This window comes from Physella acuta, unplaced genomic scaffold (genome assembly GCF_028476545.2).
Source record: "Physella acuta isolate Inbredline_101_S28 unplaced genomic scaffold, ASM2847654v3 ptg000976l, whole genome shotgun sequence".
NCBI lineage: Eukaryota > Metazoa > Mollusca > Gastropoda > Physidae > Physella > Physella acuta.
Window position 1 is genome coordinate 153875 of NW_026732493.1, and position 72089 is coordinate 225963.

The window sequence follows — 72089 nt, forward strand, 5'->3', positions numbered from 1 at the left end:
TGGTCGTTGAATATCCATCGTAGTTCACTAACTCAGCGCTTTTTGAATGGAGGTGAGTTCTACAAAATGGACGTGAACAATTCCATTTATAAATTGACTACAACACACTCGTTTGTGGAATGGCCTGCCTGTTCTATCGAAAAAATCCGGGTGGGCCACAGGTAACAAAATCCGGGTGGGCCACGGGTAAAAAATCATGGTGGGCCACAGGTTAAAAAAATCTGGTTGGGCCACAGGTAAAAACATCTGGGTGGGCCACAGGTAAAAAAGCATGGTGGGCCACAGGTAAAAAACATCTGGGTGGGCCACAGGTAAAAAAATCTTGGTGGGCCACAGGTAAAAAAATCTTGGTGGGCCACAGGTAAAAAAGCATGGTGGGCCACAGGTAAAAAACATCTGGGTGGGCCACAGGTAAAAATATCTGGGTGGGCCACAGGTAAAAAACATCTGGGTGGGCCACAGGTAAAAACATCTGGGTGGGACACAGGTAAAAAAATCATGGTGGGCCACAGGTTAAACAATCATGGTGGGCCACAGGTAAAACTCATGGTGAGCCACTAGTGAAAAAAATCCCGGCGGCAAGAAAAATATGTCCCGGTAGCAATCTGAGTATGATCATAAGGTTTGATGATACAAAATTCCATAAGACAGTTATAATGTGGTGTTAAACTCTTGGACACAGCCAGTTCAACTCTGAACACACTGCATAGCCAACCATACATATTTTTACTTACCAACATTGGATAAACAATAATAACATGAAAATGTCATATATTCTAAACGTGTCTAAACGCCATCTAACAACTACGCTCTGATAGTTAGGACCAGACCTATGCTGATGCCACATACGTTGTGGTAAATGGATACCAAACCAGTCTGTGACAACACACAAAGAAACTCATCATTATGAATCAAAATGAGATGTGCCGAAAGCAGGCTAATTGCTACACAGCACGCAACTTCAGACTCGCTGGATTTTTGTGTATGATGAGACAATGTATAGCTTGTGTTATACACGCTGTATCGATATAGTGTTGCGTTGTAATCAATACGGGCAGTATAAAAAATAGCAGCTTTAACACAGAGGGCATTATAAACTGTGATAGCAGTATAAACTAGGAGGGCAGCGTCAACAGGGTGGGCAGCAAGTACAAATATTGAAGAATACACAAGAAAGGCAGCATGCATAGGAAGGACATCATAAATTACTTATGCAAAATCAATACATATTTCAGTACAACTAAACAGTGCATTAATAATAATTAGAACAATGTCATTATTGGAGAGGCTTGAAGTAAGGTATATAAAAAGTTGAGTTACCAAGTTTTATTAGACTTGTGTTAAATATATTACAAGAATTATTTTGGTCAAATCAGTTATACATTGGCATTCTCTGTTCCCATAAAATGAGTTAGGAATGTCTAAAACGTAAACATAATATGGATATCACAAACTCTTTAGTTTAGATAAAAATTAAGACGCCCGTAACAATCATGCTACATACATAGCAGTAGCACCATAAATATATGGATGTCTTCTTCGTTCTTAATAGTAATGTTAAAAGGGATTCCCTCCAACTCAATTAAGTATTACTGGCCAACTTGTTATGAGCCTTATTGGCCGTTGACCCCAATTTCAGCCGGTTTCTATTTTTGGAATCGCTTCCATAGCCTTTGTCCAACTAACAACAAACTACAAGGCAGAACTTGATGAGTGGTTGTCCCCAGCTATTGAGAACCATTTTCACGGGGTTTGAACTACTTTTCTGTTAAGCAACCATGAACTATACGGCTCGACCACGCCTACCCCCCAATATATGAACATAAAATTTAATTTCTAATACAATTTGGATTAAATGTGATTATGACGTGTGGATTCTAAATCTAATAACTCAGTATGTGAACCCATATTTTAAAACACAATATGTACATTTGTAGTTGTCGTGTTGTCTAGTAACACTAAAACGATACTTCAACGAACATTTCCGTGCGTCATCTAACAGTTATACAACGGTCAATAGTCACCCGAGGTGGGTTCCAGTGCTCACGCGAGTCCACCTCCCAACCACACAGCACGTGACTGGCCAGTTCCTCAGTCCCAAACGTGAGTACACACAGTCATGTCGGTCTATCAATATAAGATGAGTCTTTAAAACAGCGCTGTCTAAAGGTGGCAATCGTGGCTTCGGGGCAGGAAGTCAAATAAGTGATCGAGATCAGAAGACTTTCTAGAACTCTCTTCTTGTCAAAGACGACTATCGATTTTTTTTTTATGTTGTTTAGCTCAACACAAAATACACCGCATTGATTTACAGCGAGGGGAGAGAATATTAACCACAGGTCAGTAAGTTGTTTACATTTTGATTAATCTTATTTTAAAAAAAAAACACCAAAAAACAAACAACTTAAATAAAGTAATTGTTTGTTTTTTGGTAGTTTTTTTTTTTTATAAAAATAAAGTAGTTAAACATATTTTTAAAAAATATGTTCACGTTCATTATATTATAAAAGTACTATAATTGTATATAGATGTATCGTATATACCGTTAACGTACTGATTAAACAACATTGCTTAGCTGAAATATATTAACTAAAACGCTATAATTTAATAGTTGTGTATTTTGTATACCGAATTGAGATGATAAAATGAGGAAGAATAGGGGGTTAAAATTGGCTAAAATAGTAAGGCGATATTTACGTACGACATTTTAAAAAATATGTAGTTTTTTTAATGTTATCGTTAAACATATTGATAAAATAAATTCGCTAACGTACACTATATTTATTTAAATACTATTACGTAGTCTGTACGTACATTATACACGGTTAACTTATCGTACACTTATACCTATATGTGGTTCAGCTTCAATTCTATTTAGCTTGAATATCAATATTCTACGTTGTATAGAAACGTGATATTTGACGTTTACAAAAAACAAGGCGAACTCGTTTTGTAGTTGTTTTTTTTTATTATTTGAATAATAGAAATAATACAATATGAGCATGCAATATATTAAGTGAAACGCTATAATTTAATATACGTGTATTGTATATAACTTTAGGTTATTGATTAAGTCAAATCGCTGAGGTGTTTGGTTTGATAAAATAACACTAACGGCTACTTGATAACTTCGTCGTTCTTAATTTAAGTGTCAACTTGTTATGCGCCAAATAGACAGTTGGCATCGAATTCAGGTTGCTTTTTTTTTGGATTTGCTTCCATAGCTTTTGTCCAACCCAAAATAAACCGCCAGGCAGCAGTTGTTTGATTTTGGAGTTGTTTCTAGCTCAATATTCTCTAAGACCCACCCCTCCCATCTTTTTATAATAATTACTTCTCTCTCTAGCTCACTATTAATGTATATGAACCAGTGGCGTAGGCAGGGGGGGGGTTAGGGGGGTTATACCCCCCCCCCATAGACCCCTCGGTGTATATATATATATATATATATATATATATATATATATATATATATATATATATATATATATATATATATATATATATATATATATATAAAGTATGAGGGGGGTGCAAATCGAAAGTTTGAGGGGGGTGCAAATCGAAAGTCTGAGGGCGGTGGGGGGTGCAAATCGAAAGTTTGTCCCCGGGTAAAAATTGGAACCCCCCCCCCCCCCCCCTTGAGACGATCCTGGCTACGCCACTGATATGAACAGTTGTCATATAGGCCTATAGAGAGAAAAAGAGTTAGAGAGAAAAAAAAAGACTGACATAGACTTAGATAGACAGTAAGAACCTTAAATGTGAATTAAAATCTGCTTTGATTAATGAAGCAGGAGAAAATGTCAACCTGCCCGATTAACCCCTCGAGGAACTAATCCCGTCTGAGCACTTTCTTTTCTTGTCACGCTTGTGAAGTCACGCTTCACCGACTTGGTCTTAGAGACAGGTCTTACGTAACAGGATTTCAGGGAATTAGCTGGTTAAATCAATAAAGTTGACTTAAATCTAATTAGAATTTTCAAGATGACCTTTACGATACGTATGCATGTATTTTGATTAATTGTTGTAGAATTGTAGTAATCACCGCTAACGTTGTGTATTTGTATATTTGTTTTTTTACAGATTTAACTTATACGCCAAGTTGGGAAATTTTCAAAATTCAGCAAACAACAAAAAGTAAAGAACAAAGCAAACGACTTTGCAGTTTTAATTGAAACAGATGAGGCGACAAATGAACTAACTCTCTGGGCAAAAAAAAATCAATAAAACGGACGTCCAAAACAGATGGTGTTTTAATGGATTTGAAAAACAACGTTTGTTGCAGTTTAGAAATTCGGAAATAGCGCTTTAGATAAACACGTCTGGTAAACAACGTTCGGGTATTTACGGAGATTAAAACTAATTTGTTTTTAATTGGGAATTTTAATTAATAGTTTTATAAGACAAAAACAAAAATTTTTTAAAATTTAAAAAAAATAAATCAGAAATTAAAAAAAAATTGAAAATGGCAAATATTTCCAATACATCGTCCCACTTGTCAGTGTTAGTGTCATCACAAGAAGCCATCTTTCGTGTTGTGTACCTGACTCTCGTCTCCCTGTGGACAGTGGTCGGCAACGCACTAGTCCTTGTGGCAGTCTTCAGGTTCAAATCCCTGCGGCGCGCTACCAACGTCATGCTGGGGTCCCTAGCGCTCGCAGACTTTCTTGTGGGCACCGTGACGGTCCCGCTCTACACTCTGTGGACGGTTAACCCCGTTGTGTTTGACAGATCGACGTTCATGTGCGGGCTGGTTCTTCTAAGCTGTCTTCTTGTAGTCACCGCTTCACAGATTAGCTTGATAATCCTCTCCATAGAACAATACTTCGCCGTCTGTTGGCCTTTCCAGCACCGGGACGCTCTGATACGGTTTCCATGGTTACACGCCACAACCGTCACTTTCACCTGGGCTATAAGTTTTGTAACCACAGGTTTGTCTTTCTTCGCCTTCAACACCGAAGCCAAAACTTGCAGTTATTACGGAACATTCGACAAAAATTTTCTTTTCATCGCTTCCATAGTGGGCGTCACCGTACCGTTTATAATCATCATATTTCTAAACCTTAAAGTCCTCTGCACCGTTCGCGACCACGACAGGAGAAGGTTTTCTTTGACATCCGATAAAACATCGGACAGGCTGGTTTCTCGCTCTTCCACATCCGATGCGCTGTCCTCAAGTTATAGAGACGACTCACAATCTTTCAAAAGCAGCAAAACCACAATAGCAGACGAAATGAAATCGTATACCCCATCCCTTCAAAATTTAGATCCACCACAGATACAATTCGTAAACACACGGTCATCCGATTTCAACCAACACCAAACGTTTGAGACAGACCCAGGTCTAAAGCGTTGTAAATGGAAATCCTTGTTTTTAAAATATTTCGATTCTTCTACTCTCACACAAGGAGAAACCAGCCCTAACTCTAGATGCCAACAACAATTATCCTCTGAAGAATCTCAAGACGATGTTTTTGTTGTCGATCGAGACAACGATTTCTATAACAAGAAAATAAGCTTTATTTCCATTGAAGACACTGCAGTTGGTAATAAAGAGAGGTACTCATATACCCAAAGCAAAAAGATTCCTACTGACGATGCTTCAAGGTTAGATCACATTTCGTATCCAATGAAGCAAAGCAAGTTGAATTCAACTACAAAGAATTCGAATTCTACTTCAATCGTAAGAATTCGACCAGGCAGCTTGCAAATCAAAAGTACGTGTGATAATAATCTACAGCTTAGAGAAGCTATTTCTATATCTGTAAATCAAGATGATCGTAATAGTAGTAGGCAAGTTCAGATTGCGAATGACGAAAGACATATTAGAGGTATGTCTTCAAAGGATATAGGACAATATGACAATGAAACTAAAAGCATTAGTCAGTCACAGTCGGACGACAAGGAGAAAATTATTCTGAAGTTGAATACAATATCGGACCAAAAAAACGATAAAGACTATACAACTTTGGCTCAAGTTGGTGTATTGGATGACGAAAACAAAAACGCTGCCCAAAATTCAGACGTGCTTTCTCCTCAACGTGAAACACCCGAATTTTTAACACGAGGAACAGGAAACAGACAGAATAAAACAGAAACTTTAAGCCAGAAGTTTTCCAAGACTAGAAGTTTAAGAGGAGTAAGCTTCGAAGCGGACAAAAGCTCTTATAAGAAACAAAGCACTTTGCGGAAATCTTACTCACTTTCAAGCGCCCAAGACTACAATCATAAGTACCCCAACTACTGTGTGGGAGCGTCGAGTTCTGTGACCACGCTCAGCGAAGATTCAAAGCCCCGGGGTCGGGCTAGGGAGGGGAGTGTCGGCAGGTTCCTGTCCCCGAACAACAGCAGCGCCAGCAGACGTGTCGCCAACATGTTGGCACTCGTCTGTGCCACGTTCATCCTGGCCTGGTGCCCGTTCTTCGTCGTCATCATGATCAACACGTTCTGCGAGGGCTGCCATCTGACCTACTTCCTGAACGCGGTCATCATGATGGCCTTCACCAAGTCTGGCACCAACCCTGTCGTGTACGCCCTCTGTCACGTGGCATTCCGCCGGGCCTACAGCAAAGTCCTGGCCTCCTTCTGTTGTTTGAAGCGAAGTAACAACAAGCTGCATCGTAGCCAACGGTCGAGGCAAAATTTTGCTTAGTAAAAATCAATCCGTAAAACAAAAACTATACCATGTTATTGCTTGTTACCAAGAAAACCTACACCTCTGAACACTCATTGCATTTCTCAATAATTTGACATATTCTCTTAAACCTTAATGATATTTTTTTTAAAGCATTTCTGTTTCAAAACAAATCAATACATGTTTCGTTTTAAGCAGATTTGTACTATATTGTGTATTTGTATCAGATGGCTTTCGAATATTTGTACAATTGTAGCAGAGGACTCTAACTTCTGGTATAAGCATTGCCAAAAGTGGGTTTGTTTTCTACAGAAGTAGAGATTTTATATTTCCATTTTATTTATTTATTTTTTAAATAGTGACACAAATCTGAGCTTATGACAAATGTGAATAAAATTGCAAAACAATGAAAAAGAATGACAAGAAAGGGGAGATAATAGCATGATTATTCATACAATGTTGTACAATGTTAAGTTTTTAAACAGCCAATAGGAAATATTTCAACTTTGGTGATGTAATGTTGAATGAAGTGACTTTACATGATGTAAAAGTTACTTATATTATCAATATAAAATTGTGTATATTGAATTTGTATGAAATCGGATTTCAAAATAACCGTATAAGTTCAAGATCATCTCATGCCTTTTAAAAAAAAATTTAACTTATATATATTGCTGTATTTGGTTTCGGTTTAGCTACAAAATCAAAGGGCTAGTTTATAGACAAGTTTTTGTTTATCTTTAAAATTCGAGTAACTATGCCTACAACCAGAGGCGTCGCGAGGCGGGCGCGGGGGATACGGACCGCACCGGGTGACACCATTTAGGGGGGGGGGGTGGCACCAAGACAAAAAAAATGAAAAACTAGTAGAAAAAGTTTTATGTCAGTTTAATTAATGATTGATTCGAGTTAAAAAGTCGTATTAAGTGCAAATCAAAGATTCCGATATGGGGGAGGGGGTGAAACCTGGGCGTAAACCTGCCATTTATAGAGAAAACCATTTTACTTACACACACACACACACACACACACATATATATATATATATATATATATATATATATATATATATATATATATATATATATATATATATATATATATATATATATGTATATATGTATATATATATATATATATATATATATATATATATATATATATATATATATATATATATATATATATATACTGATACTTTGGGGGGGTGACGCCATTAGGTGCCGCACCGGGTGACAACCGACCAAGTGACGCCACTGCCTACAACCTCATAGTATACGCAAATATGATTATATGTATACAATCTAGAAAAACAGCAAGGTGATGGTTGTTGTTTATTTATTTGACTCGTGCATACATTAAAAGTACGTTTGGTTTTTAATGACTTTGATGTCAAGTGATAATATATGTTTTCATTTATATTAATTAATATTGCAAAATTTCACAATTGTTCTTGTAGAAGCATTTATACATTCCATTATAAACTCTTTTCAACTAAACAGTTATTTGGAGTTAATAGATTATTCATATAAAAAGTGTTAAAGGAATGAAAAATGTGTGTTGTAACTGTGATATCTATTTTTTAATAAATAGAAAAATAAAAAAAGATCAATATTTTGCTTGTCTCAGTTACAAATAACTTGCTAAAATGTTTTTGTGAATGTTTTCATTAACGCTACACAACTCTGTGGAGAGTACGTCAAATGTATTAACTGGTTATTTCCCTTTCAAGAGAGAACATTACAAATGGGAAATAATTTTCTGTGGTTAAACATATGAAACATCGACAAGAATTGTCTACTCTTTGTTAAGGTTTGTGTGAGGGTATGTATTTGAGCTGTGAAAGTGTGTGGTTTTGATATGAGATTACGCATGTGTATGTCTGCATGTGTGAGTGTTTAAGTGTACGACTTAGTGATAGCGTATGTGTGAATATGACACGATTGTGTATGTGTGTGTATATGTGTGTTGGTATGTGTCTGAAAGAGAGAAACAGAGTCGTTTTTACTCTATATTTTGGGTTAAAATTGTAATGTTAAAAAAATCACTTTAAAAATGTATGGTCCCCTGGCTGTCCTATTATAATAGTTACTTACCATTATACTCCAAGCCAGCATTATTTAGACTCTCTAGACCTGTCTACATCAAGGCTACTTGGATTCCAATAATCAAACACTAAGATTCTAGAAGTCGTGTTCTTGTACATAGAAATTTAGACAATTGAAAGACGATAGTTTACCCAAATGGCACAATTGTACATCTTAGCAACTGTCAGTAATGTTGTGTTTTCTAAAATTAATATACATATATTATACATTAAATAAGAATTAGTACTTTTATCGGAATTATAAAACATGTCCCCATTACAAAAACACACACACACACATATACATATACATATACATATACATATATATATATATATATATATATATATATCTAATATATAAAGCTCAGTTCTGTAACGTGTGGCAAAAAAAAAAAAGTTTGTCGTTGACAGTTCTACGGATTTAAGTGTTAGATTTTTTATCGTGCTCAAAGTCTAAATTTACGAGTCAAAAAATTACCATTGAAAGTCTTTAAAAACAATTTTCATTCCATTTACTTAGAAGAATAATTTTCAATTATGAACACGACATAAAATTTTTAAAAAGTGTATCGACGTTTATAAAATTTCTAAAATTGTGTCGGAAATGTATTGACTGCAAAGTTACTTCCCTTTAATGAAAAATAAATCCTTAAGAAGAGAGAATTAACATTTTATTACTTTGTTTTTGGTGTTAAGAAAAAAAAAATAATTACACAATTAGCGGGGATTGATTAAGTGCAATGTCGTTAGGTATTTTTAACACTGCCTTTTATTTATTCTATACACTGAACATACTGTTCAATAATTATTCTTTTTTTTAAAAATCAATAACATTTAATAAGCCAGGTCCTACAAATCATATACGTTTATTTCTTTCCATTTACGGATAAGCTTGGAGTATTATCATTTTTGTTCACTAAATTGAAACAGGCGCGTCCGCCGGCGCCCCTGCACGGTTTGATTTGGCACCCTGGGCTATCATGTGAGCGCTATGCTGCATAATTTTGTTTTAAACAGTGCGATTGACTATGGATAAGAAAGGTTACTATAGTCTTTAAGTGAATCAAATCCGGGCGTCCTCCGGCACCCCGACAGGATGCTATTTGGCGCCCCGGGCCTTCCGGTGTACGCTATGGTATCTACGTTCGCGTGAGTTCAAAAGACTATAAATAAGTTATGCACTATAGGCGTTTACTAAGTTCAATCAGGCGGTGACGTCATGGTGCGTCCTCTGGCGCCCAGACAGGGTGCTTTTTGGGGTCCCGGGCCTCCCGTGTTCGGTTTCGCGCCTACGTTCATTAAAGTGAGTGCAAAAGACTATGAATAAGTTGGGGTACTATAGTCGTTTATTAAGTTGAAGTAGGCGATTCAGCCCCGTGAGCACTTTGCGTTTATATTCGCGTTAGTGTTTTCTTTGTGTTTAGGTTGGGTTTGCGTTAGTGGTTGCGTTTTGATTTGGTTCGTTTTTGTTCTTTCTTTTTTCGTTTTCGTTTGTGTTTTATTTTCATTGGGTTTGTGTTTGTATTTGTGTTTGAGGTTGGTTTTGCGTTTGGATTTGGTTTGTTTTCGTTTGTTTTTTCTTTTGTGTTTTTTTTCTTTGGGTTTGTGGTTGGTTTTGCGTTTGTATTTGGTTTGTTTTCGCTTGCTTTTTCGTTTGTTTTTTTCTTTGGGTTTGTGTTTGTGGTTGGTTTTGTGTTTGGATTTGGTTTGTTTTCGTTTGCTTTTTTCTTTGTGTTCGTATTGGTGTTTGTGGTTGTGGTTGGTTTGTTGTAAGTTTTTGTTTTCGTTTGTATTTGTAATTGTGTTAGCGTTATGTTTGCGTTTTGTTGTTTTGGTTTTGGTTGGTTGTGGTTTGGTTGGGCAATGCCGGGTTTATGATGATTACTAAACACACAGGTGATGGTCTTTAACAGAAGGGTTTTTCACAGAAGCCAGAGCAGGGCCTGGCCGGGACGGCTAGTATATATATATATATATATATAATATTATATATATATATATATATATATATATATATATATATATATATATATATATATATATATATATATATATATATATATATATATATATATATATATATATATATATATATATATGCAACCTATAATAACATGTAGGATGTGCATTTATTTATTTTTTCATCCAACACATATACGTAAATCTATAAACGGACTTACACACATTCACGTTTTACGTCAATTATTTGTTACTAATTTTTATCACTTTTTACAAAGCACAACTATATGCATGGTTATTTGGTTTTTATCTCTTACTAAAGAAGTCATTTTCGTTTGTTTAAGTTTATATTTACTTTACTAGTTTTCGTATGGTTAAAATACTTGACCTTTTGGCCTCGACTGTATTTCGACAAGCTATTTATAGTATCAGAGTTGAAAAAGTGTGGACAGCTGTCATTGATCAATGTACAGGAAGGTAGGCGACATGTCAGCCTTACGGCCAAACGGAGTGGTCGCCACAACGAAATACCTGGGAGTACTAGTCGCTGTATACGTTTTCCGGGGTCTCAGTGAAAAATATTTCTCTTGGATAGACTGAAGCAACTATTTAATGATCGAAGCCTATCGCTTTGTTTATATTTTATTACTCAAAATGAAAACACAATGATATGTAAGTTACAATGCATTTATTTTACTGCATACGTTTAACTGGGTATCACGAAAATGTGTCTATATATGTTTCGATTACGTAAAGAAATTTGGTTTAACGACATTTGGTCTTAGAAGGGGCGGAACTACAGTGCCGCCAGACACCGCAGTGCGGGGGGGGGGGGGGGGCACGCCATTTAAGGGCCCACAGCCGACCATTATAATTTTTGTATAGTTAAAAAAATAATTTTCTTGCATTTTTTATGTGATGGTTGTTTTGTAAAAAAAGATTACCGTAGCTGCGTTTCGATTATCTTTATTCTATAGACACCACTCCACGCTCTTTTCTTTTTCCTTCGTTTTTAAACCACTGTGAAAGCCGAGTCCTCTTTCTCCTACAATCAAACTTATCAAAGATAAGCAAATGTTCAAACCACTTCCATGACTTATTTCCTTTTTTTTTAAATAGTCAAATAGGGGTGCTCATAAGCTCCTTTTAATAGATTTGTACTAAACAAATTAAAAAGCAATTACTTCTCTTTATTATTATTTTTTATAAAGTAGGCATACTTACTAAAGAATGACACTGTATACAAATGAAATGTATTTAAAAATAATAATATAAATAAAAAAACGAAACCGAAAATAAACATGACACGAGACACCATTACTTATACAAAGCCTACATGGTTTATATTATTTTGACCGACTAGAGGTAGGAAGTCTTATAGCAGAGTTAAAATAGAACTGATTTTCACAAAACACATTATTAATGCACTTAAACACGAGATGCTGTTAACTGAAATTGTTTTTTCAAAACCAGAACAGGCCAGCAATGAATATCCTATATTCGTATTTATATACATATATATATATATATATATATATATATATATATATATATATATATATATATATATATATATATATATATATATATATATATATATATATATATATATATACATATATATATATGCTTTTATATTATGTGGGGAGCCTAAAAATATTTTTTGCGGGGTGGCCCATTTTTTCTAGTTCCGCCACTGGGTCTTAGGGTACATAGTCTATCCAGGTGTAATTTGGAAAGATGTTCCAGGGTTTGTTTTTACTTTAGGGTTAGCGTTAGAACTAAGATTAACAATAGACTATCCTACGAAAAGTGTTAGAGTAAAAAATAAAATGGGACTGCACAGGTTAGAATAGTTTATTTTCATCTGAACTCCTGTTAAATGTGTTGAAGTAAACACGATTTAAAAAAATAGTTAGATAATTTTCAGTACATTGTTTTATTTTTCCTTTTTCTTCAAATGTAGTAGTTTTTTTTTAATGTGGAGATTAACGCTGTGATTAAATTTAATCCCTTAATTACAAGCGGATTCCCGTTACATTAAATAGATTAAGAACATCTCGCCTTGGGGACAACATGTACGTTAAACGGGTCACATTGTACATGAATTTAATCGTGTCGTCTCTCGCTTGTCGAGAATAGTAAAGCTTTTAAGATCTACCGCTATGTTTGATGTTGGGGAAGGGGTGGATTTCGATGATGTACGTAGTGGCAGAGTGGTGTTAAAACAAGATAGATACACGTTTAGTTAGCTCAGACGTGTGTTCCCGTTTGATCCTTATTATATTTTCCACAGCAAAAGTTCTGAGATTGACATCATTTGATTAGGCTTATGTTAAAACACATTGAATCTAACAGCAACAATTTCAAACTTTTAAAAATACTAGACACCTTTAATTTAGTCCATAGTTTATTTCTCATAAACTTTTATGCCGTCATCATTTTAGATATTCGATAGAGATAGAGTTCACCTGTTTCAATGATATTTTTCATAGGAGTAGGCACTACCTTACTCACGTCAGGCTTGGCATACTGCCGAACACACTATCCCTTCTAAAGCCGAAGTAACTGAAACATATGAACTCTACTTCACCTGTCCCAAGGACCGTCATGTTCCAATTAGTGCTTTACTTTACATTTAACTACTGGTATTTGCAACTTAATGCACATTCGCAAAAAAATATCTAGATGTTACATTCTTCAGTAAATTTTTATCGACGTATAAACAAGAAGACCTTGACATTGACCTAGCGAATAGCTATGTGATCCTTACAGTGTATGTAAACACACATAAAAGAGTTGCCCGCTGTGGGGGTGATACAATCTCATGCTAGACAAATCCTTCCGAGCGTGACGCGCAGAAATCTGGGCCAAATAACGTCAACGTTCTTAGGGACCAGGGGAAGTTAATGATTCATAGTCATGAGACAAAGTTATCCCCCTTGCCCCTCTCTCTCCCACAACACAATGCATTACCTGTGCAGGCTTTACGACATTGAGGTATTGGTTGAATGAAGGTGTGTAGCGGGCTAAGAAAATAGTTCAGGATTAAATTATAGTGGGAGGACGTTTTAAAGAGGAAAATGTAATTACTGTGTGATTAATGTTACAGGGGAGCAATGAAATGAAACATATAATTCGTTTCCCTTTGGACTGTTGAAAAATTACTTCACACAGAACAGACCATGGTAGTCAAACTCTACACGTATTAATAAATACATAAAGGTAATACATTTTTCTTACATGCATATATGCAATACAAGGCTAGTTAACTTTGTTTATAACAAATGGAAATAGTATATTTTAATTTATTTACTATTACCGTATTATTTAGTTAGTCTGATAAACTTTTGAAACATATTTTTACCAAGTGCATTTATTCTCTAAAGTATAATCGTAAAGTATATTTATTCTACATATCGTTTTTAGTACATCAAGACAGGTAATTTTTGTGCATTTTTCAAAGTAAAATATATTTGACAATTTTCTTTAAGAGCAAAAATTATAGATATTTCTCTTCAAAATGATGGATGTAAATAAACCAATATAAATGTTGATAATTTATCCAAATACCTACTACCCTATGGCTAAATGCAGTATTAAATTACATCATCTTAAATACGTTTAAATTTCAATCAACGTATTTTAGAACGACATTTAAAGATACGACTCTTGAGACACGTTAAATGCGTTTGTTATCTTTGAAAATCTGAACCGACAATACATACAAAGTGCACATTCCGTGCAGATACGTTTTTGTAAGATGTGCATTCTTTTTGTGTGTTATTGTTTACTTTTTCTAAGACGGGGCTACATAGTGAAGATCCCAACTCGTCTATGACGTGGTTGTTGAAAGAAATTAGAAGAGACTACTGTCAAAACCATAGTACTATGTACCAGTGGCTTCGCTATGTCGGGTGTCAGAAAAATAAATTTGAAAAAATAATGAAAAGCTCTTAGCTTAAAGGATACCTAATTGCTTTACGTAATTAATGTCAGCATGAAAAACTTTATATTCAATGCAAGACATTGAGCATTAACTAATGAGCACCACAAACAATATTCTATAAACATTACGGACACATGTACTGATTAAACTAAGGTTCACCATTAGCTCTAAATTAAAGACATCATTAGAGAAGCCATTAGGGTCATCGTTTCAATCTGGGTTTCTGATAATTAGAGGCTTCAGAGCTAGGGTGAGTAAGTAAACTAAAACTAGCGCAGATGAAAGGCGTCCTCCATCTGTGTCATATCCGTTTACTAACGAGTGTCTAAAGGTTGTTTGCTATTTATTTATTTGAACTGCGGGTACTGAATCTTGTTGAGAGTAACTTAAAATAGCCTTTCTATCTCTCTCGTTTTTTTTTCATCATCCACAACTATAAAAATATATACTTAACTAGCTGCTTGGGCGGCGGTACCAGGTCCCCTGTGTATGCGTCGTATTGGTGTGGATATTAATATTCATGTATGCGTCGCATTGGTGTGGATATGAATATTCGTTCAACGCAACGCGCTACACGCGGGTGGCTGTAGCACATATAAACCTGAGATTCAATAAATCTGCATCAGAGTCTTTTTAATTAGCAGGCAGAGTTTCTTCTAAGCATCTCTGCGGGGGGGGGGGGGGGGGGGGGGAGGGGGGGACAAAGCCTCCTCCCCCCCCCCCCCCCCCCCGAAAAAATTCTACCGCCCCCCCCACGAACGAAATGAAATGTATATAATTTATATAGAAAAGTATACTTTTAACAGTGTCCGCCTCCCCCCCCCCGAAGAAAGTCTACCGCCCCCCCCCCCGAAAATTTCAAGTGCCTCCCCTGGAGAAAAAAATTCTGGAAGAAACACTGTTAGCAGGTGGTATCTGTATAGCGCGAACCTCATATGAATACAAAATTATTAAACCCAACGTCTACAATTAGCAATCATTTAAAGACATTTAAGTGCTTTGATATTTTCCTTCTGTTCACTTTCTGGGTGGAAATATTAAAACACAAGAAATTGACAATGACTGCTTTGGTACCGTACCCATGCCACATGAGTGATTATTTAAAGGTTATCATCTTGAGTAGGAACTCTCAAATTTGTGATAACATTTTGTACTATTTAGAGAACCCTCCGTAATCATAAATTGTATCCTTATTTAAACTATTCCAATGTTAAGTTTAATTACATTATATCCTAATTTTAGCACATTAAGAAAAAAAAAGATTCATATTTATCTTAAAATATTTAAGGCCTAAAATAGTCGAATGAAGAACTCAGTTATTGATATTGGAATCTTAATTCTAGAATCAAGTTTCTCCAATCGACCAAACAAAACTAAAATGCACAGATTTAAAAAAAAATGATAACAGTGTTGAAACCTAATAGAAACAAAAACCAATTATAGCTTACAAAGGGTGGCCGGAAAGAACCGCAACGGAAAAAAGCGCAACGGAAAAAAGCGCAAATCAAAAAGCGCAACGGAAATAAGCGCACACGGAAAAAAGCGCAAAGAGAAAAAAGCGCACACAGAAAAAAGCGCAAAGAGAAAAAAGCGCACACAGAAAAAAGCGCAAACAGAAAAAAGCGCAAACGGAAAAAAGCGCAAAGAGAAAAAAGCGCACACGGAAAAAAGCGCAAAGAGAAAAAAGCGCAAACAGAAAAAAGCGCAAAGAGAAAAAAGCGCACACAGAAAAAAGCGCAAACAGAAAAAAGCGCAAACGGAAAAAAGCGCAAAGAGAAAAAAGCGCAAACGGAAAAAAGCGCAAACAGAAAAAAGCGCACACGGAAAAAAGCGCAAACGGAAAAAAGCGCAAACGGAAAAAAGCGCAAACAGAAAAAAGCGCAAACGGAAAAAAACGCAAACAGAAAAAAGCGCACACAGAAAAAAAGCGCAAACAGAAAAAAGCGCAAACGGAAAAAAGCGCAAACAGAAAAAAGCGCACACAGAAAAAAGCGCAAACGGAAAAAAGCGCAAACAGAACAGAAAAATGCGCAACCAGAAAAAACACAAAGAAAAATGTGCAAAAGAGAAATTTAGCACAAAGACCATATGGACTAGATGACACATTTATACATGACTGTTAGGGCTGCTGTGAGAGTGTCGTGTTTGATCACGTGATCTACTACCATTTAAAGCGTACCACTACCTTCTGCATTCCCATCACCTCGATACAGGCGATAATCACTTTACACAATGCCTATTATTTTCTTGGTCAATAATTATTCAACTACTATTCTCGTATAAATAAACATCAAAATATCATTGATATCGACATTACATGAAGTATCTCTCAATTATGTATTTAATATTATCATGACGCACTTACCTACGCACCTTCCCACCTACCCATTTACCCACCTACCCACTTACCCACCTACCCACTTACTTACTTACCCACTTACCCACCTACCCACTTACCCACCTACCCGCCTACCCACCTACCCACCTAAAAAGTATCGATGAAGTTCGTTAGTTTCGTAAACTGCACTAGACATATTTTTTTAAATGAAAATTCATTGACATATTATGTTACATATATGTTATATTTTGCGACAACCTTAATTAGTGCGTTGGGCTAGTGTGAACACTCACTTCGAATTAACTCAATTACATGCTATTTATTTTAACATTACACGGTAAGCGTCACCCAACTGTTGTGATGTGAGGTGAGGACAGGTTCGACAATAAACCAACACGAAAGTACGAAAGAGACATAGATTGCCTATTAGAGAATGGACCCCTTAACTTTCCTAACCCCACCATATATATATATATATATATATATACCGAGGGGTCTATGGGGGGGGGGGGTTATGACCCCCCATAGCCCCCCCCCCTGCCTACGCCACTGCATATAAGTATTCGCATAGATTTAGAGTAGCGTCCCTTTTGTTTACATGTTTTCATTACCCTTCAAACAAAAGTCTATTTTAGTTATATTGAGATTAAAGAATGTAAATAAATAGTATACACAATTCTGTAGAATAGGAACGATTGGGAGGGAAGTGACATTTAGCGCAGTAAATTTAGAGGTTAGGTAGGGTATAATAAATGCGCACCCAACACCACTCCCTTAGCTACGCCTCTGGTTATAGTTGAACTTTATTGTTACATTTGTAGCCTACATTATATGTTTTAAGCAACACAACTCAAACTGGAGGTGGTCTATTATAATAGGCGTTTTACGAATAATTGTAAGTGTACAATTATTTAAATAAGAGACACTGTTATTCTATGCACATAGACATTCAGTTCCAGAAGCATACATAGAGTCGTACATTAGAAATGGTTTCATTAAAGAACTAACATACAATATCATGAAATATAAATGCACAGTTTTCAAGCAAACCATTCATTTAGAAATTTATAGATCGTTTTCATATCATAAGTCAATACAGGCTGAATCACGTTTCATTTCGCAATACACAATGCGTCACTGTGCCCATATTATGTCAACTTTGCCTGTATAACGCCCAAAGTTCGAACTATCAATGACATTTTTTTAGGATCGTCGGAAAATGTGCAGGCTTTCATACTGATCATGTGACCGGTGATTTATGGCCCTGAGTGAATTAAAAATGACAACTACTGGGGCTTGTTTCTAGGTGCTACAATGGTGTCTTTGTATTGGGATATAAAACGTAGAGGTGTTATGCATTTAAAATTTGGATTAGTTTTAATAGAGGACCTTTAAGTTAGTTTGATACATGAGCTTAGTAAACCAAGTACAGGCATTGGCGTGAGAGAATATAAGGATCTAAAGTAACACGTGATCTGAAAATGTCGTGTCTTATGAGTCAGGCGTGTGACCTCAGCAAGTAGTATGACCTGAGACAGTCGTGTGACCTTAGTCATATGACCTGAGACAGCCCTGTTACGTCAGACAGCCTTTTGACCTGAGACAGCCTTTTGACCTCATACAGTCTTTTGACCTGAGATAGCCTGTTGACCTGATACAGTCTGTTGATCTGAGAAAGTATTTTGACCTGAGACAGCCTTTTGACCTGAGACAGCCTTTTGACTTGAGACAGCCTTTTGACCTGAGACAGTCTTTTGACCTGAGACAGCCTGTTGACCTGATACAGTCTGTTGATCTGAGAAAGTATTTTGACCTGAGACAGCCTTTTGACCTGAGACAGCCTTTTGACTTGAGACAGCCTTTTGACCTGAGACAGTCTTTTGACCTGAGACAGCCGTTTGACCTGAGACAGACTGTTGACCTGAGACAGCCTTTTGACCTGAGACAGCCGTTTGACCTGAGACAGCCTTTTGACCTGAGACAGCCGATTGACTTGCGACAATCTTTTGACCTGAGACAGCCGTTTGACCTGAGACAGCCTTTTGACATGAGACAGCCTTTTGATCTGAGACAGCCAATTGACCTGAGACAGCCGTTTGACCTGAGACAGCCTTTTGACATGAGACAGCCTTTTGACATGAGACAGCCCTGTGACGTCAGACAGTATTTTGACCTGATACAGCCTTTTGACCTGAGCCATTCTTTTGACCTGAGACAGCCTTTTAACATGAGACAATCTTTTGACCAGAGACACTTTACCTGAGACAAATTTTGACCTTATTTGCTACAACATATATCAGCAGCAACAACCAGTTAGACAAGAATCTATAAACTGTTAATGTTCTTACACTATTATATCATTCTATGTGTCCAATTATTTTTGTCTTGTCAGTAAATGGTACTTGACAGCTAGAAACGTCACGTCGTTACAAGAGAATTTTAAGCTATGCGCGATAACTCTGTATTACTGTTAAATTGATTAACTTAAGGCAAGGCAGATCATAATAGGCTGACTTTAAACAGCCCATCTGGATTTACAATACTGTTTTGTTTTCAAATACGTTTTTTTATAAACGTGTTGTGTAATGTACTAGTATCATAGCTAAATGTTAACCTTTTTACCATTCACAGGACTTAAAGTAAGACCTTCAAGCACCAGCCCACGTAACCATGGCAACAATGAGAGAGATCGGGTGTGTACTAGGTTGTCTCATCCTCTTGGACGCCATTATGTTATCAGACAGCAATAAAACAAACTCACCCTCGCCATCATCACCACATAAAAGAACATCAGCCGAAGAATTTGAGCAGTCTACCATGGCTGAGATAACCACAACCACGTCGACTAGTACCACTGCCAGTACCACCACCACCACCACCACCACCATCAAACCGGAAGTGACGATGATAGTTCTAAATATATCATTACCAAACGGAGAAATGAAGGTGGTATTTGATAATACAAGTTTTTTACAGTAAGTAGTTTTGTTGTTATGTTTTTAGTGGTTTAAGAAACAACAACAAAAAAAAAGATACATTTACGAAATTTTTTATTGTCGAGCCAGAGAACTGTATCAAAACAAGACCAGCTCTATAACAGTTGCATCAAAAGGCGGGGGCTGGGGTGCAGTCATCACCTGATAACTTCATTTAGGGGGTGACACCAAATCGAAAAGAATCATTAAATGGTCTGTCAAAACAATACTTTACACTACTCAAATAAGAAAATAAAAAGTAGAGGATGACACTTAACTGAAAATTTATATTTTTTTAAGGTTGTGTGTGAAGCCTCAATTACCCCTGCGGGCGACATCCGACCTAGCGACGCCACTGCTCTCTACCATGTTATACAAAGAATTATACACGTTCCAATTAAAGCATTGTCCCCTAAACCAAAGCAAAACATCAGTGAAGATTTGTATTTTCACTAATCATCAAGTTATACGTTTAGTAGATATAATAATCTTGCTCCCTAATGAGTTAAGTTTTGAATTTTTACACATACGAGTTTCATTCTTTTAAACTCCATGTGGATATATACCGCCTATGTATTCTATATTTCAAGCAGCACAATCATACATTATAGTGTTATCTTAACAGTAGAGAAACGTATATCAGAAGATAAGGCTAAAGACTTACACGCATGGTTAGAAAAAAAAAATCCGAATTCACCTTTCCACACTGTGCAGATTCGCTTCGCCTGTCGTGAATACCTCCACCTACATAAAACGTGTTAAATAACGCTGTATGACTTGCATTATTATTTCAGTTACAACGCTTGCTTCAAACAACCACGTAGTGCTAACTCGCAACACAGTAACTGAAGATACGTGACGATATAAAAATTGTACAGAATCAACGGCTTTTTCTGTTTGGTTCGAACAAATGAATTTCATAGCAATAATTTCAAATACCTGGTACCACATGACAATGGCAGATGTGTGCTCCTATATTAGAGTATTTAGTTAATAAACATAACTAGCTGACCCGCGACGTAGCATACGCCGCTATCTAGTTGTTTTATTTTCTACTTATCAACTATTCATAATATATGAATTCGACACTATATAGTTCTTTACTAAAGTTGTGTTAGAGCAAGTAAATCATACACGACTGCTTATATAATATCATTTGCCCTATCACTACTTTGATACGTTTCAAGAAGTCTGCTATAAAGGACGTTACGCGCCAATGGTTAAGTGGGGCGGGTAGATGGTATAGACCGCTGTAGTTGAGGCTGTCTATGTTGAGTTGGACCACTGAGTATAATTATAATGTAACGAGCCGACCCGCTGCGTATCATACGCCGCTATTTAGTTGTTTTTTTTTCTACTTTTCAGTAATTTATAATTTGTGAATTCGACAGTACCAATGCTGCCATTGAAAATATTTGCTTAAAAACACTAACCCCCCCCCCCCCCCACGTGAAAGCAGCCTCCTCTTAGTTACCTCCTCTAAGTTTAAAATCGTTTCAAACTAAATTATCTGCTCTAATAGCCGTCACCAAACCCGTCTCTATGATATGATTGTAAAATGTAAACAGAGTGAACACCGCTCACCATATCATGTGGGGGGTGGGGTGGGGGTGGTAGTGATAACGATAGAGAGGAAGAGAGGGGACTGCAAAGGCGCGCTTGCAGCTTGTTAACACGTTTTTATTAACTCAGCTTCGCGTGTGTTTGTTGTTAAAATTGACATCGAAAATTAGCCCACTTCTGATTGCTCTATAGATCTGAAATTTGGCATGCAGGCTACTCTCGCCTAACAATTTCAGATGCAATCATAAAAGCTAGCAATTAGAGACCGTAATTAGCTTAATTTAATTACGCCCTAAGGACCATAAAATTGAGGACATGATTTCTAAAGATACCGACAAGACTGGAGGCCTATTGACACAGTTACTTCGGCCCCAATCGATGTGAGCGCGCTGGCCGTGATCGTATAGTGGTTAGTACTTTGCGTTGTGGCCGCGACAACCCAGGTTCGAATCCTGGTCGCTCAAGATTTTTAGTCCGTGTATTTATAAACACTTAGTCAAGTCATACTTAATCAAGTCATTAGATAAAGTAGAAAATAAACTATATAAAAAACTTTTTTAAAAACCACGTTTTTCATGTGTAGCAACGGACTAAAAAGGAGAAAATAAAATACTTAAAAAAAACTTTTTAAAAAACCACGTTTTTCTTGTGGACTAAAAAGTAGAAAATAACTATTTACATACATTTGATGACAAAAAACGTGGGTCGGGCAGATGGGTCGGGAAATTTGATGGTGAACGTACTCACGTTTTTTGTCATCAAATGTATGTAAATAGTTATTTTCTACTTTTTAGTCCACAAGAAAAACGTGGTTTTTTAAAAAGTTTTTTTTAAGTATTTTATTTTTTTCTAACTGATCCCAAAAGAGAATTATATATATAGATTATTTCAATTTTTAAAAAAATTAGTTCAATGTATATATATATATATATATATATATATATATATATATATATATATATATATATATATATATATATATATATATATATATATATGTATATATATATATCGTACATGTTTTGGATAAGTGTTGGCTTATAGTTCTTTAAACATAGCGTTACTGACTGTTTGAAACTGATTAAACTAAAAAGCTGGATTAAAAAGTGATAGGGATTAACCATTGGAAATATAACGCGACTAGATATTTCATTAAGACACATGTGTACATATTGGTGTACTCTGTGCTGCATACATTATGTTGTTTATATTGTAAAATACATGATTGTGTACTCATTCAACAGGTTGATAACTTGTATGACGTGCATCCAGTACAACCACTGCCAAATAAACCTAGACAACAACCACGTGACGTCCGTCATCTCCAGGACCGATGACGGGAACGTCCAACACGACGACGGCTTTAGCTGCAGCCAGACACCATACGACAACATCGTCTGTCGCAGCCTGGCGCCTACTGATGCCCCATGTGATGAAGAGGAGCAGACGTCAAGCAGCACGACGCAGACGTGCAGCCAGCTGCTGGATATCGTATTTGGGAAAAATAACATCCAGGTTATCAAAATAAACCCCAACATTGATGCATTCTCGTGTAGAGATATTTGCGGGAATTACGATGACGACGATAAAGAAGACGATGATGAACACAAAAAATGCACGAGTTTGAAAAAGGAAATTCCGTTGATACAGAAACCGGAAATTATATTCGTTATTATTTTAGGAGCTGTTGTTTTTGTTGCCGTTGTTGCTGGTGTGTTGGTGTGGAGGATGTGTGTTAAACGTCGCAGACCTGCGGAACGACCGGAAACAGAATCGCAATCGACTTCCGTGTCAGAGGGTATGGATGTCAGAATGCGAGCCAACAAGCCACAAAACAGGAAGCTTTTTAAATCATCAGTCTCTAAAGAAAAACTACTTGTCAACCCTCTTCAACCAATTCAAGCAACCCGTAATAAACGCAAAGACAATAAAAAACCTGAAAACACTTTACCTGAGATTCAATTCGAAGAACCCACCTACGACTTCATCGACGATCACATGTCACCCGTCCCGGACACCTACACCCACTTGGACACATCAACACAGTACAACCACCACTACAACCCCGTCACTCGCAGACCGGACCCAAACCTGCTGCCACAGCTTCCTCTCCCCACCTGCCCTAAAGCCGAGACCCTACCCTACTACTCTACCGCCTCTACCTGTCTAACCGGCCCATCTTACACTGACCCTGACGCGGTCAGTGGTCAGTATATTGAGATCATCTCTGACAATCAGGCAGTGTCTGGCGCTACTGCTGCCAACAACGGCGACAACTGCCTTGTCGAGGACAACAACACACCAGGACATCCATACTTCGAACTGGAAGCGGAAGGTCCGCACTACTCATCTTCAAATATCATAACTTCTGATGGTTAAAATATACTATCATAACCACATGATCTGTGAAAGATGTACACATTTTGTGATTTTATACTTATCAGGAGATGACCTTTGCTGATAACGAACGTAGTATTCAACATCAGAAAAAAAAGTTAACATTGAACAATGTGGCTCATATTCAGCGCATCAAACATCAAATGACTTGGTTTTAACACAAACTAACGCCTAATCATTTTCATATCTGAAACACAACTTTAAACAAGACATTTTTTTTCTGTATTGAAACCAAAAAAAAGTGTATTAATGTTTAATTATCACTGACTAGCATAACAAACTTTATATTTTTCAGCCGTGTTAAATAAGTAAAAGAATTTTAACTTTTTATTTCTTATGTTTTTTAAAAAAAATAACCTATAATAACATATGTAAGCTAATTTGATATTTCCAAAATGTGTATTTTAATGCATTCCTCTCCGAATCAATAGCGTTTTGAATTCGGAGAAACTAGAAAACATCGAATCAGAATCATTACTTCTACGAGAACATATTTATTCTAAAACAATCACATAGTTATGTAATAAAAACATACACTGTTGATGTTTAGTATGTTTTTGTAACCCACTGATATTGTTCCCACAGATGTATTCTATATGTTTTGGATATATGTATTTCTACACTACCCATACACAAGTGTCGCGTCTCAGGGTAATGCACTCGTTACAAGATATTTAATTGTAATAAACTATCAACTATATATAAGGCGCTGGATGCCTTTCAGGTGAAAGTAAATATATGCTACACGTTTGGCGACCTTTAAAAAAGATTATATTCGTAAAAGTTGAGCGAATTTTTCCCAGTCATTAGGCGCTTACTCTCCATTTATTTTCACAACACAAAATACAGGCTCTTTTCTGAGCAAATAGCCCTAATCGATATTAATACTTGAATTTCTAGGGGTGTAAAGTAATATGCTTATTATATACATTTTGATTTATATAATATTATTGTACTATGTTGTCAAAAACATATATGCAAATAAACACATACAATAAAATAGAGTGGATTAGACCACACATTTTCACACACACGCACACAGACAGACACGCACGCATGTTCGTATACCAACACGCAAACACTCATTTATTTCAGCGAGATTATTGATGTGTAAACATATGACGCACATATTTAATAACTAGTACGTTTATTTTTTTTTCATGCAATTATTTCTACGTTTCTATTTTAATACATGTAATAACCTGTTTCAATAATTGTACATTTTCATAGACGTAAATCCATTGTAACGACGCATGTTCATGTATTAAATAATTTTTAAATAATTTTTTAACAAGTTACCATGTCTGTAATTACAGAGTGGGAACCTTTAATTATTTGCGTTCATCACAGTAAAACAGGGAGACCACCCATTTTAAAATGCATATTATTTTTAATGCATTATATTACTTGAAATACAAATTATCTGGCAATCTTTAAGAAATTTATTTTTGGTTGTGTAAATAATGAGAATTCATTGTAAAAATCTGAGAGTAATATAAACTGTACTGAAATATTAGTTCATCGATATTGTTATTTAAGCTGTAATTACTGTACAATATTAAAACAGCCTAAGTATTGAGTATAAATAAATGAAAATAAATAAACGAATTCGATATTCCCTCTTTCTAAAAAGTAAAAGTTTCCCTTTCAAACCTGACGGTCTATGGGGCAAGTGAAGTAGAGTTCACTTGTTTCTGTGACCTCGGCATATGAAGAGATAGTGTGGTCAGCACTATGCCCAGCCGCCTTTACTTTCCCTAACGTGAGTTAGGTACCCATCAGAGTTGGGTGGACTCAGGGACGGTCTACTGGCTTGAACCCGGATTCGAACTCGAGACTTACGGGTTAGCAGTCCAGCTCTCTACCGCTAGACCACTCCGTCCCATCCTCTTTCTTTAAGAGATTTTTATACTGTTTCCGTCAAGATGCCAGCTGCATCTCAGAAGAAGCCATCTTTTGTCACGAAGAAGATTGGTGGTGAGAAGAATGGAGGGGAGAGAAAAGTGCGAGTTAGCATAATGCCAAGATTCTATCCAACTGAAGAGAAGAATGGAGGGGAGAGAAAAGTGCGAGTTAGCATATTGTCAAGATTCTATCCAATTGAAGAGAAGAATGGAGGGGAGAGAAAAGTGCGAGTTAGCAGATTGCCAAGATTCTATCTAAGTGAAGAGAAGAATGGAGGGGAGAGAAAAGTGCGAGTTAGCAGATTGCCAAAGATTCTATCCAACTGAAGAGAAGAATGGAGGGGAGAGAAAAGTGCGAGTTAGCAGATTGCCAAAGATTCTATCCAACTGAAGAGAAGAATGGAGGGGAGAGAAAAGTGCGAGTTAGCAGATTGCCAAAGATTCTATCCAACTGAAGAGAAGCGACGAAAGCTAAGAAGCCACAAGAAGCCATTCAGGCATCATAAAATAAGTCTGAGGCCCTCGATTACCCCAGGGACTGTTCTAATTCCTCTTGCTGGAAGACACAAGGGAAAGAGGGTAGTTTTCCTCAAACAACTCAAGTCTGGCTTGCTGCTTGTGACAGGACCTTATCATCTAAATGGTTGTCCTTTGAGAAGAATCAATCAAATTTATGTGATTGCCATAAAGACAAAGTTGGACATCAAGAGTGTTAAATCTAAATGGTTGTCCCTTGAGAAGAATCAATCAAATTTATGTGATTACCACAAGGACAAAGTTGGACATCAAGAGTGTTAAATCTAAATGGTTGTCCCTTGAGAAGAATCAATCAAATTTATGTGATTGCCATAAAGACAAAGTTGGACATCAAGAGTGTTAAATCTAAATGGTTGTCCCTTGAGAAGAATCAATCAAATTTATGTGATTGCCATAAAGACAAAGTTGGACATCAAGAGTGTTAAATCTAAATGGTTGTCCCTTGAGAAGAATCAATCAAATTTATGCGATTACCACAAGGACAAAGTTGGACATCAAGAGTGTTAAAGTACCAGAGAGAGTAAATGATGAATATTTTAGAAGGCTGAATTGTAAGAAGCCCAAGCATACAGAGGGTGATATTTTCAATACAAAGAAAGAGGCCTATGCTGTCAATGATGAGCGCAAAGAAGACCAGGCTAAGTTTGATCGTCAAATTTTGGAAGTGATTCGTAAAAACCTTGAAAAGAAGCTCTTGTTTGGATACCTAGGAGCTATGCTTTCATTGTCAAACAACCATTTTCCCCACAAGATGGTGTTTTAATTGGATTTGCCTTATAGAGAAATAATACACATTAAACTTGTAAATTTAAAAAAAAAAAAAAAAAATATTGCAGCTAAAACATGAAATCAAATCAGTTCATAAATTCGACAGAATATCCATATATATAATTCTCTTCTGGGAGCCGTTAGAAAACAAGCTGCAAACGCGCCTTGCAATCCCCTCTCTTCCTCTCTGTCACTACCACCCCCACCCCCCCCCCCCACCCCCCTCACATGGTCTGGTGAGCTGTGGTTCACGCTAAATAAATGTTTACATTTTACAATTGTAGAGCCGGGTTTGGTGACGGCTATTAGGGGCAGATAATTTAGTTTGAAACGATTTTAATCTTAGAGGAGGTAACTAAGAGGAGGCTGCTTTCACGGGAGGGGGGGGGGGGGTGAAGGGGGGTTTAGTGTTGTAAAGCAAATATTTTCAGTGGCAGCATTGGTACTGTCGAATTCACAAATTATAAATTACTGAAAAGTAGAAAAAACAACAACTAAATAGCGGCGTATGATACACCGCGGGTCGGCTCGTACAAAATATTTGCAAAAACAACCATTTTATGTCAAGGGACATAACAAGATGAATTCCCAGAACAATGCTATTGAAATCATAAATAAAAAGCACATACTCAAGCTATACATCACTACATCAAGTTTACCATTAGAATATAACTTTTTCTCCCCTTCAGCTAGATCTAGATCTCTAAAATAGAGACGTGCTTTACAAAATATATACTTGTCGTCTAGCTTCTAGCTGCGATGAAACATTTGGGTCATATTTTATTGCTTATCTCCCCTATACAGAAAAAGTTAAGTCAATGATAGTTTTACTACATGTTCAATTGCAAACCGTGGACTGATATTGTTTATAAGCCAAGTGCTAGTGTTTATAAAGATGCATATCGAATAAAACCGTGCATTAATATCACTAATCGAAAGATACTGGTAATTCTGATTAAATAAGTCTCATTCAAATTGTGTAGATAAGATGTAGGTTAAAGGTTAAATACAGTTATAACATATATCATTATATTAACAGTGTCATTTATTTTTCTTTCTTAAAAAAAATCTTTTTTCAATACCTTCTCTAAAGCTACACCTGCTTTCAAAGGTAGATAACCTAAGTAGCTGTATTTATGGCGAAACCAGCTAATTCAAAATTGTGATGACGATAATTTCAACATCTCTCTTACTAGACTAACACTTAAAAAATACTACCAATAAATATAAGACTGATCACGTGTCTGTGTGCGTTTATGTGAGTGTTATATATATATATATATATATATATATATATATATATATATATATATATATATATATATATATATATATATGTGTGTGTGTGTGTGTATATATATATATATCATGTAATGCAATGTAATGCTCTCTATATGACTACGTTTAAAAGTGTAATGGGAAATAGTCGGAAAAGCTGTTACCATTACTTATGTATAGCATTAGACCCTAATACTATTCAGTATTTCATTTAAAAAGCATTGAGTATGTAAACATACATTCGTTTACGGATTTAAAAAAAAATAATATTTCTTACATATTGATTTATACTGCAAACTGATATAAAAAACAAAAACACTAATTTTACTTCTCAATAATATTTTTTTAAGAAATTTTCAGAAAATTATGCTCAGTGTATACAACAGAATAGGACAGCATGGAGTAGGCAGTAGCGAGCTATGTTGCTAACCGATTCAATGGAACGCCCAGCTCTGATAGGTACCTAACTCATGTTAGGGAAAATAAAGGCGGTTGGGCAAAGTGTTGAACACACCATCCCCTCATATGCCGAGGTCAAGAAACTCTACTTCATTTCCACTATCGATCGCTAGGTCTAAACGTTTTTTTTTTATATACAACATAGAAGAAAATATGCCTTTCTTACAGTATTGAGAATGTTTTTATATTTGTGTGGGTTTTACTTTATTAGACCATAAACGGAACGATGAATGCATTTTTTTTTAAAAGTTTATTATTTAAGCATGCTCTAGTACCATGGGGTAAATATAACACCAGCCATTTTTTAGAGCAATTTATTTTGAAAACTACCAGGATTAGTGACCTCACCTGCCATGCATTTTTTCATAAGGCCTTCATGAGTACGTTACACATGTTTGATACTTTCAAAGTATTACCGGTTATTTATTATTTTTGTTTTTTTTTTCGCTTCGGGTCATATAGACCCCATAGTACCGTCAATGTGATAAAGATATTTTCCCCTTAATATACCGATACAAACAGCAAGCAGCACACATTCTCATCCAGGACTTTCCTACAGAGTGTTACATGTGTCCCAGATCTTGTGACAAGAATAGAAAACTAGTCTGAAATGAGTGCAATCATTTGGTGTGTGAAGAACATACCAGGCTAGTGCTCAATCTATGCCAGCAATAACATTTTGCATACAGCGGGTTAAAATAACATAAATCTGCTTATGGAACTGTCCAGTATTTATTTGGACGTACCGGCATATTGTCATATCTTATTATGTCAAGGTAAACAATAAATAATAATAGAGTGCAGTTATTCTGGTCAAATAGTCTATTTTTCACCATGAGGTCAAACTGGACCCATGGTACCAAAAAGATTATTTTTTGTAAAGGTACCATAGTAGGGTTAAATTAAAAAGAAAATTATATAAATCAAGATTGAAATCTTGATTATTACAAAAAGGATGAATACAAGACAAGATGTAACCATCTCCAAACAGTGTATCACTTATTTGCACCCAATATATAAATATAGACTCACACATATAATATGCAATATACTGTAATCCAAAGTATTTTATATTTGCAATAACATATATATATATATATATATATATATATATATATATATATATATATATATATATATATATATATATATATATATGTATATATGTATATACATATATATACATATATATATATATATATATATATATATATATATATATATATATATATATATATATATATATATAATACTGCTTTACTTTATATTCATATATTTGATTACGTATGGTTAAGGAGTGCGTGTATCTGTATATGTGTAAAAAGGGAAAAAAAAGCATATTTATTACCGTTTCTACAATTTCAAAATTCGACTCAAGAGCAATATAACAAAACACACAAAGGTAACAATAACGTATACATTGTCATATTGTAATGATTGAGTCTTTTTCTTGAAACCACATACATGTATTTTATTTCTCTGTATAATGTCTGCTATTTGTCTGCATTTGTCTTTAATAACGTTCACTATAATAACACAAGCGTAAAGTAATGGTGAGATATTTTATTTTCTAGACATTATGCCAATATTTAAAACATGAATCACACCTTAAAATATTACAAATATAAGATGATGAGATCGTCATATAAACAAACAAACAAGGCTCTAAAAATGTCACACACCAACAATTAAAAGTATCATAACATGAGATTCTAGAAATGGTTATGCATGAAAAAGTATCTGTGGTATAATCAACACTGGTTAAATGTAATCCTTTACAAAAAACCCGAGTGGAAACTCGCTACACAACTATCATGTTAATTAAAAAACAGTTTCATATAACATTAAAGCAGGACGCAAAGATGTATTCATAATTTGTTTTTGTTTTTGTTTTTTTGTAACTTAATTAATTTATTCTAAGACAAATCCTGGATTGATACAGTTTTACAATAGTAATATTTCTTTCTTACTTGTAGCCTACTTTCATTCATTTAAGAGGGTTTACTTAAACATAGATCTAATACAAAACGTCTAAATATATAAGAAAATAAATTTTAAAAAACCAACCTGAAACTGAAAATGCAAATGTAATTAAATGATGATTCAATGGATTTTTTTTTCCTCGGCGTGGTGGGTTGAGGGGACGGGGGGGGGGGGAGGAATTTTGGTTTTTAAGTAGAGCTGAAATAAATTTGGGATTGCAGAGAATTAAAATAATTAAAATATATATGTATTCATGATATGCGTTCTTTCAGTTATTGTAATGAATATTTTACCGAACACATAGCACATTGCATTCATATTGATTACTATTGCTAAAGTGCAAATCAGATATATTTCTTTTTACCTTTACAGTTCAATATGGTATAAAAATTTATAATTATAAAGTAAAATCAAAGTAATCTGAAACAATTTTAGCATATGTTTTTTTGTAAATATTAAAATAAATATTTTGGTACTATTTGCAATACGTATAATTGGTACGTTACTTTTAGGGGCGAATACAAATTTATAAAATCCATATTATATTTAAAATGAGTTACATCCCGTGAAAACGGTAGACTATATAACTAACTGTATAATATTTGAATGGCTAAAAACAAATGTGTAAAACATGCCTTCAACACAATATGTAAGTATGTGAGCTAAAAACACGAAACATAATGTTATAACACATTATGTTTTCTACAATTTAAAAAATTAACATTATGTTTTCTACAATTTAAAAAAATTAACAGTTTTTTAAAACCATTGCGAAGTTTAACAATAGGAAGATGATAGAACAAATGACTGCTAACACGAACGATTCAAGTTTTCCTTCCCGTAGAAATTTCCGAGTTCACCCAACTATGCTGGGTAAGTAATGCTATTAGAGAAATTGAAAATTAAAACCACATATAACATAGGTGACTATACATAAAATCACGAGTTATGTGATTACATAGATATAGGCAAACTCTACTTTATCTGCCCTAGTGACCAAAACAAACGTATAACCTTATATATGTAAGCAAATAAATTGCTTAACTCATAGGTACATTAGTTGTTTTTTATATGGTTTTTAACTTCAGTTTAAATATTTTTTTTCAGTTTTGTCTTAATAAAACAACACAAAAATGAGAATAAAATACATCATAAAATAAATCATGAAAAAATCATAATACTTTCATTAGGTTAGGATCAATGACAAACAAGCAATTTATTTTCTAATAACGTAACATGTGTACTTATGAGTTCCTCCGCGTCACTGAGGCGTGTACACACGTTGTGTTACACCGTTAGTGTGTACATATTGTGTTGGTCCTTGTTCCACAAGTGACTTACGCATTGATTATATTATCATATATATGTACACGATAATACTCCTGAATATTAAGGGTGTACATGTGTTTCAATAAAAAACATTACTTGTACACAAGTTATATTCTCCTTATCATATACATGTACACGATAATACTCCTGAATATTAAGGGTGTACATGTGTTTCAATAGCATTATTACTTGTACACTAGTTATGTTCTCCTTATCATATGTATGTACACGATAATACTCCTGAATATTAAGGATGTACATGTGTTTCAACAACAACATTACCTGTACACATGTTATATTATCCTTATCACATTGTGTTGTACACTGCTTATACAAAGTAGTAAGTGTGTATACAATGCGTTTGTTCTTATACCAGAAGGGTGTACTAAATGCGTTTTTGAACGCACATATGTGTTTAAAATTAATTTATCACTAACACAACTGTCTGAATAAAAAAAATGTATAAACAATAATTTTGCACATTATTTTAGTTACAACTGCACATGCGTGAACCGTTTGTCATTTCATTACAAAAGTATGTACAACCTTTGTGTAGCCTACTAAACCTTGTGTACATCCTACTAAACCGTGTGTACACACTGCATACTCGTGTGTGTATACAAAGTACGACCTGACCCTACAATGGGTCGTGCTACTGTATGTTGCAGGTGTGTACACAACGTGTCACATGACTGCACAAGTGTGTCACCGGGTCAGACTGACAACCCATTTAATTTACTTCCTGGTATTAGCGTGTTTCTTAATTAAAACATTCCAGGGCACGCTGACGTCATACAGACACCTTCTGGTAATAAAACACCAGGCGACAAGCGTCTCTCTAGACTTTCTCATCTAAACGGTGTTTCCAAAGAAACTACATTCAACAGTTATATTTAGTAACATGAAGAGAAGAATCATGTCCGGCAACTCAAAAAATGAAATAAAATTTTAAAAAGATATTTCTTATGAAATACTATGTCTATACTACTTTTTTAACAACAAATATCACAGCTCAATTAGGAGATATTAAAATATTCGTGTAGCAAAATAATAAAGCTTAAAATACTGTACAAAATGGTAATGACTAAAACGAATTGGTCTCAATTTGTATTTGGTATTTGTTTGATGTAGGATACCACAGGGTTAAATACTACGTACAAACATACCTTGTTAACCTTATTTCATTAGAAAACAACGTTAACTTGTTATAATAATAACAAAAGTTTATTTTTTTTTAAGTGCCGGACTCGGAAGGGATATTTAGATGGCATCTCATCCCCTCACTTCAACATCACTAGATTTATAAATAAGAAATACTGTACAATCAATAATAGGCATAATATCAATGAAATATTTTTTTTTTGTTTTTAACTAGAGTGCAAATCGTAATAAAATAAAAATAAAAACTATGAATCTGAGAATCCAATACTAACACAGAAACGAAACAAAGTTATTCTTGAAAATCTCGAATATTCGTAACTCCTTAGAGTTGTCATTGTTAGTTAACTTGTCATTATTGCCATTAATTGACTAATTAACCAGGGTCCTTTCTCTTGTGTGGGCGTGGCGGGGGTGACATGCGCAGATCACTCACATCCACGTACGAATCCGGTTCTGTTGCGTCCAGCTGTTTTGAATTATTAAAGTGCACCGCTCCAGAATCCGACGTTCGGAGTTCGGATCCATACAGCTTCGGGTTACTAGGTGCGTTGATGTATTCAGTTTTATAAAATTCGTCTTTGTTGATGTTGATTTTCTTGTTGTTGTCGCTTGGTGATGCTGCAGCCGACAGCGTCATGTCTTCATACTGCTGGTTATCAGAAAGTCTTTTGCTGGAGTCGACAGGTTCGTACGTGTCACTGACTACCCCGCTGAGTCTAGAACTGTCGATGCTGATGTGTTCAGTGTTTGGTTTGGTGATGTTGTTGTACACAGGTCCATTACTGGTTGTGATGGTGGCGGGTATCTTCGTTTGATTGTCTGAATGCGCGTTGTCTATTGCGGGTTTGGAGTACTGGTGATCGCTAGAGGTCCTGTTGGAATCTAAAGATGAGTACGCTTCGGCTGGGCGTAACGTCACGTTTTTGCTGAACTCTTCGTATTCGTGACCCTCTTCTTCCGGGTCAGAGGTCAAGGGACGTTTCTTTCGTCTCCAGCGTACCAGAAAGATAATGGCGACGATAATGAGAGCAACGCCTATCAAACCGAAGATAACACCGCAGGCGATGGCGGCGACGTTGTCTGGTGCTGTTGTTGTTGTTGTTGGTAATGTGGTAGTGGTTGTTGGTGTTGTTGTCGTTGTTGTCGTAGTTGTTGTAGTAGGTGTTGTTGTCGTTGGTGTAGTTGTCGTTGGTGTAGTTGTAGTAGTTGTAGCAGGTTCTGTATGTGGTGAAGATGTACTACCAGCTGTTCCCTCCAAAGCGATCAGAAGATAAAAAATAAGACAACTCAACATGGTTAAGTTGTATTCTTAAACAATTTTAACAAGATTTGAATAGTATCCACACACGTTATATATTCGTCACATTTCTCAAGATGTAGTATTTTCAATTCTTTCGAAATCAAATATCCTTTATGATTTGCTTTTTACATATCGTAATTTGAAGTCACAAGGTGATCTTGATTAACATACATTTATTGATCATAATTGCCTTGATCATTTACTCGGTTAACAAAGCCGATTTGTATCCATCAGTTAACTTAATTTCATTCATGACTCTTAACATCCTTATATATTACACCAACTGTTAATCACAAGTTGAACTCATAACATAAAATATCTGGAAAAAAAATGAAAAGTACATTAACACTAAAGTTTGAAATACAGTTGTTAGTGTTTTTCTTATAGCAAAAATGACACTACAATTGAATAATTAACAGAAATTCCTACAATATATATATATATATATATATATATATATATATATATATATATATATATATATATATATATATATATATATATATATATATATATGTATATATATATATATATATATTGCTTTAAACCCAATACTAACCGCATTTAACAGTTGTAAAATTACACAGTTTCCTCTATAAATAAAATGGTACACAGTGTGTAAAACTAAACATACACTGTATCATATGTTGGATATCTAGCGACTTTAGAACCAGGAACTATGACACTATTTTCGACGTATAGTATAATACGTGCCATATATTACATATATATCACATAACATGCATAGACGGCCTAGCTATTCATGTAGGTTGACATTAAGTTATACAAGAATTATAATACGGCCTTTATGCTAGGCGAGATCCAGGAAGTTTAATGTGGGGTTTGCTGTTAGTTTTACTTATATGATTTACTTCTCCTTGCTACTGTTATAGGAAGGTAAAGTCTAGCACACTGACATAGCTAGAACATATTGAACCACAAATTAATTGCTCTTAAAATATTTTGATTAGTTTTAAATGTAAGTGTAGTAATAAAATGAAATGAATACAAATGATGTATTATAATCATTGATGAACCTTAAAAGTGTAGTAATGAAATGAAATGAATACATATAATATAGTGACAAATTGTTAATGAACCATACAACGCATTGTCACTCACAAGATTTTCAAAGACGCACACACACACACACGCACACACACACACACATTTATATACATACAGAAAACATACACATATACTCGTATATATTTACATTTATTTCACTTAAGAAAAATCTACCGTGGAAATGAACCCCACAATATTGTTTATCAAGCAACTTAAACATTAACCCCTCACAGTTGAATCAAGTCAAAATTAAATGTTCCTTTGCAAAGAAATACGATACCCACACTGTAACATTAGTTAAAGAGATTCAGTTTTACAAAGTTCCTTGAAATAAAGCCGGATGTTTGTGTTAGCCTGTGGTAAACACGTTTACCCCGTCAGCTAAAAGTAGAGTAAAACCCTTACGCAGGATATGTATAGTACAGTAGTTGTATTGGTAGGAAAGTCCACACTAAATTCCCCTTCTTGTGCATGGTTTAGGAACATACGTTTTGGTACAAGCATCTAAAGACTAATATATTATAATCTATTTTAATACCAACTCATTGTTGCATGAATCACGTTAGATTTATTAGAACAACAATCTTTTCAAACAGTTGTATTAAAGTTTATTTATGCTATACGATTTACAATATATTTGTAAACATTATAAATAACAGTAAAATGTATATATATATATATATATATATATATATATATATATGTATATATATATATATATATATATATATATATATATACACATATATATATATATATATATATATATATATATATATATATATATATATATATATATATATATATATGTATATATATATATATATATATATAAATTTATATATATATAGATATACATTTGTATATATATTAATATTTATATATCTGTTTGTGTCTGTGTGTATGTGTGTGTCTCTATATGTGTCTGTGTTTATATGTGTGAGTGTAAGTGTGTGTGTGTGAGTGTATGAAATCCGTATATTGAAAGGACTAAACAAATCACCAGTTTCTATCTAACAAAACATAAACGCACGAACATATCTAGATAAAGCAGTGGTCAAAACATGTATTCATATGTCACTTACTTGGTGTCCATGTACGTGACCGTAGCTCCTCGAGTTAAACACACGCCAGTAGACAGTTGGCTAACATATAGGAGCTGGTACACACACCAGAAACCCTAGCTCTAGATAAACACGGCCTACCTGTGTTTTTCTTCCAATCACTTTACACTAGGGGACCTAACTCGTACCGCTGGCGTTGTTATATTTACTTAAATTATTTAGGGCACTTTAGGGATTACTGCGCTTGGTAAAACAATTGTCGAGTGACTTGTGAAATTAAATTGAACAATTATTTTATTACTGAATTAAACAAATATGGACACGTATTGTATTGAACGAGGTTATTCATTGTATATATACATATATAAATATATATATATAAATATATATATATATATATATATATATATATATATATATATATATACTAAAAATGGTTATTGTGCGCGCGCACACCACACACACGCACACAATATATATGTGTGTGTGTGTGTGTGTGTGTGTTTGGTGTGCACGTGCACAAAAACCATTTTTGGTATCGTATGATTTATAAAAAACTATAGGTATTTCTTTCAAATGTTATTCAGAATGGCCCTTCCAATATTAAACGGTGCCTTGAGGATATTTTTGAAGACATAATGTGTTTTGGAAATGTGTGATGCTAGTTAGATTCTGTACGCTCTTATACAGACACAGTAGGCCTATACACCGCTATAAGTATTCTTTTCTGTAATGTTGTTCTAGTTTTTAATGTAAATGTGTTAACATGTACCATTGTGCTGTATACAAATACACCTATCAAAATAAATTTAAAAAAAACTTAAAACTTGGTTCCATGCTTAATTCACTAGTTATTCTGATAATGCACTTAAAAGTAATGTTTTTCTTTATACCTAGCGATCCATTTTCCAGCTTAAAAGAACTGGTCTGTTTGTTTTACCTCTATAGCCTCAGCATACATGGGATAATTTGGTCAGCACTATTCCCAACCGTCTTTACTTTCCTCAATGAAATTTAAGTACCCACCACAGCCTGATGAACATACAGCAGTCGAAATTCCGAACCGCGATCCGAACTAAAGACCTTCGGGCTGGTAGCCAAACGCTCTATCATTCGACAACGTCGTACCGTATTACACTTGTTGGTTGGAAAACGTAGGTGTGGGTTGATGCTGTACTGAAACGAAAGGGTGACCCCATGTCTATTTAGGTTTATATTCCGAGCTCTGGCAGGGGTTAGATGAGGCTAATTAGCACGGGGCAGAAACCTATCTAGGAGAGAAAATTCCAAAACCAAATAAGTGCTGCCTTCCTGATTGTGCATGGGTGTACAAATGCCACGGAAGTACACGAAAACAGACGTGTGTTAATTTCCAAGGGCCATTTGATGATTGATTTGAAAAGATACTATCAATTTGTAGAAGATTATCTTTTGTGACAATCTTATTTAAAATAAAACCTATACGAAACCTATATTGCGAAAAACAAGAAAAATCTTACTTAGATTTATATTGAAAAAAAATGCATGTCTAATGCAGTCACTCTAAATGTATGTTCACAGAAAGTGTAACGGTATTTAAATATGTCCTAGCAGAACATTCATACACATACATAAATATATATGAGACGTTTAGGTGCATTTTTATACCTTTGTAAAATTATTTTGTGTTCATTATGTGTAGAGATAAGGGGCATATTATTCATGGCTTTAAAATATTTGTTAGCCCAATACTCATGCACATTGCGTACAATGCTTCACGTAGGCTGTGTAGTCAAGCGTAAACCAAATCCTATTGGCACAACTGTTAAAAGCCTCTAAACGGTTAAACCAGTTTTATTTCTGGCTTGTTACGTCTGTCGGCTACAACCAGTATACACGGTAGGTGATATTTGTTGTGTGTAATGTATTTGAGTTTTTAACAACTTAGCTTTACGTAACAATTATTTTAAGCTACATGTAACACATATTCATTACAATATACATTTTGAATGACATGTACAGTGTAATCTAAAATAAAGACAATCACTACAACTGTTTTAATTTAGAAAAAAATTCAAAAAACATCAAAGTGAAAAGTGAATTTATTAATTTGTTGTTTTTTTAATGTGGTGAATTATTCTGTCGCTATCTACGGATAACATAGCATAAGTATATTATTTATACTGTTTTAACATAATTAAGACCCCTTAGCTAAATCTTCCTCCAATACTTTCCATTATGGCCTAACATTTTTCATAAACCTTTTGCTAGGGTTCACAAATCCTGATTCACTGATTAATTTAATATGGCTTAGAAAATGAACAAAAAACACATTGCGTTATCACAATGGCTCTGGTATGCTCATATTACAAAACAGTATATTGTGAACATTTTAAACTTGAATTTACATTTCGGCTAAATAAAATGGTTTACAGTATATCCTCTAAATCGAGCGAGTGGGGATTTCTTAATGTAAATATGAGACAGCATCTTGCAGTTTTAAAATAGCTCAGCTAATGGATAATATTAAGTAATCGTCACGATCAGGAGAAGGAAGTAAATAGCGGCTTAGTTTGAAGTGTTACTGAAGGTAAAAATAGAAGACACGCAACAATAATTTGTTCCGACGTGTTAATAATGTTTACGGAATTTTCTGTATAGACCTACACACATTTTATAAATATTAACGGTTTAACTTTGGAATAATATATATATATATATATATATATATATATATATATATATATATATATATATATATATTTATATATATATATATATATATATATATATATATATATATATATATATATATATATATATATATATATATATAGTTCGTTATAATGATGATAATATAACAAATAAAAAAGATATTTTATTTTAAACTGGTGTGGGCCATATATATATATATATATATATATATATATATATATATATATATATATATATATATATATATATATATATATATATATATATATATATATATATAAAATATGTTGTAATTTTTAACATTTTAATTATATGGTAAAAAATTATTAACACATGTTACAAATCTTGCAGCTCAAGTCAACATCTATTGTAGGAATATCTACACAATGGAACGACAATATTATCGGTTTCTTCTATTTCTATTGTGTTTACATTTTGGAATATTCGCCAATGGCAATAAATGTATAAACTTGCTGAACGATTATTGGTAATATTTTAAATATTTTTTTTTTCAAAAATCTGTAAAAAATTGTATCGTTCTTTTTTTTTTTTTTGCAATCATCTGTAGGCCTATATGTTGCACTATCTTAAAATAAGTAAAATCTATAAAATCAACATAAAAAGCTTTTGTTTAGTTATATACAGGCTTATAATTCGTGTGATTTGAAATAAAGACACTTGGTGCATATATTTTTCTATACTGATAATGAGTCATATAATGGGATGACTGCTGCAGTGAGAGGTGATAGTTTGGGTGGCAATGTAGGTCGGCATGACTTGGCTTGATAATTCAGAAACAGAAAACGATTTTTAGTTTTGATTGGTTTAATACATAAAAGACGACACAACGACGAATACGCAAGACAGACAAACACGTCAACACATTTACCTGACCAGCTCACAAATAAATTCATTTTCCCTTTCTCAGCTTCACTCTCAAATGCAATTCAACTCCCGCCCACTTGACCTCTACTATAACCCGAGGGGCGTGTCCCTAACCTATTAATACATCAAACCTGACCTGTAGTTAGTGTTACTTTCAGCCTTTTTTTCCAGGAGTGGTAGCACTTGAAACATGGCAGACTTAAGTTTAAGATATTTCATGGATCTAAAATCGATTTACATAGGGTCATTTATATTTATGCTACTAAAATGTAAATCCAACCTTCAATTACACAAGACAACAATAACCTTAAAACAATAAACAGTCTCCTTCGCTTGGCTATATTATTCTATGTCATTACTAACCATACCATTGACTAAACTAATGAAGTTATTTTGAATTAACGCTTTCTGAATTAAAGTTCAGCAGTTGAAATAAAAATAGTTAAATTTTAAACCGTATACTTGTTACCTTATTCTACATAGATTAATGTGTATATTTTCAGCAAAAATGATGACATTAGAAAAAATTGTCAAGTTTGCAATGCATATTGCGGGAATTGCACCAAATTAACATGTCAAAATGAAAACATTATCGAAGTCTATAACTGCTCATTCAACGATAATACATATAAAATTATTGTAAAAACCACAACCTTGCCCTTAATACCATATCAGTGCTCGAGGCTACTGTTTATCAATATTTCAACTGGAAACAACTGCGGTATCTGTGATGGTGTTAATACAATTTACCAAATAAATAGTGATTGTAAATTATGTGAAACACAGTTTAATCTTAATAACTCCAACTGCTCATGCCAGCAACAGCCAACCAGTGTCAATGCTTCAAATGTTACAGGTACTATACTTCAAACTACAACAATCCCTTTAGCTCTAAGTTCAATAATCTCAGCGTCAAATTCGTCTACAACGCCTACCATTTCAATAACTGAGATATTTCAGTCCGCCAAAACCTCAACCCAATCAAAAGCACTAAGTGGTCTTGCTGTAGGCCTTATCGTAGCTGCAGTTTTAATCGCAGCAATTATCATCACATTGCTCGTCATGTGGAAGTTACGATACAACTGTAGAGTCCCCGCTTTCCTATCACGTAACGATACTATACGTTCTTCAACCACCGCTCTTACTAGCATAGAAAATCCCAAAGAACAAGACGGAATTGTGTACGAACAAATCGCAGAACATCCTTACAACGAGCTGGAACCGAATGAAGATTATGGACATGGGTATACGGAGATAGTATGTGGTACAGATTCTAATGTAAACTCAAACACTGACCAGAGTGATACTTACTTAGTCAATGGTAGAAGCGGTCAGACGTACTCCCATCTACACGAACACTCCAGGGAACTAACTCATGACTATAACATGAGCCAGGGAACTGAGCTATCAAATAGTGGTTCAGGTGTGAACCATACTATTAACAGTAATAGATCTACACCAAATTATACTCTAGCTACAGTCATAAATGAAAACAAAGAACATATTGATGCTGGTAGCTATAATAAAGGATGGTTGGATAATGAAGTTTCATTACCTAATATCACTGAGGAAGATAATCTTGAATCCGACTACGATGTGCCACCTGTTCAAGACAAAAATCCCTACTTTGAATTGGAGAATGAACCAGTCACAGTTCAAGTGACTGAAGATAGTTTAGACACAGATTATGATGTACCACCTGCTCGTAAAGCTGATCCGAATATGTATTTTGAACTGCAGAGTACAACTGAGACAGATCAACCAACAGAGGATAACGTTGAAAGACATTACAATGATTTAAACGACGCTTCAGTTAATCCATACTTTCAGCTGGAGAATGAAACCGAAGTAGAGCAAGTTAACCGTATGGATGATTATTCTGACAAATCCTCTTCAGATGGTGACCATCAATCAATTGGTGACACAGAACCAGATGGTGACGGTTCTTTGATAGACGACTATGACGTACCCCCACCGAGGAGAGAAAACCCATAACGTAGTGTACCTGGCTTATGGGACCTGAATCAAAATGGTTCTTTTCTAGAGATAGATACACCCAATATACATGCTCATAAAGGTGATATGGATACGAATCGGTATTAAACCAACTGACAGTCTACAACAGAGAAACAGGCTAGGATGTGCAGCCTGATGTTAAAGACGTTTCATAATATCCGTACAGTTTGTTGGAGAATGAAAAAGGCAAAGATCAATTAAAGCAGATAAATATCTCAGGCAAAAAGTCTTCAGTTAGTGACCATGTCTGTTGTTTATATAGTGACGATCAATCCGGTGATGCTGACTATATGATGGGAGACTTGCCCTCACCGAGAACAGAAAAAACCATCGTTATGAGCAACGGTCAACCTACAAAATAAACCACACTCAAACCCTTGTCTGTATTGAACTAAATTATGTGTTATCAGTTGATTTATGTGTGTGTACGCGCTGACAATGTCTAATTAAAAAGAAAGAATTGAAAAGCCTCAGTTATATGATGATTTTGAGCGTTAAATAAGTGTGTAAATTGATGACAAAGCTGTACATAGTCGACAATCATTATACTTATATAATATATACCATTAATATACAATAAACCTGTATTATAAAATGTTTATTATTACAATGTTATGCATAGAAAGTAGCCTACGTCATGATTTATGTTCCCATTAAGACCTGATGGTTCATCGGGCTGATGAAGTAGAGTCCATCAATTTCACTGACATAGGCCAAAGATGGAATTAGGTTCAGCACTTTGCCATTTTGTTGTTGGTCAACCCCAACTCAAGCAGTCTTGTAAACAGAGTTATGTGGATATTTGCTTTGTTGTACTTTGATATAATGTGTTAAACTTTTCCAAGTTGATTACTATAAATACATATTACTTTTTATTACGTGTACATACACTTTTTCTACCTCTGCTTATTTGCAGTTGCAACATCATGTCCATTTTTTAAAATGCATACTTATATACGTCTAGTGCTAGCCTATAGTGGATTGTTTGTATTGTTTGAAGCTCTAAGCAGCTCACTTGTTTTGTGTGTTAGTAACATATTGCTTTTGTTGAAAATAAACACATTAATTTTTCAAGGCTTTTGTAGTGTTGGTATACTAATGAATTGGTCAAAACTTTAAAACAAAACCATAATATAGAACATAGAAATAGCAGCTCAAGCAGATTTAGAAAAAGAAAAACAACGGCACTTACAACAAAAAAAAGCTACACATCACAATTACAGTTCAATTGTTACATATTGATACATACATACACATATATATATATATATACATATATATATATATATATATATACATATATATATATATATATATATATATATATATATATCTATAATATAAGCGGGCTGAGCGTGTGTCAGTCCTTCCTTCCTTCCTTCCTTCTGTCATCGCTATAGCTTTTGGAACCATAAAAGTAAACATTCGCACCATGCAGTGCTTTTCAGTGCACCGCAGTGTCTTATTATAAGTAATAGAGTAGGGTTTGTTTATATAGCGGCATAGAGCTATTTTATAATTGCCACGGTTTTTACTCTTTCGCATAACGTCAAGAAAATATTAAATACACGCAAACTGCTAAAACGTATTAAAAAGATTAATGTCAAATATCATTTTCGTTTAGGTTCCCAGAAAAAGTGGATACATTTCCATAAAAGTAGGTCGAAAAAACTAATTAATTCAACTTTTTTTTGTGGTAATTTTTTCAAGGGAGGTAATTTGAAAATATATTTAACTCAACAATAATTTAAGTTAATCTTTTTTTTTATTACTACCGCATTGATTAGTCTATGTTAAGGTTCATAATTAAAAGAGAAAAATGTTAAGATTATTTATACTATTTTCTAATTAGTCTATCATTTCTCAAAATCACTATTTTTTGTTTTTGTTTTTTGGTGTTAACAGATGGTGAAATTTTATAATTATAGTATAGAGAATGCTGGAAAGACTCTCTCTAGGCGCGGACGCCTGGGAAAAGCGTGTTTTTCGGTGGTAATTCTAATTACATTGCCAATGTGTTTTCTTAGAACCATAAAAGTAAACACCACTTGCCGTACATTCATTTGCATCGCATTGTTTTATTGTAAGTTATGGAGTAGGATCTATTTATGTGACTTAAATTTTTAATGTTGGAAAGGCTGTCTTTGGGCGCGGACGCCTAAAAAAGCGTGTTGTTTGGTGGTGATTCTAATGTTGTGGTTGTGTTGTTGTTTTTTTTTGGTTGTGTTGTGGTTGTGTTGTGGTTGTTTTTTGGTTGTGTTGTGGTTGTTTTTTGGTTGTGTTGTGGTTGTGTTGTGGTTGTGTTGTGGTTGATTTTTGGTTGTGTTGTGGTGGTTTTGTGGTTGCGTTGTGGCTGTGTTGTGGTTGTGTTTTTGTTGTGGTTGTGGTTGTGTTGTAGTTGTGGTTGTGGTTGTGGTTGTGTTGTGGTTGTGTTGTGGTTGTGTTGTGGCTGTGTTGTGGTTGTGTTGAAGTTGTGGTTGTGTTGTGGTTGTGATGTAGTTTTGTTGTGGTTGTGTTGTGGTTGTGGTTGTGTTGTGGTTGTATTGTGGTTGTGTTGTAGTTTTGTTGTGGTTGTGTTGTGGATGTGTTGTGGTTTTGTTGTGGTTGTGTTGTGGTTGTGTTGTGGTTGTGTTGTGGTTGTGTTGTGGTTGTGTTGTGGTTGTGTTGTGGTTGTGTTGTGGTTGTGTTGTGGTTGTGTTGTGTTTGTGGTTGTGTTTTTTGTGTTTGTGTTTGTGTTGTTTTTGTTTGTTTTGTTCTTTTCCAAAGTTGGTACATTTAAAAAAGATTTACCGTGGCGGAGCACGGGATGCAGCTAGTATATATATATATATATACAAACTAAAAGTTCATAATTTATTATGTTGAGCAAATATGTAATGGTTACTTGTTTAAAATAGGCTACTACATGTTTTATTATGTAAGTGTTTTCGGACATCCTGCAACTTGTAAAAAAAGCTCTTCAACCGGATGACATTTAGTCATCATTACGACCAGCAAACGGAAGTAAATAGCGGCTTAAAGTGGAAATTTTAATGACAGCAATTGGTATTAAAATAGATTGGTGAAAGCTAGGCAATCACTCTAATACAGCTATGCATAAGCAATCACTATACATTTGACTTTTTTAACAAGAAAAATGAACTTACAACGTTTTAATCACAACCTTGTATGTAATAATGCACTAAAACGAAAAAAATAATTGTCTATGAAAATATGATAATAAAGATGTCGAGTGTGGTCGAGTCGGTAAAGCTCATAGTTGCTAAACCGAATAGTCTTGAGTTCGAACCCTGTGGACAGCCCCACTTCTAGTAGAGACAACTCCAAAATCAAAGAACTGCTGCCTTGTAGTTTGTTCATGGTTGGACAAAAGCTTTGGAAGCAAATTCAAATAGAAAATCATGCTGAAATTGGAGTCAATGGCCTCAATGGCGCATAACCAGTTGACACGTATCCTTAATTTTGCTGGATGGGATCCCTTCTAACACTTAAATTAAGAACGAAGAAGAAGAAGATATGATAATAAACTACTATTTTTGTTGAACTAAAAATAATAGTGTATCTAATTTATGTATTGCTTTTCTTTTTCTGGAATATAAGAAGTGACCTACGCCTTTTCTTTTTTTTTTGTTATTTAAATAGTACTTTATTATTATATATCTAAACAATTTTTTTTTCTTTTAAGTACATTCTTTTACGAAAGCTTATTATTAAACCGTATTTTATTCGGTTTTCAGTACCTTAATAATATTAATAGAATAGAGTTTTCATGACAAAGACATTAGTGCACCAAATGAACACGTAAGTGTGTATAATAGCGCTGTAAACATTATTTTATATAGGACGTTTGACCATAATTATTTAAAAATAAAGCATTCAAAAAAGTAAATCAGATTGCATTGTCATTTGGTCTTGACCAAGTTTCAAAGAAATTGGTTGGCTAGATGTGGTCGAAATTTTACTCGCCAGTTTTATACGAGTGCGTTAATTCATCCCGCATCATGCTGTTAGAATTATATCAGTTGATGAAAATAACAAAGGTCACTATATAGGTAACAGTGTGTTCTCAAAGCAATTTTTGAATTTATTTTCATCTCTCTGATGTAAGGGAGCTAAAGAGCAGAAATGGGGCTTAGGGATGTATCTTTGTCAAGTCCCAAAAGTATTCTCACCAAATGAAGACCTCCATGCCCTAGAAAAATGTCTAATGTCTGCATAGACATTTGTGAGTTTTGAACAGTATAATGCTTCATTTTCACTGAATTATTTTATACGGGTCCGTGCATTGCTAACGCTTTATTTTTTATTTTTTTTAATCGATATATTAAAAGTATTCATTTAAAAGAAATACAACCACTAGCCATTCCTTTATTCGCCGCTTAAAAGCTAAACAACTTCAAAACGTTACAATAATTTAAAGACCAAACTACCTTACTTCAAATACACAAGAAATCTCTGCTTAAACTTAATTGTTTTTTACCTAGGAAAAGCTAAATACATCCTTACATTGTTAAAAATTACAATAAACGAGGCACTGTTTTAATTCGACTTGACTGACGCATATAATTAGAAATGTTACTGTTGTGAATGGACTTTAGTGCATTGAATGAGTTTGAGAGTATGTGTGTAGTTGAATGTGTTTAATAAAGATGTTGATGGTTTGAGAGTATGTGTGTAGTGGAATTAATAAAAGATTCTGAATGCGTGACAAAGTAAATAAGGATGCGACGTAGGAGAGTAGGTGCAGTTTGTTAGGAAATTAGGAAAGGGGTTGAAGTCAGTCTGAGTCTTGTTGTTGTCGTGTGAGGTTGTAGAAGTCGTCATCATGTCTGTCGTCGATGTAAGATGTAGTCACGTCTATTACATGTAATAAAATATGAAAATGAAGAACACCGTCTTGTTTCATTTAAATGTGACCGTCCTCGTACATTGTTTGTCAGTTTCTAGCATCGACCCTGTCTCAAGTATTCACATCACAACAGTTACTACTTCCATCTCCACCACCAGAAGTTTATTCCATAAAGAGTCACATTTAACGCAATTTAAATTTTAAGGCTGTCAAATATTTCTCTTCGAAACTAATACATATTCTCCGTGGTTTTAATACAATAAATAAACTATATTTTGTGGTCGAATGGTAGAACGGCAGGCTACTAACCCTGAAGTCCCGGACCAAGGGCTCGTACACGTCCAGAGTCAAGCCAGCTCGGATGGGTAAATGAATCGCGTTAGGGAAAGTAAATGAGGCTGGGTTTACTCAGTGTCGTAGCGAGGTCTTGTGACACCCGGTGCGGCACTTAATGGTGTCACCCCCCAGTGTCGTCCCCCCCACCAACCTTCGATTTGCACACCCCCCTCAAGTTTTCGATTTGCACCCCCCTCCTCAAACTTTTGATTTGCATCCCCCCTTCAAGTTTTCGATTTGCACCCCCCGTCAAACTTTCGATTTGCACCCCCCCCCTCAAGTTTTTCTCTATATATTTTGCTATTTTTTGCCGTGGTGTCACCCCCCCCCCTAAATGGTGTCACCCGGTGCGGTCCGCACCCTCCGCCCCCCTCGCTACGCCCCTGGGTTTACTTTATATACCGAGGTCACTAACACATGTTAACTCTACTGCATCTGCCTTATACACCATAGTTTCGAAAAGGTACTTTTACACTAAAATTGCAACACCACTAGTTTGACCTAAATTAAAATGTAACCGTAGATCATTATGACATACGAGCCGACCCGCTGCGTATCATACGCCGCTATTTAGTTGCTTTTTTTTCTACTTTTCAGTAATTTATAATTTGTGAATTCGACAGTACCAATGCTGCCACTGAAAATATTTGCTTAAAAACACTAAACCCCCCTCCCCCCCCCCCACGTGAAAGCAGCCTCCTCTTAGTTACCTCCTCTAAGTTTAAAATCGTTTCAAACTAAATTATCTGCCCCTAATAGCCGTCACCAAACCCGTCTCTATGATTGTAAAATGTAAACAACGTGACCACAGCTCACCAGACAATGTGGGAGTGGGGTGGGGGTGGTAGTGATAGTGATAGAGAGAAAGAGAGGGAACTGCAAGGAGGCGCTTGCAGCTTGTTTTCTAACGGCTCCCAGAAGAGAATTATATATATAGATAGAACACTTTAAAATAAGCATATATTATTTGAAATGGAAAAGATGTGTAGGTTATATGTTTAAAATTTTGAAAAAAAAATTACATGTTTGACAGTATGAACAAGTGACATCATCCTGCTGTGTAAAAATAGATGAGCTATAGGATGTGGTTTTCTTAGTATCACCACTAGCATACGGGAAGTAAATAATAGCTTAGTTTTAATAACTGAAGACGGTATTACGTTATAGGTCAGTTACATCCAGTTGTCGCTTTAAATGCAGCTATAAAAAAAACTAAACAGAACATTATACATGCAATTTTTTACGAACAAGTTAAAGTAGTAGATTGTATATAAACTACAAGAAAATAAAATACAAAAACATTTTTAGAATTCAAATCCAGAAAACGTAGTACTGTGTTCTAATTACATAGATGGCAATTAAGGATAATTAATTTACTTAACAGAACATTAGTAACCACATACAGTTTACGATTGTCTACAATGAATCTCAAACACTTGGAGCTTATACTTTTATGTATAATTTGCTTGACAATGTGTGTAAAAACAGAAGATCAGTGTTGTGACAAGCCTACATTTACATGGTGAGTTGTATTGATGCTTTCTTTTAATAGATTTCATGTGCACAAAATATTACTCGTTTCGTTTTTTGTTGCATGTATCCATACTTTACATTCATTTTAAAAGTAAACTTTTATAAAATGTATTATACTATGCTTTTATTTATATTTTCACACACATTTCTGAAACTTTGATTTTAAATTTTAGACCAAACTGTATTGATAAATATCTTTAATAGAATTCATCTTGAAATCTAATTACCACTTTGTAATTACAAGTAGTAACTCTATTCTTGCAGTAACCAACACAATCCTTCAAAGTGTAAATGCAGCTATAAAGACTGCACTACAAAATGTGGCAGAGACTGCGATTTTGATGTGTCAGTCTGCGAATGCAGGGATCAAGAAATAACATTTGAAACGAATAAATACTGTAATTATTTATTGCCTAAAATAGTATCTGCGTATAAAACTGAGTGCAGTAAAAAACAATTTAACGTAACATGTGGGAAGCCACCTGACAAATACACCAAAACTGTGAAATGTGTTCTTAATTTAACACAAAGTAACATCACATCCACAACGTCACTGCGGGGTCTAGGGATGGTCCTCGTAGCTGGTGTTATTGCCGCAGCACTCATCACCATGTTACTAGTTATCTGGAAGCTACGATACAAGTGTAGATTTTCTGCTGTCCGTACACGTACAGATACCAAAAGTTCTTCAACTGAGCTCACAAATATCGAGAATCACAGGAATCAAGATGGAAATGCATACGAACAAACCTCAGAACAACCAAATAACGTGAGGGAACCGAGTGAGACGAATGGACCGAGTAACATAGGGATTCCCTGTAAAACAAATTCTATAGTTATCTCGAACTCTGACCAGCATAAACATGATGTTGAAAATGATAGAATGGGTCGGACATACTCCCATGAACGTACTCTACATGAACAGTCCAGGGAACTAAACCATGAATATAACATGAGCCAGGGAACTGAACTATCAATTAGTGTTTCAGGTGTGAACTATACTATGAACAGCAACACATCTACACCAAATTATACACTAGCTAAAGTCATGAATGAAAACATCGAACATACTGATGTAGGTAGTTATAATAAAGGACGGTTTGATAATAAAGTTTCGTTACCTAATATCACTGAAGAAGATAATACTGTGTCGAAAAATGATTTTCCCACTGATCGTAAAGATCTAGTCAATCTCTACTTTAAATTGGAGAATGGATCAGATACTGGGGAAGTTTCTGAGAACAGTTTAGACACAGAATATGATGTACCACCAATTCGTAAAGTAGATTCGAATATGTATTTTGAACTGCAGAATACAACTGAGACGGATCAACCAACAGAGGATAACGGTGGAAGAGATTACAACATAAGCCAGGCAACTGAGCTATCAGATAATGGTTCAACACCAAACTATACTCGAGCTAAAGTCATGAATGAAAACATAGAACATACTGATGCTGGTAGTAACAACAAAAGATCCCAGGATAATGAAGTTTCTCTATCTAATATAAATAAAAAAGATAAACGTAAATATGATTATGATATTCCCCCTATTCGTAGAAGTCTAGCAAACAATCCCTACTTTGAACTGAAGAATGAATCAGTTAAAATTCTAGTGACTGACGATAGTTTAGACACAGCATATGATGTACCACCTGCTCATAAAGTTGATCCGAATATGTATTTTGAACTGCAGAATACAACTGAGACGGATCAACCAACAGAGGATAACGGTGGAAGAGATTACAACATAAGCCAAGGAACTGAGCTATCAGATAATGGTTCAACACCAAACTATACTCGAGCTAACATCATGAATGAAAACATAGAACATACTGATGCTGGTAGTAACAACAAAAGATCCCAGGATAATGAAGTTTCTCAATCTAATATAAATAAAAAAGATAAACGTAAATATGATTATGATATTCCCCCTGTTCGTAGAAGTATAGCAAACAATCCCTATTTTGATTTGAAAAATGAATCAGTTAAAATTCAAGTGACTGACGATAGTTTAGACACAGAATATGATGTACCACCTGCTCGTAAAGTTGATCCGAATATGTATTTTGAACTGCATAATACAACTGAGACGGATCAACCAACAGAGGATAACGGTGGAAGAGATTACAAAATAAGCCAAGGAACTGAGCTATCAGATAATGGTTCAACACCAAACTATACTCGAGCTAAAATCATGAATGAAAACATAGAACATACTGATGCTGGTAGTAACAACAAAAGATCCCAGGATAATGAAGTTTCTCTAACTAATATCATTAAAAAAGATAAACGTAAATATGATTATGATATTCCCCCTGTTCGTAGAAGTCTAGCAAACAATCCCTACTTTGAATTGAAGAATGAATCAGTTAAAGTTCAAGTGACTGACGATAGTTTAGACACAGAATATGATGTTCCACCTGCTCGTAAAGATGATCCAAATATGAATTTTGAACTTTAGAATAAAACTGAGACAGATTAACCAATAAATGATAACATTGAAAGGGATTACAATATCGAGCCTGATTTAAAAGACACGGCACTTAATCCATACTTTCAGCTGGAGAATAAAACCGAAGAAAATCAAATAAACCGTATGGATGATTATTCTGACAAATCATCTTCAGATGGTGACCATCATTCAATTGGTGACACTGAATCAGATGGTGACGGTACTTTGATAGCAGACTATTACGTACCCCCACCCAGAAGAGAAAAGCCATAACTTAGTGTATCTGGCTAATGAGGGCTCATCCAAAACGGTTTATTTCTAGAGATAGATAGATCAGTACACAGTATGCACGCTCATAAAGCTGATCAAGAAATGTATTTTGAACTCTACAACGCATCCGTGATAAATCAACTGACAGTGGAACAGGTTAGGTTATGCAGCTTGGTGTAATGGACTCTTCATACCATCCGTACTTTCTGTAGGAGAATAACAAAGGTGTGATCAAATAAACCAAACGAATTATCATTTAAACAAATCGACTTCAGTTCTTGACCATTATTCTGATTGTGGCGTGAATTTAATAGGTGGCTATGACGGGAGCCGAACGTTTTCCCGAAAGACACTTGACGGAAAGCCACTTGCCCGTTTGCTCAAAAATGTAAATATTGTCCCATTCGGGCAAGTTTCCATTCGGGCTTTTATCCCATTCGGGCAAGTGTCGATTCGGGAAATCGGCCTTCGGGTAAACGGCATTCGGGAAAGTGTCATTCGTGAATTTGTCGTAGACCCGGCTATGATGTACCCCCACCCAGAGTAGAATAGCCATATTGTCATGGGTGATAAGCAAAGGTCAGTCTACAAAATAAACCAGACTCTTACCCTTGTCTGTATTGAAATAAATTATTTACGTAGTGACAATGTCTAAATAAAAAAAATGTACTTGAAAAAGACTCAGTTTCTGTAATGCTACGTTAAACATGAAAGTAAGTGGATAACAAAGCTATAGATAGTTGATAAACATTTTACTTATATAATTAAAGAATAATGACAAACATTAATATACAATAAACATGTGCTACAAAATGTTTAGTGTTACAATGTTTTGCATAGAAAGTACGTCATTGTTTATAATGGTTCATCCGGATGATGAAGTAGAGTCCATCTATTTCACTGACTTAGGTGAAAGATCGAATTAGGTTCAGCAGTCTTGTAAACAGAGTTATGTGGACATTTTCTTCGTTCTACTTTTATATAATGTGTTAACCCTTCCCATGCTGATTACTCTAAATACATATTACTTTTTATATGTGTACATACACTTTTTCTACCTCTGTTTATTTGCAGTTTAAACATTATGTCAATTTTTAATGCATACTTATATACGGCTAATGCTAGCCTATAGTATATTGTTTGTATTTCTAGAAGCGTGAAGCATCCTTTTTTGTGGTTGATTATATATTGCTTTTGTTTAAAATAAACAAATTAATTTTTCAAGGCTTTTGTAGTGTTTGTATACTAATGAATTTGTCAAAATTTTAAGACAAAACCATAATACAGCACTTAAAAATAGCAGCTCAAGAAGATTTATAATAAGAAAAACAACGGCGCTTATAATTTGCAATCATGGTAAGATACACATTACGACTACAATCATTCTCAATTATTACATGAATATATATATATATATATATATATATATATATATATATATATATATATATACTAGCTGCATCCCGTGCTCCGCCACGGTAAATCTTTTTGAAATGTACCAACTGGGGAACAGAACAAAACTAAACACAACACAAACGAACGAAAAAAAAAACACAAAAGAAAAAACAAACACACTTATAACATAAACACCATTTAAATGCAATCATAAAGGCATATTGCTCACAGTCTAGCCCGTAGCGCCAAATCGCGCCCTTCCCGAGCGCCGCCAGACGCGTCTGACACAGTGAATGACTATAAAACAGAGGCGTAGCGACCCTTTTCGGCGCCCGGTGAAAAACTTTCAATTTGACCCCCCCCCCTCAAACTTACGATTTGCACGCCCTCTCCTCAAAATTTCAATTTCCACCCCACCCCCTTAAACTTTCGATTTGCACCCCCACCCCCCCCCTCCCGTTCAGACTTTCGATTTGCACTACTTTTGATTTGAAAATCCCCCCCCCCCCCCTCAAACTTTCGATTTGCACCCTCCCACCGCCCTCAAACTTCCGATTTCCACCACCCCCCCCCCCCCCCGCACATTTTTTTCAACCCACTTTGGCGCCCCCTTAGGTCGGCAACCGGGGACATATGTTCCCCCCCCCCATCTCTACGCCTCTCCTATAAAACCCCCAGCAGTATTTAAAATATCCGTGTTTTACCTACCATATTATATCACTTTATCAATTCACGCATTTTTTTCCCAGTACTTTAAATTTTAAAAATTTACAATAGAGTTTCATAACTAAAACCATTTCGCACCAAATAAACGTGATGACACGTCTATAATAGTGCTTAATAGTTGATTAAAAATTATAAGTAGTAAACATTACATTCAGTGAATAAAATAAATAAAAAATAGCCTTTTATCAATCAATGCTAATTATAATATTCCAACAATAATAAACTCTTACACGTCTGCATAATTTGCATTCACATTTTGCTAATTATATTATTCCAACAATTATTCCGTCTTGCAGATTCTGCATTCACATTTTTAGCGTGAGTTCAATTTATTTTTAAAATACCTCCCTTGGCAAAAGTACTAGACAGTTTAATTAGATTTTTCTAACCTACTGTTAATATGTTATAAAAATGTATCCACTTTTTCTAGGAATATTAACGAAAATAATATTTGACATTGATCCTTTTAATATGTTTTAGCAATGTGCGTGTATTTAATATTCTCTGGACATTATGCAAAATTGTACAAACAGTGGAAATTATAAAATAGCTCTATGTCGTTATGTAAACAAACCCTACTTTATTACTCATAATAAGACACTGCGGTGCACTGAAAAGCACAGCATGGTGCGTAGTTTACTTTTAGAGTCCCAAAATCTATAGCGATGACGGACGGAAGGAAGGACACAGCCCGCTTATATTATAGATACATATATATATATTTACATAATCAAAGCAAATAAAACATGTACTCTTTATTATGTTAAATGAATAAGTAGTGGTTACATGTTTAAAATAGCTATATTACATCTTTTATTATATACGTGTTTTCGGACATCCCGCAATATGTAAAAATAGCCGTGCTACCGGATGACATTTAGCCATCATTACGATTTTAAAACGGAAGTAAATAGCGGCTTAAACTGGAAATTGTAATAACATCAAGAGGTATTAAATTAGACTTGTGACAAGTTTGACTCTCGCTGTAGTATTGTAGTTTTATAATACACTAGTGGCTATTTTTATTGTTTCTTAGCGTTGTTTTCGTTATTATTTAATTTAACTCCAACTTTTGCAAAATAAATAAATCAGTTCAGTTTTTATTTCGCTTTCTTTTTTTACTACTAGCTAGATCAGTTATGTCGTTTGTAAAATCTATGTCCTCTAGGGTAGTTGCTATTGCCGATCTATAACCTCTTGCTTTGTCTGTAGTCAGAGGTGCAGCTAAGTGAAGGCGGGTAGAGAGGCAGCCTTGGGCGCCGACCTTAAAAATCTTATTTTGTCTTTAAACTGAATTTATAAATTATACACTGTCGACGTTAAAAACATGACATGCAAACTGTTAAGGGACCGTGACTGGCAAAAAGCACCTTCTACGTTTACTAAATGAGGAAGTTTCTTTTTTTTTGCCAACGTAAATAACTCTACAAATAAAAGGGTGGGGAGGGCGCAAAGTCAATAGTTCGCACCGTACCCTGAATGGGACGCTAATGCTCTATATGTACATTTGTGTCACCAGCCAATACATTACAAGGTAAAAAGCAGTGGGGAAAGAATACATCCTTGTTTGACTCCAATCTGAACCGTGCATGGGTCAGTGATTTTGTTACAACATACAATTGTGCATTGGGATTTTGATGAAATTAATTATTTTGTCTAGAAAAGCACACCACAGTCAGCTTTTGCAGAGTTTATTTCTGTTTAGAATATCAACATTTTTTTTTAATCAGTGAATATAGCTTAGAATGTACTTTTCCATTCGTAATTTTGCACTAGTGTTTCTTAACACCAGCTTGTTATGTTCTTATTTTTGTCTCCAGCTCTGGAGATTCTTTCTAGAATAATCATGCTATATATTTTACTTTTGAGTGGTAGGAGTTTGATGTCCAAGCAGTTTTCAAACAGCATTGGAATTTTTTTTCGTGAGTTTGACTAATACACCAGCTTTCCATTCACTGGATGTTTTTTTTTTTTTTTTTGGTTTCAGATTGTTTGCAAAATTTTACTGCTGAATTTTTTGTGTGTCGGATGTTTTTGCGAAAAGAAACTGTGCATTACATTATATGTTCCTATTTTCAGTTTTTGTATAGCTGCTTCCAGGTTCTGTATTAATGTCCCGTTCTTTCTGACTTGCTGTATTTTTCTGTACTTTCTTTATCCCAATTTGTTGGGCTGGTGGTTGTCTATTTAGTAAGACTGTAAGCATTTCTGTTAGGGCATAACACACTATTAATGACATTTTTGAGTAACTCGATTCTAGTCTGACAAACAATATTCTTTCACTAATAGGTTTCCGAGCCAGTAGTGCACAAGAAGCTTGTTTGTTCAACATCACAGCTTCCCCTGCTTGGTGATATTTTCATTCCTCTCCTGACTCAACGATGTCTTCTTTCCAGTCATCTAACTTAGCTTTTATTTTGTTGTGTCAACTGTTTTTCTTTATCATGATAATATATTCAGCTTGTATCTTGTAATACCCACCATGAGCATTGTCTGGTGTGCTTCAAAACCATGTCATATTGATATAAATAATGTGGTTTCAAATACATTTTTTGGCTCTTTCGTGTGTTGCGATTTGTTTTGATAAATAATAATGTGAATAGGTTATTCGTGTGTTAGCTTTAAATGTATACAAATTAAATGCTATTGCGGGAAAGGGATTGAAAACCTTTTTTTAATTTGGAAATTAAAAAGAACATTAAAAGTATGTTTTTTAACTGCATTGTTTACTTGCATTTGTTATACTACTATTTTTGTTTAAAATACGTTACATTAAACATTCGAAATTGGCACTTTTCTTGTTGAAACATAACTCGTTAATATGCCGTAATTTTGTATTGTGGACACACGAGTTAGTCTGTACAGTGATCTATAGTTTTCAAAAACTCGTCCTCATTTCATAATATGCATAGCCTATGTGACAACGGCCTGTATTCTAAAAATAAATGATCTTCTGCAGGATATTTAGTCACCGACACGATCCGCAGACGGAAGTAAATAGAAGCATAGTTTGGATGGTGTTAATCACTGCAGACGGTGTAAAGCTAGGACAATGAAATAATGTTTTCGCAATTCTGCCGTATTTAGTACAAACACAATTGTTTGTGTGTTTCTAACGTATTTAATTTTATAAAATCACCTTAGTATTTTAAATAGACCAAACTTCTAGTTAACTTTTGTTTTTGATTTTTAAATCACAGTCTAATTCTACAGTTTAATTTCGAGTTGAAGACGTTGTAAGAGACGTTGACATTTCAGAAAATGACCGTAATGAAGGCTATGCACTTCCAGATGATACTTGTTATAAGCACTGTGTTTACATTTTGTTTTTGCGAAGACATAATAATATGTTGTAAGACTTCCAATGATGATAAATATGCGTGGTGAGTATTTGTTTTTACATTCATTTCTCGTCGTAGATTATATATATATATATTAGATTTTCCATCTAAACTGATTTTTTGGGTAGCATTTTTATAAAATAAAGTTTATTTTTATTAATCTATTTGGGTAAAGTAACTATACATAAGTAGGTAATATTGTGTTTATTTCATTAAATTACATATATATTTTTTTATTTATTTAAATTTTTCTAAAATTTAAATTGACCAGGTGTAAGCATATTTTATTGATATAAACAATTGCCCAAGCTAAAGTACACTTCGAAAACGTATTTTAAAGTTAACCCTCACGCTAAAATTTACAAACATACATTTTTCTTCAAAGATTAACACAGTCTCTAATTAAATTAGAATGTGAAATATGTATCACCTTTGCTCTGATTTAATATCAAACTTAACATATATCAAATAATTATATGATTTATCTATATTTACAGCAAAAACAAAACAAAAATCAGCGAATGTCCAACAGAATATCCATTTGTGTGCAACAGTCTTTGCTATTGCAATACTACACACCTATGTAAAATGAAATGTGAAATATCGCACGAATGCAACTGTCGTTTTTCTAATGAAAATAAATCAAAATTGTATGATTGTACAGCCACTTCTCAGGAACAGTTTACTAATAGTGATGAAGAAACAAGTGTAAGCGGTCTAGCTGTTGGCTTAATTGTCGCCGCTACTTTAATCGCTGCAATCATAACCGTAGGACTTGTTATCTGGAAAGTACGTTATAACTGTAAAATTCCTGCTTTCCTTTCACGCAACGATACTATACGTTCTTCAACCACAGCACTTACTAGCATAGAAAATCCCAAAGAACAAGATGAGATGGTGTACGAACAAATAACAGAACATCCGTACAACGAACTAGAAACAACAGCCGATGATGGACTTGAAAACACGGATATTGCTTATGGACCTGATTGTATTGTTATCTTAAACGCTGAGCTTGATAACAATAATGTTGAAAATGGTAAAAATGGGCAGCCGTACTCTCATCTACGCGAACACTCCAGGGAACTAACTCATGATTATAACATGAGCCAAGGAACTGAGCTATCAAACAGTGATCCGGGTCCGAACCATACCATCACCAGTAATAGATCTACACCAAATTACACCTTAGCTACAGTCATAAATGAAAACAAAGAACTTACAAATGTAGGTAGCTATAACAAAGGACGGTTAGATAGTGAAGTTTCATTACCTGATATCACTGAGGAAGATAATCTTGAATCCGAATATGATGTGCCCCCTGTTCGTAAAGATCAAGAAAAAAATCCCTACTTTGAATTGGAGAATGTCACAGTTCAAGTGACTGACGATAGTTTAGACACAGAGTATGACGTACCACCTGCTCGTAAAGTTGATGCGAGTATGTATTTTAAACTGCAGAATAAAATTGAGAAAAAAGAACAAACAAAGGATAAAGGAGAACCATGTGGCGATGTGGAGCCTGATCTAACCGACGCTTCAAATAATCCGTACTTTCAGTTGGAAAAACGAATCGGAGAAGATCAAGAGAATCAGATGGATGATCATTCGGTCACATCTTCTTCAGATTGTGACCATCATTCTGATGGTGACGACAATTTAATAGGAGACTATGACGTACCACCACCAAGAAGAGAAAAACCATAACGTAGTGTCGCTAGTTATATGACATGAGCATTAGTCAGCCTAAACCATACTCACAACCTTATCAGCAGGCGACTATTATTCAGATGGAAACAAAAATTGATCGTTAACTATAATGTGACTCCACCCAGAAGAGAAAAAGCCATAACATAGTGTATCTGGCTTATCCGATATGATTCAAATTTGGTTCTTTTCTATTGATAGATATATCATTATCTGCGGGAAAAACTGGGAAACAAAACTGTTTGTACCCAAGTTACTACTGCTGCAATTGTTCGGGACCTCATTGTTTAACTTACAAGCACAAACATACTTGAAAAAAACCCTGTTATGGATTGTTTCCTTTATACGAATTATTGTGTTGAATAAGTAAGCTGTGTTAAGATTGACTATAAATTGATTATAAACCTGGAAAGAGTCGACACTCATCAGAATTAAACATTGCTCAACAATAAACGTGTTCATTCGGATGGTTAGTCCTGCACAATAATATGTAGTTTGGACTACGTGTGTTGTTATAATCACCTTTGTATCTGATGGTTCATCAAGCTCTTGAAGTAGAGTCCATCTGTTTCATAGACTAAAGCCTGCCAATAGATGCATGTTCAACATTGTGCCTATCTATCGTTCCTTTCATTGACTTAGGTCGTGTTGTAATCAGCGCAGGTTGGACTAATGAAGCTTTACTGAATTGAACATGGAGCTTATGCGTATTTGTGCAATGGGCAAATAATGTCTTTTCCCATTCGATACAGATTACTGTAAATAACCGTTTCGATGTGTATGTAAAAAAGATAACTAAATAGTTTTAGCGATACATTAGGCAGATGAATTATAGATATCATATGTTTCTTGAAGCCGGTGTTCCTCCCTATGCACTTTACTTTCTCTATAGTGAGATAGGTAACCATTAGAGTTGGTTGAACTCAATGATTTTCTTCTGATTTGGGCCCTGAATCGAGACTTTCGGGTCAGCAGTCTAGCGCTCTAACGTTTGGGCTACGCTGTCCAATGTGTATGTGTACATATACTTTTCTCTATCACTCAGTATTTGCTGTTTGTGTATCATGTCCATATGCTAATGCCTGCTATGTTTATCTTTTCAAACAATGTATTCTTAATTTGTGCTTTAAAAATATCAAAAGTTTTGATTTCCTTTTGGAAAATCAATACCCTTTAAATAACTTTATAAACTTAATCTTGCACTTAAAAATAAATCGATTTATATTTTGATTGGTTTGTTTATAAGACCATTGCAATAACAACGGTATGAATGTCAATATTTATAGATTATTAGAATAATATTCGAGGCCAACACCATGTTTGTTGAATAAAATTATGTTTCTGTAATACGTGTCATTCGAATAGAATATGTTATTTGAATGAGACGAAACTTGTAACATGTTGAACTGCATTTGTTGACAGCGTATGTCAATCATCGTTTTGCTGTAGTAATAAACTGTCATTAAGATGCCATACCGCGCCCCACTAATCACTCACACGCACACACACTTATCCCACACACACAGACACGCAACCCCACAGCCACACACGCAGCACCAGAAGAAAATCAATGCATTATGGACACGGAGATCCCATATAACTTCCTGGTTATTCAGAGCAGAACGGCTGAACCTGCAACTTCACAATCCTGCCCAACTTCATGTCTGTTTCATTATACATGGCAGTTATTAAAATCGTGCGGTCCACACACGAGAGAACGAGGTCATTTTTGTCTACACCTGCATGCATTCCGTTTTTCGTATTTGTTGTGTGTATAGATTGGCGGGGAATCTGCTTAATGCCCAATCGTATCTCTCCTGCCTCGTGCTGTCGAATTGTATAGATATATAACAAATCAGTCTCCTGATCGTAAAACTAGATGGCCTAAAAACACCATGGAGCCGGAATCCTGAAGCTGAAACCACAATCATGGGTTTCAGCTCGAGTCAGGTTGAGAAAAAGGCACAGAACAGAGGACTCTGGAGATCTTTTGTTCAGAGTTTCTTTCAGGCATCTCTTCGGGGGGGGGGGGGGGTGGAAGCCCCCCCGAAATTTTTTTACCGCCCCCCACATCCCCCCCCCCCCGAACGAAATGAAATTTATATAATTTATATAGAAAATATATACTTTTAACAGGGTCCGCCCCCCCCCCCCCGAAGAAAGTCTACCGCCCCCCGAAAATTTCAAGTGCCCCACCCCCGAATTTTTTTTTACCCCCCCCCCCCCCCTCGAACGAAATGAAATTTATATAATTTATATAGAAAATATATACTTTTAACAGTGTCCGCCCCCCCCCCCCCCCGAAGAAAGTCTACCCCCCCCCCCCCGAAAATTTCAAGTGCCCCCCCCCCCCCCCCCCCGGAGAAAAAAGTCTGGAAGAAACACTGCTTTTGTTGGCAGCCCAAACATCAGCATTGGTGACGTGCAGCGATAATATGATAATTGTAACACTAGGCATATAGACTATTGCCGTACGGATACCGCGATGTATTATATAAACAGTCGGTCCCCCATTAGTTTTTTCTATTAGTGACGTGCCCCCGTCCCACCCACCCCGCCAAAAAAAAAAAAATAAAAAAAAAAATAAAAGGACAGGAAGCTTATGGACAGGGAAGATATAATGTGTGGTAATACATAAGGGAACGAACTGTGTTAGTCATGCATTTGATTAAGCAATTTTAAAGTAGGGCCCGTGTTATTAGAGACTTTTGTTAAACAATGTAGCCAGGTTTTATGTGTGTTGCAGTAGTAAAATATTTTAGGCGTAATACGAACAAAATGTGTGCACTCTATAAATTAAGTTTTAAAAATCAAAAGTAATGGCTTACTAAATTGTGTAATGATTTATTATATACATGTGTATTATTTAACAAATTATTAGCACATTTAATGTCTTGGATATCCTATTTAATATAACTATTTTTTGTATATGCAAATGTATAGATTCTCAGACGTTTTGTTGATGCTATATCTTTCATGTTTTTTCTACGAGCATTATTCTGTTGGATGTTTCACACAAGCCATTTTTGCAAAAGATAAAGAACAGGTTGCAAATTATACATAGTGAGTTTTAAATAATTATTACTTAATCCTTAAATAATACAATTATTTTCTCAAATTTAATATCTAATCCATTGTCATCGATAGATAGGATATCAACTTACATAAGAATATGTATTAATAGGTTTTTGTACTATATTTTTTTAAAATTTGGCTTTTCCACACACAAAAAAACAAACTATTTTAACACGTGGACATATTAATGAACTAGCTATCTTATACATCTAAAAACAGTTACTTTTTGGCATTTATTAAAATTTCTGATTCAGCACGAATAACACATTTTTTTCCAAACTATTATATCGAATTTGCAGTTGTGTATATACTTTTAAGCGATTTCCGGTTAACGGAAATGGAACTTATTCTACTTTTGGTTTTTCAAAAGCCTATAACTTGAGTACTGTTTCACATAGTTATACGAAATTTCACATAAAGGTAAAACATTCTACTTTCAAATTGTGAGTAGTATCCGTTTACTGGAAGGAGTAATTTACGCTATTTTCGATTTCTAAAAAAAACCGCATATTGGAGAAAGTTATTTGTATAATGTTTGATGTAGACACACAGCATCTCAATGTTATATGTTCACATATTTTTCTTATAACTACAGCTCCTCAAATGCAACAACCTCAAGGTGTATAAATTCAAGCTTAACCTGCTCCTTCTGCAGTGATTGTTACACATTGGTGACCTGCTTATCTCGGTGCGAGCCAGATTTATTTAACTGTACATCCACGAATAATACGATAAATTGTGATGTACCTTCTACATTTAATACCACACTATTGATCACCTTCTTCACAACATTGAACTCCGCATGCCAATCAAATAATTGTACTTCAACCGGTCAAGAAAGTAAGATCTGCAAGTATGTGAATGTACAGTATAACGATACGCCATCAAGCTATGAATGCCACGACTACAACCTTACTGCATTAATAACTACAAGTACCTCAACTAAAGCCACACTCACGTCATTAATATTTACTAGTACTTATACTACGGCCGCTACTATTAGCATAGCATCTTCGTCTACTAAAGTCACGACTAAATCTACAAGTGAAGCTTCTATTTTGAACACATCTAGCCCACCTAAATCATTTAGTGGACTATATGCAGGTCTTATTGTTGCAGCTGTTTTGATTGTTGCATTGCTCATCACATCAGTCGTCATATGGAAGTTAAATTACAACTGTAAAATCCCAGGTTTATTTCCACGTAAAGATATCAACAGTTGTATAACCGGTGAATTAACAAGCATCGAGAATCCGAAGGAACATGTTGGCACAGTATATGAAGAAATCCAAGAACAAGCTTGCAATGAAGTAGAACAAAGGGAGACGAACGGACGGGGGTACACGGTATGCGGTCAAGACATTGTTTCAAACACTAACAATGATTTTAACAATAGAAAAAGTGGTCATACGTACTCTCATCTTCGCGAACACTCCAGGGAACTAACTCATGAGTATAACATGAGCCAGGGTACTGAGCTATAAAATAGTGGTTCAGGTGTTAGGGTTAGGGTTAGGGTCAGGTGTGAACTACACTATCAACAGCATTATATATACACCAAATTCCACTCAAGCTACAGTCATGAAAGAAAACATAGAACATACTGATGTAGGTAGCTATAATAAAGGACGGTTGGATAATGAACTTTCCTTATCTAATATCACTGAAGATAATCTTCAATCCGAATATGATGTGCCACCTGCTCGTAAAGATGAAGAGAAAAATCCCAACTTTGAATTGGAGAATGAATCGGATAGAGGTCAAGTTACTGAGGATAATTTAGACACAGATTATGATGTACCACCTGCTCGTAAATCTGATCAAATTACTTATTTAGAACTAGACACTCTAACAAAGATCAAAGGGTGAAACAGATGACTAATTACCACCACTGTAGGATCTGATAGTGTTCATCAAGCAGATAAAGTAGAGTCCATCTGTTTCAATTACTTTTACCAACAACGGGACGCATGCTCAGTACTATACCCATTTGCTGTTACTTATAGTTAATTAGTTAGCTGTTAATCAGTGTTGGGTGAACTTAACAAAGCCCTTTAGTTTCGACATTGTATATGAGTTTAATTGTGATAAAACATATTTTACCCTTTGGATACGTTTTTTAAATGTACATGCTATTTTCTATTTTTTTTCTGTTTTTAAACATCACGTCAATTTTAATACATAGGGCCTACTATACAAACATTGATTTGTATAATATGCTTTTAAAAAAACTCTTTTTTTTTAATTTTTTATTTTTTGACAGCGGATGTTAATCGTCGATTTTTATGAAGAAATAATCTAATAATCTGTCATGAGGCTGTCATACCCCACTCCCCTCTGTTCACACACGCACATACACACACAGAATCAGGCACACACACACACACACACACATAATGGACACGGAGATCCCTTAAACCTTCCTGGTTATACAGAAAGAAACGCACGAGGTCCCAAGGTTAAAATACCGTTACGCCTGTCTCCCTCGACCCGACAGGTATAATAATCGTGACGTCTACACAATAGAAATCATGAACGTCATCTTCAGCAGCTCAAAACATTCCGTTCGTCGCTTTTGTTATGTGTATTTGGTATTTGGTGGAGGGGGGATGAGGTGCATCCGCTTGCTACCAACTCTCACTACCCAAGCTTTCTCTTTGTTGGATTATAATCCAGCATTCGTGGCCCGTATATAATTATAACACAGTAGTCTATTTCTTCTTCTTCTTTCTTAATTTTTTCGTGTTGGTAGTGATCGAACTCGAGACTTTTTTCGATTTCATAGCCATGAGCTTTTCCGACTCTACCACGCCTGCAACACAATTAATGATAAGTGTCAACTGGTTATGCGCCATTCAGGTCATTGACTCCAGTTTTAGCTTTTCTTTTTGGATTTATCCAACCAAGAACAAACTACAAGGCAGCAGTTGTTTGATTTTGGAGTTGTCTCTCCTAGAAGAGTGGCTGTCCCCAGCTAACGAGCCTCATCTGCCCGAGGGTTCGAACTCAAGATTTTTCGGTTTACCGACTCGACCATGCCGACCCCTCATGGTAGTCTGTTTAGTGTGACGACGACAGAAGCTTATATCTTCTACGAACAATGATAACCTTTAGCGATGTATTATAGAAATGGTCGCAGTTATTTTTTTTTAGACGGCGGGTAAATCTAAACATTTCCCAAGGAACAGTGCTGAGGCTGAGTGACATGTGTAATGTGTCGAAATACACAAGCGAGATAACTGTGCCAGTCATGATCTCTAGCATTATTAAAGTAGCGTCCCCTTGTTAATTGAGAAATGCGCAACTGAAAAGTGGCAGCAACCAATAAATTAAAATGAATACTGCTCGTTTTTTACTTTCTCGTATATACGTAGTATAGAGAAAGTATTGTAATCGTGCAAAAAAAAAAAATCGAGATTTTTACAAATCTCGACGTTTTACACCTCACTGATACGGAAAAACATAATTTTGCAATCTTGTCCGTATGTCTGTGTGTGTGTGTGTCTGTGTGTCTGTCCGTGTGTAAACACGATAACTTGAGTACCGTTAGAGCTAGAATGATGAAATTTCATATTTAAGTATTTTATCAAAATCGTAGATCCGTATCAACTTTTGAGCGATTTCCGATAACCGGAAGTGGTACTTTTCCTACTTTGAATTTTCCAAAAGCCTATAACTTGAGTACTATTTCAGATAGATAAATGAAATTTCACATGTAAGTAAAAGATCTAATTCTCTACCTTCTGTTAAATTTTGAATAATTTCCGTTGACTGGAAGTTGTAATTTACGCTACTTCCGATTTCTCAAAAAACTAATGTAAATTTATTAAGTACTAATACTATTGCGCACTATTATACACACCTTTATTAGGCGTTCGCTTGGTGCGCAATTGTTTTTTACTGAGATTCTATTCTATTTTTAAAAGTTTAAGTATTTAAAATGGATTAAAAATCATAACTATATCCCCAGTTACCATCCACTGTTGTTTTATATAAGAATATTCGAGAAAGTTTAGGGGAGATCACTACCGGTTTATTATTTTCAATATCTCTTGTTAAATCCTGTTGTCTTTTTACTTTCTCGTATATACGAAGTATAGAGAAAGTCTTGTAATCGTGCAAAAAAAAAAATCGAGATTTTTACAAATCTCGACGTTTCACACCTCACTGATACGGAAAAACATAATTTTGCAATCTTGTCCGTATGTCTGTGTGTCTGTCTGTGTGTCTGTGTGTCTGTCTGTCCGTGTGTAAACACGATAACTTGAGAACCGTTACAGCTAGGTTGATGAAATTTCATATATAAGTATTTTATCAAAATCGTAGATCCGTATCAACTTTTGAGCGATTTCCGATAACCGGAAGTGGTACTTTTCCTACTTTGAATTTTTCAAAAGCCTATAACTTGAGTACTATTTCAGATAGATAAATGAAATTTCATTTGTAAGTAAAAGATCTAATTCTCTACCTTCTATCAAATTTTGAGTCATTTCCGTTGTCTGGAAGTAGTACTTTACGCTACTTCCGATTTCTCAAAAAACTAATGTAAATTTTAAAAGTAATAATAATATTGCGCACCATTATGCGCTTTTTTATTTGGCGTTCACTTGGTGTGCAATTAATTTGTCTACGAGATTTTATTCTATTTTTAAAACTTTAAGTATTTAAAATGGATTAAAAATCATGTCTATAGCCCGAGTTCCCATCCCCTGTTATTTTATATAAGAATATTCGAGAAAGTTTAGGGGAGATCACTCCCGGTTTATTTAAAGTTGTGTTTAATCTATTTGTGTTATATGTAGTGTATCAAATATCAATATATTTATAGGACTGTGTATATAACCTAACGAAAATGACCTATGGTGCTTAAAATCTAAAAGTATAATTCAAAGAAAAAAAAATAATTTTTAAAACAAAATAACATTGCGCATTTTTTGTTAACAACTGACAGCTCTCTTAATATACTTTGCATGTTCAAATATCTTTGTATAGACATGGTTGTATTGTATCTTATTTGTATTTGCCACTTTAATTATTTTTGAAACAAAACATGTATGGCTTCCAAACCTTATGTTATGTAGCATATGTGTCTTGGGCAAAAAAAGGGGAGAAAAATGAAGTTTTGTTGCATTAACATATGTATACTTTATTGTAATGCAAAATACATTTACGAAACGTACACACACATGAAGCATCGGTTTATGATTTTTTTTAAATGTGAAGTTTTGAGAAATCCAACCCAAGGCCACATGATCTGTCAATAAAGATCTACTTGCTCTCATTGTAAAACAGGGTTGCTAATGCACATGACCAACACACATGAATCAAATTGAAACGTTTTATGCACGGCTTTATTATTCCAGTCTATTACACTTTTCTTTATCAGCAAATTGTTCACGAAACTATTTTTTTTTTACAATTGTTTCTTCCGGTATTTAATAGACAGTTCTAATTTTTATTTTACAACGTTTTTAAGTAGTTTTGTTTTTTAACACTTATGTGGAAGTGTATGCTCATCTTTCATCGCGATTTATGACAGATTAACAAGTGCGGAGAGATAGCTAACACTAAAAACTAATAATCCTAGATAAATTATAACAGAAAAGACGAAACTTTTGAATAAAATGCACACGCATTGATTTCAAAGTGGCCATTTATGGCTTATATTAGTAAAGCACCGTGTTCACACTAGCGACTTGTATGCATGTCTAGGAAAATAAAAATGCTTCGCATTAAGTGAGTAGTCCCCCTCCATCCAATATATATGTTCTGATACATTTAACTTAGGGCGAAGGTTTTTTGTTTTTTTTTTCTAGACGTTTGTAGCATACAAGTGTAAACGCGGTGTAACATCACAACATGCACTTGGTTTTTTTTCTAAAAACATGCACATGGGCTAAAAGAACAAAACAAAATTTGACGAAACGAACACAGAAAACGTCAGCTATGAGGAATACACAACACACTCGTTGTTATCTGTGTTTATGAACGATAAAGGTCACTTGGTTTGTCTGAAATTTCAATTAAAGACCAAAGTACATTCAGGCCTGGACACTTCAGTGTGTCCATGATCCTATCAGTGTCTTTATCTGCCGCCATACTGTGTTGGAGGCCCATGTGCTGGTCTGTGAGGCGATGAGTGTGATTTTTGGATGGTTATTGTACTGATGTGGTAGTTTGATGGAAATATTGGGTACTATCTGTCTAGTGTCACGTAAAGTAGAATAATAAACACATTCTAGGGAGAAACATTTGGTTTATTTCGTCGATAACCAACATGTAAAGGAAACTTTTATGAGGCTTCAAAATTAAAAGGTAAGAATTTAATGGTGTATCACTTGTTATGGTAAAATAGAAGCACACACACACACACTCACTCACTCAAACACACATATATATGCATATATATTTATTTATTTTTCATTTATATATATATATATATATATATATATATATATATATATATATATATATATATATATATATATATATATATATATATATATATATATAAATATATATATATATATATATATATATATGGTTGCACTCATCGTGGAGAGCTGTAAAATAGTATGTAGGTAGAGAGAAATTTTTGTTTTAAGACAGACTGTTAATCACAAATTTATTTAAAGACGTTAATTAATTTATTGATTTATTCATACGTAGAGTAACCCTATTTTTTTTAAAAGTTTAGAACGACCACTACACTCGGCGAGATTCTCGGTTCAAAACAGCTAAGTCTGCGCGCGCACAGATAGACGGTTTGCACCGAGAATTTTAGACCGAGCAAACCGTCTATCTTTTTAAACCTGCTATAATTTTGTAAATAAGAACAAAAAAAAAGACCAGCCTTACCATACAAGAGACCAGCCGATCTCAAAAGACCAGTCAGACCTATCAAGAATTCAAAGCGACAGATATTTGTGCACTGCAGTACAAGCCTAATGCTACTGTCTACTTCAAAGTGAATTAGCAGATAGCTGGCAATCGCTAAGCTAGGGTTGTAAGATTATGATCTCATCTGTAGCCCCTGTAAAGTTGTAGAAGAGCAGAAAAAAAGATAAAAGCTGTCATATTTGAGCACCTAAAAGCAAGTAATAAACACACCTTTTTATGATGATTTCCCTGATTTTAAAAATATGTTGCCATTTTGATGTTTTTAATGTGACGTTTATTCAAAGAATATATTTTAAAAATAAACACATTTTTTTGTGTTACATTTTTGTAAAATAAGTAAACATTAAGTCAGTATTAATGTGATTAGTGTGTTATGTCTCATTCATAATATATCTGACAATACGGTTTCTGTTTTTACTATTATCATTCTACAAACCCAGCACCCACCAGATTTAGTAAAATAAACTGTGAGAATAGAAAGATGTAATAAATAAAGCATAACCTTCAACAGTTACCAAGTCTAGTGCTAAATACGGACATAATGAATACAGTCGAAATCGATAAAGCCATACTAAAACATCTCTACTAAAAATTAAAGTGACCCCATAATGTAGAATAAACTCAAATAATTAAAATATGAGCCCAAAAACTATAATCTAAATATTATGAAGTGTTAATTATAACTTAAAAACATAAACATAACTAAATCACGTTCATTGGACAAAACGAACGAACGTCACAGTTTTTACTTTCTCGTATATACGTAGTATAGAGAAAGTATTGTAATCGTGCAAAAAAAAAAAATCGAGATTTTTACAAATCTCGACGTTTTACACCTCACTGATACGGAAAAACATAATTTTGCAATCTTGTCCGTATGTCTGTGTGTGTGTGTGTCTGTCCGTGTGTGTGTCTGTGTGTAAACACGATAACTTGAGTACCGTTAGAGCTAGGTTGATGAAATTTCATATATAAGTATTTTATCAAAATCGTAGATCCGTATCAACTTTTGAGCGATTTCCGATAACCGGAAGTGGTACTTTTCCTACTTTGAATTTTTCAAAAGCCTATAACTTGAGTACTATTTCAGATAGATAAATGAAATTTCACATGTAAGTAAAAGATCTAATTCTCTACCTTCTGTTAAATTTTGAGTAATTTCCGTTGACTGGAAGTAGTAATTTACGCTACTTCCGATTTCTCAAAAAACTAATGTAAATTTTTAAAGTACTAATAATATTGCGCACTATTATACGCGTTTTTATTCGGCGTTTGCTTGGTGCGCAATGTTTTTTTTATGAGATTCTATTCTATTTTTAAAAGTTTAAGTATTTACAATGGATTAAAAATCATAACTATATCCCCAGTTACCATCCCCTGTTGTTTTATATAAGAATATTCGAGAAAGTTTAGGGGAGATCACTACCGGTTTATTTGTTTACTCTTTAGTACAATAAAATGGCGGCGTCTATCGAAGAAAATTGTGTTCCCATTCAGAAGTTTAACGCGTTCTAAATCTAATTTTCTGTCGTTCATAACTTTAACAATACGTCCCTTTGCTGTATTTATTACGTTCCAACACTTATATCAATTTTCAACTGTCTTTTTACTTTCTCGTATATACGAAGTATAGAGAAAGTATTGTAATCGTGCAAAAAAAAAAAATCGAGATTTTTACAGATCTCGACGTTTTACACCTCACTGATACGGAAAAACATAATTTTGCAATCTTGTCCGTATGTCTGTGTGTGTGTGTGTCTGTGTGTCTGTGTGTGTGTCCGTGTGTAAACACGATAACTTGAGTACCGTTACAGCTAGGTTGATGAAATTTCATATATAAGTATTATATCAAAATCGTAGATCCGTATCAACTTTTGAGCGATTTCCGATAACCGGAAGTGGTACTTTTCCTACTTTGAATTTTTCAAAAGCCTATAACTTGAGTACTATTTCAGATAGATAAATGAAATTTCACATGTAAGTAAAAGATCTAATTCTCTACCTTCTGTTAAATTTTGAGTAATTTCCGTCGACTGGAAGTAGTAATTTACGCTACTTCCGATTTCTCAAAAAACTAATGTAAATTTTAAAAGTACTAATAATATTGCGCACTATTATGCGCTTTTTTTATTGGGCGTTCACTTGGTGTGCAATTAATTTGTCTACGAGATTTTATTCTATTTTTAAAACTTTAAGTATTTAAAAAATTCATAAAAAACGTTTTAATAACAAGCTTTTATGTAATGATGCACTAAAAAGTAGAAAATAAATTATAGACTACTATTTAAATAACTATAAAGAAAAGCGTGGGTCACTTTAGTATCTATTGGATACCTTTACTAATGTTAAGGAAGACACCCACGCTTTTCTTTATAGTTATTTAAATAGTAGTCTATAATTTATTTTCTACTTTTTAGTGCATCATTACATAAAAGCTTGTTATTAAAACGTTTTTTATGAATTTTTTTTCAGTACTTTACATGTTTTATCTACAATAGAGTTACATGACTAAAAACCATTGCGCGCCAGTAGAATATCACGTTCAGTAGGCGCGCAATGGTTTTTGAACGCAGCCATTACGTGGTCGTGATGGCGCAGCTATTGATGACGCGTGTGGTGTGGTTGGCTAGACATGCCTACTAATTCGGTCCAAATTTTAATTAATTCATAAAAAATTAATTAGGCATCCAATTAAGTCAAATTTAGTTTCAGATTGCATTGTCTTCATGTCTTGACCCACGTGCCAACTGTGAATCGTATCGGTCAAGTAGAACTGTCCGAATTTTCACTCCTGCGTTTCCGTCTAGACAGACTGACGACTGACGACAGAGGAAGTGAGTTAAATAAAAGCTTGTAAAAATGGATTAAAAATCATGTCTATAGCCCGAGTTCCCATCCCCTGTTATTTTATATAAGAATATTCGAGAAAGTTTAGGGGAGATCACTCCCGGTTTATTTTTTCATTTAGTTTTACAATAAATTTCTCTAGATCTAAAGATCAGCTGTCGAAGGAAAGTTATGAATCTAGCCTAGATCTAGATCTAGCCTAGATCTAGGTCAATGTAAATTCTAGATCTAGACTTAATGTAAATTCTACATCTAGAATCTATTTCAGGCCTTAATACATCTAGAATCTATTTCAGGCCTTA

General features: G+C 34.7%; 5 protein-coding genes across 5 annotated transcripts in view; 4 read left to right on the plus strand and 1 right to left on the minus strand.

Annotated features, from left to right (window-relative positions):
- Window positions 1-4468: 4468 nt before the first annotated feature.
- On the plus strand, window positions 4469-6655 carry LOC131954153 (octopamine receptor-like). The gene has a single exon (XM_059317684.1). The coding sequence runs from the start codon at window positions 4469-4471 to the stop codon at window positions 6653-6655; it is 2187 nt and encodes a 728-aa protein (XP_059173667.1).
- A 7014-nt stretch (window positions 6656-13669) lies between these two features.
- On the plus strand, window positions 13670-25470 carry LOC131954164 (uncharacterized). The gene is made up of 4 exons (XM_059317702.1): window positions 13670-13702; window positions 13798-13910; window positions 19604-19947; window positions 22755-25470. The coding sequence occupies exons 3-4, from the start codon at window positions 19643-19645 to the stop codon at window positions 23887-23889; spliced, it is 1440 nt and encodes a 479-aa protein (XP_059173685.1). The 5' UTR covers window positions 13670-13702; window positions 13798-13910; window positions 19604-19642; the 3' UTR covers window positions 23890-25470.
- A 346-nt stretch (window positions 25471-25816) lies between these two features.
- Window positions 25817-27111, plus strand: LOC131954145 (large ribosomal subunit protein eL6-like). Its single transcript, XM_059317676.1, has 3 exons — window positions 25817-25973; window positions 26283-26506; window positions 26829-27111. Exons 1-3 carry the CDS (start codon window positions 25833-25835, stop codon window positions 27109-27111), a joined length of 648 nt encoding a protein of 215 aa, XP_059173659.1. The 5' UTR covers window positions 25817-25832.
- A 6513-nt stretch (window positions 27112-33624) lies between these two features.
- LOC131954144 (mucin-2-like) lies at window positions 33625-36840 on the minus strand. Its single transcript, XM_059317675.1, has 2 exons — window positions 36780-36840; window positions 33625-34945 (listed from the first exon to the last, which is right to left on the minus strand). Exon 2 carries the CDS (start codon window positions 34618-34620, stop codon window positions 33700-33702), a length of 921 nt encoding a protein of 306 aa, XP_059173658.1. The 5' UTR covers window positions 34621-34945; window positions 36780-36840; the 3' UTR covers window positions 33625-33699.
- Window positions 36841-68196: 31356 nt separating this feature from the next.
- The window catches only part of LOC131954150 (uncharacterized), a 7120-nt gene continuing 3227 nt past the window's right edge, over window positions 68197-72089 (plus strand). Inside the window, exon 1 of the mRNA XM_059317681.1 lies at window positions 68197-68355. The gene's annotated coding sequence lies outside the window, so the exon portion shown is untranslated. The remainder of the gene's footprint in view (window positions 68356-72089) is intronic.

Excerpts from the sequence above, each read along its gene's own strand:
- LOC131954153 (XM_059317684.1), top strand. The coding sequence starts at position 4,469 with ATGGCAAATATTTCCAATACATCGTCCCACTTGTCAGTGTTAGTGTCA.
- LOC131954164 (XM_059317702.1), top strand. The coding sequence starts at position 19,643 with ATGGCAACAATGAGAGAGATCGGGTGTGTACTAGGTTGTCTCATCCTC. Across the intron at positions 19,948-22,754 it reads GATAATACAAGTTTTTTACA|GTTGATAACTTGTATGACGT; the intron begins GTAAGTAGTTTT and ends CTCATTCAACAG.
- LOC131954145 (XM_059317676.1), top strand. The coding sequence starts at position 25,833 with ATGCCAGCTGCATCTCAGAAGAAGCCATCTTTTGTCACGAAGAAGATT. Across the intron at positions 25,974-26,282 it reads AGAATGGAGGGGAGAGAAAA|CTAAGAAGCCACAAGAAGCC; the intron begins GTGCGAGTTAGC and ends AAGCGACGAAAG. Across the intron at positions 26,507-26,828 it reads GTGATTGCCATAAAGACAAA|GACAAAGTTGGACATCAAGA; the intron begins GTTGGACATCAA and ends GATTACCACAAG.
- LOC131954144 (XM_059317675.1), bottom strand. The coding sequence starts at position 34,620 with ATGTTGAGTTGTCTTATTTTTTATCTTCTGATCGCTTTGGAGGGAACA.